Here is a 64,349-nt window from a genome sequence, read left to right as displayed (position 1 = left end):
ATCAGGGATCGCCGTGACTGTAGACAGCGGCCTTGCCAAGGGCATTGCCCGCTGCCCAGGTGGTCAAATCCAAAGACGCTTACGAAGAGCCAGCCTCTTTCACCTAAGTTTGGATGCTTCCGAAGGGCAGTCCAACTTTCGGGACTGCTCAGAGATTCGGCTAAGGCTTCCGTTGAAGTGTCACTGCTCAACTTCTGCCTGGCATCGTTCTCTGCCTCCCCCTTCTCTTCCCTGGGGGTCGATTGCTGCCCTCATAAACTTGTTTCTTACATGCAAAACTCCAGAATCTCGGTCCTGACCATGCATAGCATTTCTTTCTAAAGATTCCCTTCTCGCAAACCTTCTGCAATTTTCCCTTTTGCATTCCTTCAGATTTTGTCCTACGTTTTCCCCTCTTTTTTTTTTTTTTAATTTTGTTTGAGAGAGAGAGAGCACAAGCGGGGGAGCGGGGAGAGAGACACACAGAGAGACACACAGAGAGAGAGAGAATCTCAAGCAGCCTCCACTTGGAGCCTGACACGGGGCTCAATCCCACAACTCTGGGATTATGACTTGCGCAGAGGTCAGGAGTGGGATGCTCAACAGACTGAGCCACCCAGGTACCCCAAGTTTTCCCTCTTTGAATAACCAGTCTCACTTTCATTAAATACAGAATTTATCCCTTATTTTTTCAAGTAGCCTTAATTACATTTATTAAAATTATTTACATCTGTCTGTCTGTCCTTCGCTTGCCCATAAAGCTTCAGAAGCCATTGGACAGCACTCTAACGTCTTTTTCTTTTCCATCACATTTTGTGACAGTCACAACGCCAACAGCTGGTTTGACTTACAGTAAACACAAGCAGAGTGAAACTATCATATTTAATGTTGGCAATTCTAAAGACTTATGTCCATTTTAACTAAACAAACAACGTTACATTAGCTTTCATACCAAATATCATCCAAGATCACTTGAACCTGAAAGACACCTGGGGTTAGTTTCTATCTTTCTGAGTTTTAGAACACCAGTTCTTTTTTTCTTTTAATTTTTTTAATGTTTATTTACTTTTGAGAGAGAGAGAGACAGACAGAGAGAGACAGAGCGTGAATGGGGGAGGATTAGAGAGAGAAGGAGACACAGAATCTCAAGCAGGCTCCAGGCTCTGAGCCCTCAGCACAGAGCCCTATGTGGGGCACGAACCCACAGACCACAAGATCATGACCTGAGCTGAAGTCAGACGCTTAACCGACCGAGCCACCCAGGCGCCCCTAGAACACCCAGTTCTTACAAGCACTTGCCTTCAAACCAGCTAAGTAGAGCACTTTTACAAATTAATTTTCACAACCACCACCCGGAGGTAGAGAAACTATCTCACATTTACAACATACATAGACATACGTACCATTCCACAAACAGGGTGCAAGCAAAACCTTAAAGGCCCAGTTTCCTAATATCTCCCTTTTACAAAACACAGCTAAGTGCAAGATGGTCTTACCATTTATGGATCCCTTCATCGGTCGTCTTTCTCAGGAGTCTGATGAATATTGTGGTGGAGCAGAGTTGCCAAAAACAAACGATGGCCTCGTTTGGGAGACTCCAGCCCATAGGGCTGGATGTGCAGATAGATTGTCCTTTCCCAGCGTCCAACGAGGACATGGATTGTTGTATTCAAAGATGCCCAAGGCAGTCAAAGCAGCTGACAGACCAATTGAAGCCCAGGTTACCTCCGTGAATTTTCCCCTCCCCACCCCACCCCCTGCCCCGCTTCAGCTGTGTCCAGTCTGTGGTGTGGCCCATCCGTTGTGGATGGAGGCTCTCAGAAGAGGTCCATAGATGTTCAGCCTGATTCTGGAGACACTACTGGTCCTCTCTTTCCACAGACAAGAGAAAGGTCACTTTTGTCGCTGAGAAAATAACTCATCTGGCTGGATATTTTAGAAAACTCCTCTGGTGACTGTCTGGAAGGTGGCCCAGAGATATTTAGGGTGCATCAAAGCAATGCCGGCCTGATAGAATTAGTTAGGAAGTGTTCTTTCTCCTGAATTTTTTGGAAGAGTTTGAGAAGATTGGTGTCAATTCTTCCAATGTTTGGTAGAATTCACCAGTGAGGCTGTCAGATCCGGGGCTTTTTTTTTGTCAAGTGGTCTTCGATTACAGCCTCAATCTCCTCCCTAGTTATGTACGAATCTCTTCCGATATTCTCTTTCTTTGTGATTTAGTCTTGGTAGGTTTTCTAGGTCTAGAGATTTGTCCATTGTATCTGGATTCTCCAATGAGCTGGAATACACTTGTTGATAGCACTCTAACCCTTTCTACGTCTGTAAGGAGTCAGTGGCAATGCAGTCATTGAGTCTTCTCTGCCTCCACCGGCAATCCGGCTAGCAGTTTGGTGTTTTCAAAGGACCAGCTCTTGGGTCCATTGATTTTCTCTTTCGTTTTTCTAGCCTCTGTTTCATTTATCTCCGCTCTAATCTTTATTATTTCCTTCCCTTTGCTACCTTTGGCTTTTTCTAGTTTCTTAACTTGCACGTCTATGGTGTTGATTTAAGATCTGTCTTGATGTTTACTGTGAGCGTTTACAGCTATAAATTTCCCCCTCACCACTGCTTTGTTGTTTTCCAGGAGTTTTGACGCGTCGTGTTTCATTTCCCTTCACCTCTACATATTTTTGCATTCCACTGTGATTTCTTCCTCGACACATTGGTTCTTTGAGAGTGTGTTTTCAGTTTTCAACAGCTTTTTAAATGTTCCACTCTTCCTTCTGTTACCGATTTCTGACTTCATCTTCTTGTGGTTGGAAAAGATACTTTGTATGATATCTATCTTGTAAAATCTACTGAGACTTAACTCGTGACCTAATGCAAAGACTGTCTCAGAGAAGGTCCCGCGTGCCGTTATTGTTGGGTGGGGTCCCGTGCCTGTCTGTTAGATCTGGTTGGGCTATCGTGTTCTTCAAATCCTCTGTGTCCTTACTTACCTTCTGTCTGGTTGTTCTGTCCATTATTGACAGTGGGGTATTGAAGGCTCCAACGATTATTATAGAACTATTTTTCCCTTCAGTTTTGTCGATAATGGCCTCTCATTATGTGTGTAAATGTTTATCATTTTTTCTTCTTGCTGTACTGAACCTCTTAATTCATATAAAATGTCCTTCTTTGTCTCTTGTAACATTTTCTGATTTAATGTCTGTTTTGTCTGGTATTATTACAGCGACTCCACCCTTTCTTTTGGTTACTATTTGCATGGATTATCTTTTTCCTTCCTTTCATGTTCAACTTTTTTGTGTCTTTGGATCTGAGTCCCTTGTAGGTAACAGATAGTTGGATCCTATGTTTTTATCCATTTCACTAATCTGTTTAATCTGCTTATATTTAAAGTCATTACTGATAAGGAAGGAATTCCTTCTGTGGTTTGCTCTTTGTTTTCTATATGCCTTAATTGCTTTCTGTCTCAAATTTTCTGCATGACTATCTTCTTTTGCATTTAGTTGATTTTTTTGTAGTGAAACATTTTAATTCCCTTCTCATTTCCTTTTGTGTATGTTCTGTGGCGTGTGTGTGTGTGTGTGTGTGTGTGTGTGTGGTTGTGTGTGGTTACCATGGGATTGCTTTTAACATCCTAAAGTTACAACATTGTAATGTCAATTTATACCAGCTTAACCTCAATAACACATGAAAACTCAGCTACTTTACAGCCCTGACCCCACCTTCTTTCAGTTGTTAATGTCACAAAATTACATCTTTATGCATCTTGTGTCCAAAAGCGTAGATGAATAATTAGGTTTTTAAATATATCAGTCTCTTAACATAGAGAACAAAAAGTAGAGCTACAGACCAAAGTCATAACAGTACTAGTGTACATAATTGTCTGTCTATTTACTTTTACTGGAGATTATTTCTTCAGAAGGCTTTGAGTTACTTGTTCAGTGCCCTTTCATTTTAACCTGAAGGATCCCCTTCACTGCAGGGCCGGTCTAGTCATCAGGGCAAGGCTTTCAGCTTTGGTTGATCTGGGAATGTCTTCATTTCTTCCTCATTTTTGAAGGACAGTTTTCCCAAATGTAGGATTCTTGGTTGACAGCTTTTTTCCTTCAATGCTTTAAACACATCAACCCATGCCTTCTAGCCTCCAAGGTTTCTGATGAGAAATCTCCTCACAACCTTATCAGTGAAAATATGATGAAAAGCAATCTTCCTCTGAGCTTTATAGATGTTAATAATGAGCCTTATCGTGTTTTACACAACACAACATTTCCTGATACGTTGTAGCTCCATTTTGAGACCAGGAACTGCGTATTTTAAGTGTAGACATTACGAGGTCTATACAAGCCAAAATTACAGTTTTCTAAACTTGAAGTGAAAAGGCCACTGAACCATCTTATAGATTTTGATTTCTAACAAAGTAAATATCAATCTTGAAAAGCCCACACAAACAAACAAAAAGCCCATTGGGGGTCTTTTTTTTTTTTATTGAGTAAAGGGGTTTTGGGAATAAAAAGTGAGGAAACCACTGTGGTCTCAGACATCCCCAGCCATGATTGCATAATTGGCCCATTTCTTGCTGTGCCCTCACAAAGCCCCATGGTGAAGTCATGGCAAGACCTGTCTATATAAGACCCTGGCTCGGCTGGGTGTTTGGTCTTTACAGCCCAGGAAGCTTTGGTGACCTGTCGGCCTCTGACCCTAGCTAGTTTGATTTCGACTTCTCTTTTTTTCATTTTGTTTATTTATTTTTTTATTTTCATTTTTCTTTTTTCTCTACTCCTTTTCTCTCCCAATTTTTTTTGCCTTTTTCTGTTTTTAATTTTTTTCTTTTTTTCTCCTTTTTTAGTTTTTCTTTTTCTCAATTTTTCTTCGTTTCCTCCCTTCATTTTCTTTGTGTGTGTGTGTGTGTGTGTGTGTGTGAGTGTGTGTATGCACGTGTGTGTGTTTTTCATTTGTTTTTTTGTGTTAGCGTTTTAGTACAGTTAGTATAGTTCATATTGTTAGTATAGTTCATACTGTTAGTATAGTTCATAAGCATAGCATTGTTAGTAGTGGCAAATTTTGTAGGTTGGTATTGTTGGTTAGCATAGTCCGTGTAATTAGCATTATTTAGCGTTAGTATAGTTAGTAGGTCACCATGCTTCAGGGGCGCAAGGCCATTACCGCTGGTGAGGAGGACATCTGTATTTACGAGATCCCCGAGACCACCAGTGAGGACAGCGTCCCTCCCAGGAAGCAGTCTGATGTGATGTTCATCAGGAAAACCCAGAAGGACCCCGCTGGCCTCCAGGGACTTTGTCGTGAAGCCCAGAATATGAAGACCTCAAGTCACCCAAGTATTGTCAAGTCACTCGAGGTGATCAACACCAAGGAAATGTTAGTCCTCCTTTCAGAATATGTAAGCAGAGACAACCTGTGTGACAATTTTACGCACCGTGGCCAAGTGATGGAGGAGGTTCCAGACAAATTCTGCCAGCTGTTATCGGTGGTGGAGTACTGCCACCAACAAGGTATGATAGGCGGGTATCTGAAGCTAGAGACACTGCTTTTTGACAAGAAGCTGAAGGTAAAACGCACAGGGGTTGGACTGAGCATCCAGTTTGCTGGCTACAAACTCAACACTTTCTGGGACAGCCCCCCTTATTCTGCCCTGCGACTCTTCCTGCAGCAAAGGGAGGACAACCCTTCTGCAAACGCTTGGAACCTGGGGGTGGTTTGGTACTGCTTGGCCACCGGGTTGGAGCCATTTGAGGGGGAAGTCTTCTGGGACGCGGAACGAAATATCGAAAACAGGGAACACAGTGCTCTTATTTTCATGTCCCTGGAGAGTGAAAACATGTGGTACACGTTGACAACTATCCAGCCCACGATCAGCACACCAACCACAGTCCGCTCCTGGAGCTCCATCGCAACCTGTTCCAGCACAGGCCTGTCCTCAGAGCGGAGTAGTCTGACCTCTGAAGGGACCAGCATAGGGACCACGATTAGCGGGCCCAGATGCAACTCACCAGCCACAAACTCCGACACCAGCAGTGAATACAGGCAGCCAGGGAGGATGTCCCTAGAGCCAAAAAATCAGGTTCTCAAACCTCTTGATAAATTAAAAAATGTATTCAAAAAGAACAATAAAATACAACCCCCAAAAAATGCAAATAAATGAGAGCCATAAGAGAGCCACGTGTCCGTGCCTTAATTTTATTTTGTTTTTTAACTTTAAAGGAACTTAAATGTTTGTTTTGAAAGAGAAGAGACAGTGCGAGTGGGGGAGGGACAGAGAGAGAACCCCAAGTCTACTCTGTGCTATCAGCTCGGAGCCCAACGCAGGGCTCCAGCTCACAAAACAGATGGTGACCTGAGCAAGACCAAGAGTGGGATGCTTGAGCCACTGAGGCCCACCCAGGAGCCCCGTCCCTGCTTTTTAAGTGCAGGGAACGATGCTGAGCTCCAGGAAGCCTGGAGACATGGCACAGGAGATTGGCCAGGACGACGGGTGGGACCAGATCCAGAACAGCTTCACAGGCTAGAGGAGTGTCGGTGGGATAGTGACCTGCTGGATTTGGAGTTGTAGGAAGCACAAGGTGGAGGTGAAGTTTTGGAGTGATGGGGGGTTCGTGGGTCTGGAGCCGATGGCCAAGGAAGAATTCGTGAAGAAGTCTTTGGTGCAAAAAGGTGATTTTATTAAATCACGGGGACAGGTCCCATGGGCAGGGAGAGCTGCACTGGCGTCGTGACGGGTAGCTCATTATATACCCTCAGGTTGGGAGGGGGTTAGGGAGAGAGCCAGAATTCCTTGGAGACTTACTCTAGGACTCAAGGTTCCAGGACCTTGAGGGGCTAGCTGTTGCCAGGAAAATGCCATTTCTTGCTGTTTAATGAAACCTCAGCCATGAGACCCATTAGATGGATCTGGGCAGGCCATAAGCGTGGAGGATGATTGCCAGCATACATGTTGTGGGGGTTGAGATGAAGTAGATTTGTCATTATTTGTCATAATGGCGTGTGGGCAGCAGGGGCCCCGGGGGGTGGGTCACAATGGGGTGTGGGCAGCGGGGGCCCCGGGGATGGGTCACAATGGCGTGTGGGCAGCGGGGGCCCCGGGGGTGGGTCACAATGGCGTGTGGGCAAAGGGAGCCCCGGGTCCCCTTCCAGGGACTGCCCAACTGGTGGGGAAGGAATGAGCTGGGTGGAAACACTCTGGATATCACCCTCTCTTTCCTGTGCACCCACTGGGGACCAGACCTCAGCCAGTGGATGTCCCAGCTCTCCCTACCCCACCCTCCCCCCTGCTGTCCCCCTCCTCCCTTCTGCCCTGGGTCCAGACTCACCTGCTGTCACTGGCCACAGGTGCAGGGTCCATCATGGCCCCCTTCCCTTCATGTCTCACTTTGGCCACCTCCAGAAGCTGACTTGGATGACCACGCATAGCAGGCTCTTTTTGCCCAGATGTTGGGTCAACAGTAATCCACTTATCTCACTGGAAAGTCTTAAGACACCACATAAAACCAAATCATGGCTCTGTGCCCTCTGTATACATGACAGAGAACCCCAATATAACAGACTGGTGAGGAAGGAGGTGGGGTGAGATCAGAGGGTCCCTAGTAATGGCCCCCGAGTTGTAACTACTGAGGGGCTTGTCACCTCTGCGTGCCCCAGGAGATTCACTCCTCTCTCCCCTTCGTCCCCAACCAGAAACACTCCAGATTTGTGCCAGCAGACTGGTTGTCTGTACTGTGTTTTAAAGGACAAGGAGTGCGTAATTCACTCGTTTATTCACTCAATAAACACGTTTACATGATGGTATATATGGTGGAGGTTCCATGGGGCACAGGACCCAGTTCCTGCCCTTCAGAGCTGAGGCCACTGGGAATAGGTAAGGGAGTGTGGAGTGCAGTTCCAGAGTCAGGTTCAGATCGCAGCTCTACCACTGACTCGCCATGTGACCTTGGGGAAGTCACTTAACCTCTCGGGGCCTCAGTCTTCCCACCTATAAAATGCATACACTAGTGATGCCTGCCTGGAGGACAGCTGTGAAATTGAAATAAGGTCATTTAGAGAAGCTCTGGGAACACTGCCCAGGGCAAAGTGCGGCAAGTATTTACTGCTCATTTAGCGGCCATTACTGAGCACCTACTATGTGCCAGGCACCAGGGATGCAGCAGTGATGGAGACACTGATGGGGTGCTAGGCCCCAGAGGGGTAGACAGGTGAGCAGTGCGGAATACCCAGGAGACCCCAGGTGTGGGAAAGCAGAGGCTCCTGGGGATCACACTCCCTCCACCTTTTCCTGCCCTGAACCTACAGCTGCTGGCCCCTCCTGCTCACCTGCCAGCCAGACCCCATTGTCCTGTGGCATCTGGGGAGCGCTTTGCCAATTGCCTGCCTCAAAGGTGCACTTGTCCTAGCTCTTGCCAGCTGGGGGACCTCAGGACACTGCCTTGGCCTCTCATCACCTGCTTTCTTTCTGTGAGGGAGGACCCAGCCCCTTCCACGGTGGTTCAGCAAGGAGCAGGGGACAGAGTGGATGGCATCCAGCCAGCAGGGTCAGCTCCTGCGGTGACCGGAAAGCAGCTGGTCAGCTTTAAACACACCTGCAGCTCCCCTGTGGCTCGCGGAGCCTCGTGGTCTGTGGTCTGCAGAGGCGGCCCAGGGCAGGTGATGTATCTGTGCCCCAGGTGTGGTGGAGGGGGGTTAATTAAAAAGGTGGCTGGGAGGTGAATTTCTGGAAACACAAATTGGAAACCAGTGGAAGCTATTGATCTGCCTAATGGGAAGCCGATGGTTTCTGAGCGTGCAGACAGCTCCGGCACAGGCAGGTGGCAGGAATCGATGTGGCCCCTTCCCCGAGCTGATCGGCCCCAGGTGCACTGGGAACATGGGTCGGGGAAGGGCCGAGGAGGTGCCCACAGCCTCCAGGTGGGGCCCTGGGGTACTGATTCTGGCTCAGAGCTGGGGAGCCTGCTGCGTTTCTGCTTGGGGTCCTCATCAGAGGAACTCCTATCCTGCCTCAGTTTCCTCATCTGGAAACTCCCGACCCCTGGTATTATTGTCAGGTTAAGTGGGTTGTGAAAAATACCGTCCTCAGTGCTGGATACACGGTAGTAAACACCCTGGCGCACGTCTCAGCCTTCCTGGAGCTCACACTCTAGTGGGTGTGACACACAATGAGCAGATACAGTTTCAGGGAGAACTGCCTGTGCAAAGGCCTTGAGGGGGGAGGACCCGGTGGCCTGCAGTTGGCAACAGTAGCCTGTAATGTGAATAGACATCACCGTGGCAATCCACAAATATCCCCCAAATTTCAGATCCCCACACCCCCAGGGGACTGCGGCACCATTGCGGAGAACCAGTGATGTGGATCTGCTCGTTTCCTTTTCACGGAGTCCCTGCGGCATACACGTAATTTTATGCCCGTTACACAGATAAACAAAGTAGAGCTCAGAGACGCTTGGCCAGGGCTGAAGGCCACACAGCTAGGAAACCGAGCCTCCAGTGCAGTGCTTTGCCACAGCTCATGGAGCGGGCGTGGCTGTATTCCTTTGGTGTCCCCGCACTATCACAGCAGGGCTGGGCCCAGGGCCTGGCTCACCAGCCCCGGCCCATCTTGGGCTGCGCTGCTCTAGAATGTAGGCAGGTGACTGTTCACACTGCCCCTGGTGAGTGGATGCCATTGAGGCGTGGGCAGACTTTATCAAGCTCCGGCTGGTGCCTGGGCTCCTGTCTCACCGCACCCCCTCCTTCCCTCCCTAGACCAGAGTCATTGTGAAAGCACTTACTCATGAAATGCTCTCTCATGATTTGGGTGGGGAAGATGGCCAGTGTTAGTCTGCTTATTGATCGCTGGACTTTATAAGGGTTTATCTCTGAAACAATAAAACTGAAAGATGGCCTCTAAATTTATATCTCCAGCCTATATCTCCACCGCCTCCCCCCCCCCCCCCCCCCGCCAATTCCAGGCTTTTTAGCACCAGTGGCCCTTCAGGCATCACACTGTCCATCCACCCAAGGGCCTCCTGGGTCTCCGTTTCCTTTCTACTGTCTCAGTAGGGGGAACTTTTATAAGCACAAACCACATCATGTTGCTGGTTTGGAACACCCGATGCTTTGCACTTTGCCCAAAATCTAGATTCCCCATCACACCTGCCCCGCCTCCCCCTCTACCTCCCCTGAAGGGGCACTCCCCTTCAGACACTCCGTTCCCCTTGCAGCTCATCAAGTACACAGGGTGTTCTCTGGCCTCAGGGACTTTGCACTGGCCACTCCCTGTCTGAACCACTAGTATCCCAGGTCTTTGCATGACTGGTGCCTTGTCACTATCCAGGTCTCAGCTCACAGGTCACCTCCTTGGGAAATACTCCCGGACCATCCCCAGACACCTTCATGGTGCGTAGTGCCCTCTCCAAGATTTGAGTGTGCACCTGTGCACAAGCTTCCCGTCTATCCCTACCCCCATGGTAGCAGGAACTGTCTTTCCTACTTACCGCCCAATCCCCAGGGCCTAGGCCAGGGTTCGGTAAACATTTGTACAATTAATCAATGAACAGAGTGTGAGGCTTTGCAAAAATTCAGCCAGAGACACAACCTGACTTGGCCCGGAATTCTGGGCTTTGCTGGATTTACCCGCACTTGGCATTGTGCTGGGTCTGCCCGCCACCCCCTCCACCAGTCCCAAACCACTGACCTGAGGATAGGTAACTCTGTGGTGTCCTCAGCCCCTGGCTCTGTCCCAGCTCGGAGGGCGGGCCTCAAGGGGATGTCCTGGAGGCCGGTCTGCACTGAAGGTCCAAGCCCTCTGTGTGTGTTGAGGGGAAATGCCTCACCCTGGGCTGCCAACCCCAGCAGAGGAAACCACCCCAACACCCAAGGGGTTAGGACTTGAGGATGAAGTTTCACCAGGCAGTTGAGGAGAGAGGGAAGAGTGTCCTGGGCAGAGGGAACAGTGTGTGCGAAGGCCTAGATGTAGGAAGAGCCTGGTATAAAGACAGAAGAGGAAAGAGCCAGCCAAACCTCATTTTGGAAGGAGGACTATGGTCTTCATCTGTCTCATTTGATCTCCCCCACCACTCTATGCTAAGGAGGAGTCAGTGGAGCTTCACTCAAGGTCATGGGGAAGTCTTCCCACATGGACCCTTGTACCAGCCTCCTCCCTGCCCTCCCTGTTCCTGCCCTTGCCACCCTGCTATCTGTTCTCAGCACAAAGCCAGAGGGGCCCTCCCAAAGCTCCCACCTTAGAGTAAAGGCCAAGGCCATCCAAAGCCTGCACCAGCCAGTCCTCTGACCACCCCTCCTCCACTGTCCCCATCACTCCCTCTGCACCAGCACAGCGGACTCCTCGCTGATCCTGGAACACACCAGGCACACTCCTACCTCACTCAGGGCCTTTGCACGTGCTGAGCCCTCTGCCCAGAACCACCTCCTTCATTGCTGGTTCTGCTTTTATAGGGAGATAAGGTGAATTGGGCATGAACAGGGAGCACTTTGAGGTTGAGAGGTCTTTCCTGGTATCTAAAGCTGCCCCAAGGGAGACCTTTTGGGGAACACTGATGGCTATTTTCCTAAAACTTAGGGCCAAGAAGCCCTCCCAGAGCTGGAGCCCCAGGGTGATCTGGGAGAAGTCCCATTTACCTTGGCCTGCTTCATTCCTGTAAATACTGACTTTGGCTTCCCAAAAGATCGAGCTCTGCCAGTGATGTGACTTAAGCGGGGCCTCTAAGGGCTACGGATGCCTGGGCCAGCACTCAGGCACAGAATGGCCACTACCCATAAGCCCCACCTGGTGCCGCCTCCGCTCTTTCTGAACAGAGGACGGTAGTGACCTCCGTGACCACCTGAGGGACCTGAGCCTGAAAAGCATTTGTCTCACTGGCTCTGAGAAGATGCAAGTCTTAGTGGTATTAAAACGTCAGATTCTCATGAAATGCCATCCAGCACACCTGAAGTGGCATCCCCTCCCACCCCACCGAGTACTTATCAGCACCCCCAGGCCGGAGTCTGACACGCCCACGTGCCCAACTCTGGCATCAACTTCCCCAGGTGGCAGACACAGGCAGCCTAGTCCAGCTGCACCCATTCCTGGACCTGAAACTCCACTCAGGTCTCTGCTCAAGTGTCGACTCCTAACCCCTCTCCCCATCTTATCCCAGTTCCTTCTCCTTCAGGGCACTGTTGGCTACCTGACATGTGACATAGTCATTGTGCAACAGCTTCGTCGGTAGGTAATTTACATACTAGAAAACTCACCCGCTTAAAGCATGCAAGGCAACGGTTTTAGTATATTCAGAGTTGTGCAACCATCACCACTGTCTAATTTTGTGATGTTTGCATCACCCATAAACCTATACCCATTAATAGTCATTCCCCGTTATTACCCCCATCTTCCAAGCCCCTGGCAACCACTTACCCATTTCCTGTCTCTGTGGACTCGCCTGTCCTGAATATTCCTATAAACGGGACCATGCGCTCTGTGGTCTTTTGTGACCGACTTCGTTCATGGAGCAAAGTGTTATTTCTAATCATCCATTTCCCCCTACCTCAGGGCCTTTGCACTGCTGCTCCCTTTGCCGTGAATGTTCTTTCTCAGATACCTCTGCGGCTCCTTCTTTCACTCCCCTCCTCAGCAAGGGTTTCCCCAACCCCTATTTAAATGGGTAATTCTCGCCCTCTTCCTGGCCCTTCCAACCTTACCAGCTTTGCTTTCCTTCAGAGATCTTAGCTTCCCCCCACTCCCCGACATCGCTGCACTTCCCTATGATTCTGTTATCAGCCTCCCCAAAAGTCAGGGACCTTGTCTCGCTCACTGCTCAGTGCCCCCAAAAATGGCTGCATGTAATAGCTGCTCTGTGTTGGTTGAATGAAGAAATTCCGGGATCTTCTGGGATCCTTTTAACCTTATTCAGAGCCAGCCTAGGGTCTGGTGAGGCCATGAGCCACCTGGGGGCTGGCATGCATCAGGAGCGCTATCACCCTGGGATGCTCAGTTTCTGCCTCTAGATGCTGCCACAGTGCTCAGGGTTCCAGGGGCCGAGCTCAGCAAGGGCCTTAAGTGTCCGAGGCCTTCGGTGCCCACGAAGGGCAGCTGGGCATCTCCCACAGTGCCATGGAGCTGGCCATGAGGACAAGGTCTGCAAGCAGGGCTCAGTCCTCAGCCTTCCCCGGTGACAAATGGCTGATAATTAATGTTTGTCCCGCACGTTATTGATCAATTTAAAGTCGAGTGCGCAGCCAGAAGCAATTCTGAGGGAAAAAAATGTTCAGCCCCACATCCTCCTCATTCTTACTCATCAATCACCAATTTTGCAGGCAGCTTATTAAAATGTAGAGAAAAGCGTGGCTGGAGAAATAAAAATCCCTTAAAGGCCCAGAGATGGTTTATCAGCGTTTTGCAGATGCGGAGGCAAAGGGTGGGGAGAGGGGTGTCAGGAATGGCAGAGCTGAGGGGCCAGGCCCCATTTCACAGAGGGAGGGGCTGAGGCCAGATCCTCAAAGGTGAAGGGCAATGGTGTGATATCCAGAAGGGTTCATGCCAGCCCAGGATCATGGCCAGAGGATTGAGCCCCCAGCCCAGGAGGGGTGTGGAAGGGGGGGAGGGGGGCGGAGCTTGCATAACATGCAAGCAGACAGAAGGAAGATCCCATGTGGAGGACTTAGTGACCGAGGACAGCGGATCTAGATCCAAATGCAGGGCAGGGGAAGACCATTGCTTTGGAGTTAGGTAGATCTGGATTCAAACCCCAGCTCTTCTCCCGACCAGTGGTATTAGCGGGTAAGTCACTTTCTGTCTTGGAGCCTCAACTTCCTCCTGAGCCAGGAGAAAACCAGACCACTCTCAAAGGTTTGCAAGCATGGAAGGAGACCACGTATACGAAGGTCTGGGAGACTTTAGGCAGAGAATAGATGCTCAGTAAATGAGAACTATCTCTGAAGGCCCAGAACTGGTCACAGACCACAGCTGGTGTTTCTTCCGTGTCTCCGGAGGGCATGAGGATGTATTTTGAGTCTAGAGCCAAGCAGGTTTGCCCTCTGCTAGGACAGTCTTTCCAAGTACCAGAAGTCTGCTATGCTTTTGCTTGTCCTGTTTCTTTTCTGGGAGTGTGCTTTCTTGTCTCCTTCCCCTAGGGAACTCTTACGCATCCTTCAAAACCTAGCTCATACGGCACCTCCTCTGTGCTGCCTTCCCAGTACTGTCAGTTGCTTGACTTCTGTGTTCCAAACATACTGGATTCTTGCGAGATTGTGAATCCCTTGTGGGAAGGGCCTTGCTTTGTGCTGCCTCAGGCGGTGACATAATACCTTTAATTGGATGAATAACTAAAGGGATGAGCAAATAAATGAATGGCCATTTACCCCTTCCCTGATGTCACTTAGAGGCCTGTCCCCCGCCATCCTTTGCCTCCATGACTGTGAACTTCTCAAGAGCCAGAGCCTGGTCTAAGGGTTTTGCCTTTGTCTGTCTCCCACTGGCCAGGTCCGTTCTTGATACATACTAGCTACTCAAAAGATGTCAGAATGACCGAGAGGGAAAAGAGGAGATGGGAAAGCTGAGCCCATGTTTAGTAAGCACCTACTAAGAGTCAAGGGTGGTGCTGAGCATTTTTACCTGTATGATCCTTTTTTTAGCGTCATACCAAGCTCATGGTGCAGATGTGGGTACTGGGGCAGAAGGACCCAGATATGTGCAGGAGCCAGAATTTAAACCACAGAGTCTGAATGACCCTTGAGAGCTGTTGCCATTTCATGATGATGCCTTCCAAAGGCGTTCATGCATGCATGAGTGACTTAATGAGTACACAGATAAATGAATGAATTACAGAGTTCTCAGGAGAAGCCTGCTGCCTCCTTCCTCTCTCACGCCAGTCCCTCTGCCTCCTGCCCAGGCCTTTTTCCGGTACAGCTGGGTCAGCGCTTTTATTTGGGGCTGTAGAATGAGACCTGGCCCGCCCCATGCCTTTGCAGGACTCCTACCTCCCTGCAGATTTTCCTGTGCGCCGCCCCCCTCCTACACCCCACCTTTCCTTGCTCTGCAGCTGCTGGCCCTTCCTGCTCCCCTGCCAATCAGACCCCCATTGTCCTGCCACATCTGGACTGCTCTGCAAATTGCCAGCCCCGAAAGGCTCACTCAGCATTCTCTGCAAGAAGACGTCCAGGCTTCATTCACAAACACGCGTTCCTAAAAGGCTGGTGATTGTGTCCTCAGCATCCCCATTAGGGCCTACCTGGAGACTTGGAGTGGCAGAAAAAGCCCCAGATGGCTGGGGAGGGAGGGGTGATGGAGCAGGAATGGAGCTTGGCCTCTGGGAAGTGCAGGGCATTCATTACAATATCCTTTGCTCCATCAGCTGGCCGCCAAAGCCTGTGTTCCTGCCTCTTGAGAGGTAGTGTCTCCCTAATAGGGCTGCAAGGATGTCGGCGGGAAGGCTGTTAACACCCCGAGGGCTGGACCTGCCCCGGGGTTCTGGTTCAAGAAGCCTGGGGTGGACATTTGATGCTTTGGTTAGGGGAACCATGAAGAGGCTTCAGGAAGGGCGAGACCCTGCCCAGCTGGGCTCGCCTCTGGGGAAGGCAGTGACCATCTGGACCGGGTCACACACAGCCCAGGGGAACCAAGGGACAGGGATGGTGGCAGTCTCTGGCTCATTTGCCTGTGCAGTAAGCCTAGAGCAAGGTGAGGAAGAGGGAGGGTGCTCAGAGAGCAAGATCTGACTGGTGCCAGCTCACTGATGACCATGGTCACTACCATGGTGAAACAGCAGCAGTGGCCCCTCTGAACCCCTACCGTGCGCCAAGTACAGAACACCTACCTCGCTTAGGTTCTGATTTGACATCAGTGAAGTCTTTGTTTGTGAATAATCTGAATGTGCCCCTCTGCTTTCTGGGGAGGTAATGATTGAACTGAACTCCCACCCTCCCTGAATTTCCAGTAGAAGCCCAGAGAGGGCATGCACTCTACCCCAGGTCACACAGCTTAGCAGGTGCAGGACTCACTGAGAGAAGGTCCTCGTGAACATGTGGTTGCTGGAATCAGTTGGCCTGGGTTTGGCTCCTGGGCCCCTCTGCTCAGCCGTGTGGTGAGAGACAGACCCCGAGCTTCACTGTCCTCAGTTTCTACTTCTGTACTATGGGCCTGAGGAGAAGACAGAGGCTGCTGTGACCACTCACGCTCAACCCCCCATCAGTGGACGTGGCTGCTTCTCTGCCACCACCTCCTTATGGCAAACCTGAGAGATGAGGAGCCTGAGGGTCAGGGTGAGGCGGTCCCCAGGGTCACACAGTGCAGTCCCCTCCTGAGACATCGCTTCTCCTTTGGAAGCTGCTTTTAGAGGCTCGTGGCCTCCTGGGAGACCGTGTGCAGGCTGTGCTCACCCTGAACCTGGTATCAGAGCCGGGGTGAGGATCTTCCTGAGCACAGGCAGGGCAGGGCCAGGCCTATAAGCTCCTCACAGGGCTGTAGGAGGCAGGACTCAAAATGCCTTGGATTAAAATACATAAGAAAAACGGACAGTGGAAATTGATAAATGCGAAATTAGTGTCCTCATGGTAGGATATGGCAGCTGACCAGGCACAGCGCGGCCCACCTCCCTGGGCTCTCAGAGCAGACTGCCGAGGGACACCGTGTGACTTAGGACCTGGGTGGGTCACTGAGAAGTGACAGTATCTGAGTGGGACCTTCAAGTCTGACTTAGTGCATGGGTGAGGCCACTGAGGGGTGACTTTGGACCTGGGTGGGGCTAAAACAATCCCACGCACGGAGATGTTGCCAAAAGGATCCAATCTAGAAACAAGATGCTAGGGACTGGTGTGGGTGTGGAGGTGGTGAGTGGTTTCATGGGCAGGCCTGGGAGGGAGCCAGGTCTGTTGGGCCTCTCTGGACCTCCTTGAGTCCCAGAGGTTTGGGGTTTTGCCAGCAACTCTTTCCAGGACTGTGTGGCAGCCACATTCTGCCCTCTGCTAGGACATCGTAGTATTACACCCCATGACATTGGGCTTGGGGCAACACCAGGGCTTCCCTGAGAACTTCATGGGGACATCCCTGGGATCCAGAGTCCTCAGGGCTGGCAGAGCCTCCCAAGGCCTTCTTCTGCCCCTGATAGACCCTTGCTTTTTTAGTCACGGAGACGGGGAACTCACTCCTTTTTGCAGTCAGCTTCAACCCTGCACAGCGCGGATCAGCTTGGCCCAGAAGGCGTTGCATTTGGCTCCCTCCTGGTGTCATCTCTGCTCTCTGGGTTTCAGGACTGCCTGTAGAGCCTGGGGGTGCTGAGCTTCCCTCCACCAGGCTGCCCTGCTCCAGACCGGGCTGTCTGGTTCCTCCAGGCCCTGCCCACCCTAGCCCTACACAAGCTGCCTTATGCCTGCTCATCTTCCATGGGGAGCTCCAGACCAAAGAGACTTGGCAGGAGCTCCAAACAGCTGAGCACCCCCCCCTCCCCTGGAGGGTGAGGCTTTCTCAGGAAAATCCCTGCAGATCTCCCAGACTTGCCTGTGTCTTTGTTTCTATGCCAGAGATGCTCAGTGTCCCTGGATCCAAAGGGAGGCTGACAATGGGCCAGGAGTTGAGGAATGGCTGGATATGGACAAAGGGGTGAATGGCTGGCTCAGAGAGGCCAGCCAGGGTGAGGCCGCCGCACAGGCGGGAGCTGGGACTTCTCTGGAGCATCATGGGCAGGTCCCACAGGGGGCTCTCAGGACCTTCCACGCCCAAGTTCCTGCTCCTGCAGGAGCCGCAAAGGAGGGTATTCTCAGGGAGGCCAAGGAGAAAGGAGAGGAGAGGGGTAAGTTGGCAGGCTTGGTGGTGAAGGAAGAGGACCGATCACTTGAGTAAAAAGCCCAGCGACTTTATCCGTCATCATGTAAGCAGACTCGTTCATTTGCTCGTTCCTCAAATATTTTTTGAGTACAAGCACACCTAACCTTATTGCGCTTTGCAGATACTGCATTTTTTTTTTTTTTTTTTTTTTTTTTTTTTTTTTTTTACCAATCGAAGGTTCGTGGTGACCCTGCTTTAAGCAAGTCGGTCGGCACCCTTTCTTCTGCAGCATTTGCTCGCTTCACGTCCCTGTGTCACATCTTGGTAATTCTCGCAGTATTTCAAATTTTTTTGTTGTTAATCTATTTGTTCTCGCGATACGTGATCAGAGATTGTTGAATGTTGCTGCTGTAACTGATTTGAGGTGCCGTGAACCGCGTCCATAAAAGATGGGGAATTTAATCGAAAGATGTGCGTGTTCTGACGGTTCCAGCGACTAGCCCCTCCCCTTCCCCCCTTCCTCTCCTCGGGCCTCCCTGTTCCCCAATACACAATAATATTGAAATCAGGCCAGTGAAGAGGCCTACAGTGGCCTCTATGCGTTCGAGTGAAATGAGGACTCCCACGGCTCTTACTTTACGTGAAAAGGTAGAAGTGATTCCGCTTAGTGAGGCAAGCGTGTCAAAAACTGAGAAAGGCCCCAAGCCAGGCCTTGTTCAGCAAATAGCCAAGGAACATGGCTGTGATGCGAATGCGAAGGAAAAGTTCTGGAAGGAAATTCAAAGTGCTCCGCCAGTGAACACAAAAACGGTAAGAAAGTCACGCAGCCTGAACGCAAATATGGAGAAGGTTTTAGTGGTCTGGATAAGAGATCAAACCAGCCACAACATTCTCTTAAGCCAAAGCCTAATCCAGAGCAAGGCCCTGACTCTCTTCAATTCTGTGAAGGCTGAGAGAGGTGAGAAAGCCACATAAGAAATGTCTGAAGCTACCGGAGATTGGTTCATGAGGTTTAAGGAGAGAAGCTGTCTCCCCAACATACGAGTACAAGGTGAAGCAGCAAGTGCTGATGTAGAACCCACAGCGAGTTATCCAGAAGGTCAGGCTGAGATCACGAATGAAGGTGGAGTCACTAACCAGATTTCCAGTGTAGATGAAACAGCCTTCTGGTGGAAGAAGATGCCGTCTAGGATTTTCATAACGAGAGAAGAAAAGTCAATGCCTGGCTTCAAAGCTTCAAAGGACAGGCTGCCTCTCTTGTTAAGGGCTAATGCAGCTGGTGACTTTAAGTCGAAGCCAGTGCTCACTTACCATGCAGAAAATCCCAGGGCCCTTTCTCTCTCTGCCCCTCCCGTGTTCATGCTCTGTCTCTCTCTGTCTCAAAAATAAATAAACGTTAAAAAAAATTAAAACAAACAAAAACATCCAAGTTAAAAAAAATCAGCTTAAAGTGAGCCATTACGTGGATACTGGTGCAAAGGGCACAGTGTTCACGGTGGCAGAGGGTTGAGATTGGCTCATGGACTCCTTCCCGGAGAGGTGGGTGTTATCACCCCACTTTACAGATGAGGAACTGGAGACTGAGGGAGGTAAAGGGCTTGTCTCCGGGCCTCCCGCGTGCACTTGAGGCTCTTTCTGCACCAAGAGACTTTTCTCCCATGAGCGGTGAATTTGGGAGCTCTCCGAAATAGCCGGGGAATGTTCCACATGCAAATATTCCATCCGGTCTATTAACTAAAATCGCAGCAAATAAACTATAATCATAAGACCTATTATTAGTGCGGATGCGCAAGTAATTGCCCTGTGCAGATTTAGACTGTGGGAAGAACGTTCGTCTGGGCTGGGATTTTTACCAAACCCACAGAGGTTGTGACATGTGGAAATAATGAGAAGCTACGGGGTGGTACCCATGTTCCCTCGGATCCAGTGGGGATGAGCCAGGTAGTGTGGCTTGAGATCATCCATTTATGTTTTCAGCTGGTGAACATTTATTAGGCACCTACTGTATGCCAGGGCAACATCAGTGCACTGGGAGATGCTGTGATGACCAAGACAGGTGTTGACTCTGTCCCTGGGGACCCAACATTCTCTTGATGGCAGACAGATGTTGAAAAAGAAGAATAAAAAAAAACAACTAAACAGATTGATTTAAAATACTCTGGATGAAATAAAATGGGCCCAGGGCAGGGGGTGAGGAACATTTCACCAAGGGTGCTCAGGAAATGCCTCCCAAAGAGGTAATTTCTGAGTGGAGACCTAGAGAGTGAGCCGTGCAGAGATTGGGGGGGGGGGGGGCGGCGGGGAGGGTGTTCTGACAAGGGGAATATCATGTGCAAAGGCTCTGAGGCAGGAACAGGTTGGCATGGAACAGAGCGGGCAAAGGGATGAATGAGCCTGGCAGAGCCGTAATGCCAAGCCAGGCATGTGGATTCTATTCTGAGGGCCATGGGAAGCTAGAGAAGGACAGATCTGATTTGTATTTGTGAGATGATGTTCCACAGTCTGAGTTGGCAGTAATCCAGACTAGGGTAGAGAAAGATCCTGACCCTCCCAGAAAAGATTCCCTCTGGTTCTCACTCCTGGGGGTGTCTCTGCGCATCTAGCCTCCTCCAGACCCCTCTCCCGAGGCTGAACCAGCATGGAGACAGGGACAGACCTCTCAAGGCCGAGGACTACTATTTTGCATGCCCTCCCTGAGCCCAGGCTTCCCCTAGTGTGTGTGTGCTGTGGCAGACACATCTCCTGTAACCCTTCTTGTGTCTGTTCCCAGTTGGGGTCTGCTTTTCCCATTTTCCAGGGTAGGAACTGAGGCACAGAGACGGGCAGTCCCTTGCCCAATGTCACACAGCAGGTAAGCGGTTGGTGGAGACCTGAACTGAGGAACTGAGGCCTGAGAACAGAGTCTGTGTCTGCTGTGCCCCCAGCCTGCCCCAGCCCAGTCTGCCCTGGGAACAGCCCTCATCAGACCAGACAGACTATGTCTCTCTGGACAGGGTGACTCCAGACCCCAGCCCTCCCACAAGGGCCCCACTCGTAGCCCAGCTCACCGGCCAGATCAGCCCCAGCCAGCCAGAGAAGAATCACCTTCCAAATCCCCTCTACGGAGAGGACGAGCGGGTGACAGACAGGAAAACTCAGGCCCAGAGCCACCTGGAGACATGGGGAGAGGAGACCGCAGGGCCCGGGCTCCCAGGGTCAACCTTGTCAGTGGTCCTGTCCTCAGGCCCCACCTGGCCTCCAGGTCTGGGGCCTGACAGAAAGAACTAGGACAGCCGCTCCCACCTTCTGGAGCCGAGTGGAGCCTCGCTCTAGGCCCAGACTCCCACACGCCCTTCAGCCCAGGAACGACTTTCCTAGGGAGGCTCCAGACGTGGCCTCGGGGCTTCATGTCCAGCCTCAGTCCCCATCGGTAACACAGGGTCTGGCTCCCAGGCTTCCAGGGTACTGAAGGTGGCGCTTTTGTGCACCATGGACGCTCGGTTCAGCAGGACCCACTCAGGATGCGGCCAGCGCCCAGCCAGTTACACATTGTGCCCAAAGGGTCGCCTTCACAGCATCCTGATTTTGTGACCTCTGAGGATGCTGGTCATCTTTGTGCAACACCTGTCTGGCGCACCCACTCTTCCTGGCTCGCTGCCTACATCCACCCGTCTGGTACCCATGTAGGCCTGTGCGAGGTGCTGGGATGAACCTTTGGAGGGAAAACCAGACTGGAAGGAGCTAGAAGGCGCCCAGCACCGAGGCAGGGCAGGGAGCTGGATTCAAACGTACATGTGACTCCGAACCTATGTGCTGGCCCCTGCAGAAAACGGTATTTTCCCTTATTATATTTAAGCATGTTGTAGAAATTGTGGAAAACAAAACGAAAAGGGAAATAAAGTTGGCCCGTACTTCCAACACTCAGAGGTGGCAACGAAAAATGGTGGCATGTTGGCATGTGTGCTTCCATTTTTCTCTTTGTTTAAAAAAATTTTTTTAATGTTTACTTTTGAGAGACACAGACAGAGTGTGAACAGTAGAGGAGCAGAGAGAGGGAGACAGAATCTGAAGCAAGCTCCAGGCTCCCAGCTGTCAGTGCAGAGCCTGATGTGGGGCTTGAACCCACAAACTGTGAGGGATCATGACCTGAGCCGAAGTCAGACGCTTAATGGACTGAGCCACCCAGGCGCCCCTGGGCATTTTTCTAGCTGTGTGTTACACTCACATCACAGGGTTCATACTACATATATACTTTGAGAACCTATTTTGTTTTAATTTCTTTTTTAACATTTATTTATTTTTTGAGAGACAGAGAGAGACAGGACATGAGCAGGAGACGGGCAGAGAAAGAGGGAGACACAGAATCCAAAGCAGGCTCCAGGCTCTGAGCGGTCAGCACAGAGCCCCACACGGGGCTGGAACTCACGAACTGCGAGATCATGACCTGAGCCGAAGTCAGCGCTTTACTGACGGAGCCCCCCAGGTGCCCCGAGAACCTACTTTTTGCTTAACTAACAAACATTAACATCATTGCTTGTAAACATGTCCTTTAAAGGCTGCCTGCTAGCACGTGCAAAGCTATGCATTTTTAGGCAGCTCCCAATGTTGGACATTTACCTTAATATTTGTTTGGAGTTTTGGTTTGCTCATTGTTCTTATAAATAATGCTGCGATGAACATCTTTGAACATGAAGCTTGGTGCTCATTTGGGATTCCTTTTTGCTAAGAAATGCCATTCTTATGTTATCTCAGGTCCTTGGAGAGGCAAGAGCAGGTCCTAACTCACTGTGGCAGGACAGGGCAGATGGCGGATCCCCAGGAAGGACCTTCAGGGGAGGGTCTGCGGAATGCAGCTTGCAGCTGTGGGCAGGGAGCTCGCCAGGCCTCTTCCCACTGCTCCAGCGGCTCCTTCTCCCTCTCCTTTGCTGGCCTTTGCTTCTGCCCATAAATATCCACATGCCAGGGCTCTGCCCGGCCTTTCCTCTTCAACCCACTCTCTCCCCAACTCTCCCTCCTGGAGCCAGGCCTCCAGCCAGATTCTTATAGCCTCCTGGATGCTTCTCCTGAGCATCCCCGAGGCTCCATACCCCAGCACATCCAAAAGGGGCCGGATCGTCTCTCCTTATACCCTGTACCTCTTCTTGGGTCCCCAGGTAGGTAAATGGCACTACCATCCATCCAATGCCCAAGCTAGGAACCTGGGTGTTGACTTTGACCCTGCGTCACCGTCATACCTCACCCATATGTCTCCCCAACACATTTCTTCTCTCCCATCCCACCCCTTGCTGTATACAGGGCAGAGAGAAGTACCGACTGTCCACCACAGGCCTCCAGTCCTGCCGTTCCCTTTCTCCAGAGGCACTGTCCCCCTGCCTCTAACCTCTCCCCCTTGAACCCATACCCTGCAAAGGGATTTATTTAGTTTCATGTCCCTCCTCAGCATCCTTCCGAAGAAGCCCAAGCCCTTCAGTAAGTTGACTTTCACTGTTGTGCTTCTCACCTCCACGCCTTTACACATGCTGTTCCATATGGATGTAATGCCTTTCCATGCACTGTCTGCCTGACAAGCTTCTAGTCATCCTTTTAGACTCAGCTTCAACATCCTGGAAATGGAAGCTTCCATTTTTCCTTCCTATATCTCTTTTCTCAAAGAACTTGCCCCTCCTTCCCTCATATCATATAGTTTTCTGTGTACCCTTCTATTGAAACAATCACTCAATATTAAAATATCCATTCAGAATTATAACTATTAGAAGGTAAATGGATTAGGACTTTTGGTTGCAAGTGACAGAGTGTCCACTTCAAACTGGCCTAAATGAAATGAGATTCTCACATATCCCCAAAGCTTCAGGCATGGCTAGATCCAGAAGTTCCAGTCCTGACCCTGGACCTGTCCCTCTTCTGCTCTGAGTCTAGCTTCCCCCTGCATTGGCTTCCTCCTCACGGGGCCCAATGGAAAGTGCTGGCTCATCCCTTTCACATTTAAGTTTGAATTCAAGTTCAGAGCTTCTCTCTTGCGACAGTGTCAGTGAAGCCTGGGCCTGCCTCTCCTGGGCCCAGCTTGAGTGCCATGCCTGTTCTTGGGAGCAGAGTCAGGCCCACCTGAGCCCCAGACACTGAGAGGGATGCAGGGGTGATTGCCAGGAGGGGAGGCAGCTGGGCAGGGAGAGGTGTTGGCTGTCAAGGCCTCAAGATGTGTTCCCTTCCTCCGGGCAGGACACATGGCTTTTTATCTCACCTTGTACCCCCACTGCCTAGACTGGGCCAGGCCCAAAGCAAGAAGTAGTCGGCATTCTATGGATGGAGATACAAGCGAATAGAGAATTAGTGCTGCTCTGTGGTCAGGAAATGCTCATGGCCCTGTGAGCTGGGGGCTGGGCACACTTGCTGGTCCCCAGCCACACACGCAGCCCAGCATGACTTCGCAGATTCCCATGAAGACCCAGGAGGAGACCACCCAGCAGACCAGCCTGTGGCAATGATATAAGGTGGCCATAGAGGACTGCTGTCCCCTTCATATGGGCCTGAGGCCTTTCCACTCTGTTTCTGAGGAGCGGTGCCAGTCACCAAAAATAGACACAGATAGACACACACACACACACAGGCGGATGCACACACACACAGGCACGCAGAACCCCACAGCTGAGGCAAGCAAGATGGATTCCTGGAGAGGAAAGTGAGTCGCCACCCCCACAGTGACCACGGATAGCCCTGTGACCTTCCCCAACACTGCCACACGTATCCCTGGTCTTTTCTGACCCAGCTTACAAGCAGGGCCATCCCCGCTGCCCGCCCCGACATCTGCCCTGTGTCCACCCTGCCTGGTGTCCCCAGCATCAGCCCGGGGTTTTCCAGCCAGGGACATTCAGACCCCTGAGGCCAAGGGAGGGCTTCAGGCGAGCAATTTTTCTTTCATAACCCTATTTATCTGAGTATTTATTTGTGGTGTAACTAGCCCATCAAATACACGATTTACCACAGTGACAGGAAGTTTCACTTTCAAATAAAAACTAGTTTTAGATTTAAGAAAACTATTAGTCAAATTCGTCAGGAGGGTGAGAAACGGGAGGTGCTGTGAGGTTGGTTTGGGGTACACCGCAGGCTCTCATCTCAGCTGGGGTGGTGGGGAGGTGTCACCCCCATCTTCTAGCTCCTGTTCCCTGCGAATTTCAGTTCTGTGAACTTTCCAGCAGCCCGGCCAGCTCGAGAACAATAACCAGCCTGGCTGACACTTCTGGGGCAAGGAGGCAGTACCAGGCCCCGGTCTAAGGGCTTTGCCCACGGTAACTCGTTTAGACCTTGCCTGGAGGCAGAAGGAGATGCCCTGTGAGCCTCAGTGCATAGATGCAGAGGCTGACATTGGGTCACCCGCCCAGAGTCACATGGCTGGTGGCAGAGGTGGCTCCCAGCCTGGACTACCAGGCTACGTTGCCTGCTGAGCAGATGCAGGTTCTTGGGTGGGGGAGAGTGGAGAGGCAGTATGTTAGGAGAGGGAGGGAGCCTACACCCCAAGGCACACTCAGACCCATCAGCTCTGGCTTAGTGTCTGTGGCTGGTTCATCCTACACGGGCCTCAGGACACCTGCACTTGACCAGTGGTGCCTCTCGTTCACAGCCACGCCAGCCCTCCATCACGCTGGGGGGCTCTCGGAGGCTCACGAGTGGAGGCTCAGAATGGCAGGGGCTGTTCCCAGCACCCTCTGCTCCTGCTAGTTCTCACCCTCCAGGTGAGCGGGACATAGAGGCTCAGCCCCTGCAGAAGCAGACACACGGAGCAGCACCCCTCTCCCGCACCCCCTTTCCTGCACCAGCACGGCCCAGATGTAGCAGGAGCTTCTGCAGGCAGTGTCCTCCTGGCCACAGCCCCCTCGCTTGTCACGGGCCTCAGCCAGCTCCGGAGACCAGGGCCGTCCTTGGCAAGCCTGGCACAGCAGTGGGAGGGCAGAGACTGATGCCAGCCCTGTGGGCTTCCAAGTCTCCATCGGTTGGGGCTCCAAATGGCCCTGAGAAGCAGCAGCCATTGCATTCCAGCGGCATGTCAGGGACCCCCTCCTACAGCCATCCAGGGGCCAGGGTCTTGTCTTCTCCCCAAGTACAGGGGACAGGGCACCTTGGTATTTTGGTGCAGTGCAGAGAGGGTGTCTGCCAAGCTTCCAGGAGTCCACACGCGTTTCCAGAGATATTTGCAGTAGCTGCCTCCTCCCTTCCTCTGCTGCCTGCACGTGAGGAGCAGGGGTGGGACGGGGGCGGGGGTGGGGGGAGGCGGTTTCAGAACCAAATGAGGCCTGTGCAGGAGCCTGCCAGACCCCTCTCAGCAACAAGAGCCCAGCCCACGGCTGTGATCAGAAAAGCCTAGGATTTGGCCACTCAGCAAAGAAGAGTCTGGTTTAGAGATTCCATCAGTCGGTGCCCCGAGTGGAATGTTGACTGGGGAAAGAGGATCGCAGAAAGCGACGTGCAGTGTGATTCTGTTTGTGGGAAGTTTAAAAACATGTGCAAGCATCCCTGCCCTTTGTGGGCACCTGTCTGAGTAGGAACGCTGTATAGGAATGATTCACTCTGCAGTGAACTCACTGTGTAAATGTGAGGAGGGAAGGGCTGGGGAGGAGGCAGAGGAGAGGCAGCGATACGGCTTCCATCAGCTTCGTGATGGTCTGATTCTTGTAGGAGGCCCTGCGGACAACAGAGTTTACTGTCTCTCTCTCTCTTTCTCTTTTTTCAATATTTTACTTTTGAGAGAGAGACAGGTAGAGCATGAGCGGGGGAGGGGCAGAGAGAGAGGGAGACACAGAATCCAAAGCAGGCTCCAGGCTCTGAGCCGTCAGCACAGAGCCCGAAGGGGGCTCGAACTCACGAACTGTGAGATCATAACCTGAGCTGAAGTCAGACGCTTAACCGACTGAGCCACCCAGGTGCCCCACTGTATCTCTCTTTATGACTTTTGGTGTATTTAAAGTTTTAAAACTTTCATAACTTAATATGATGCCATTTTTTAAGGTCCGTGCATGTAATTCTTCATATTTTCTATAGGCATATAAATGTAGCTAGCTAGAGACTTCGCTAAAGTTCTGGAAGCATGTGCTCCAAACAGAGGACAGCAGTTACCTCTATGGAGGTGGGCAAAGGGAGTGAGATGTAGGGGTGCGGTCAAGGGGACTTCATTGTGTTGAAAGAGAAGAGATTTTCAGATTATTTGTGCAATTAAGGTTCTGTTTCTTTCCGATGTGAAGCTTACGCTAAAAGGGAAAAAAAAAATCCAGGATTTGAAGGATTTGTGATTCTGAGCTTTGAAGAGTCAGAATGTTGACAGTTCTGTGTTTCCACGGCTAGAACAGTTGGTGGCTTGAGGACAAGGACTGGAGCTCCATCCTGCCCCCGTGGAAGAGGTTCAATCCCTGGGACTCCTGGGCTGGCAGCCTGAAAGGTGCTGTGGCCTGAGGATCTGTGGACTGTGTGTTCCAGCCCTTTCTGTCCTGCCTCTTTCCAAATGCCATTGTGCCTTCTTTTGTGCTGGGGACAGATGGGGACACATGGGCAGCAGGGTGCAGGAGCCAGACATTCCCTGCGTGAATCTGCCTGTCAACCTGCAGGTTGGAATTTTCCAGTCCAGGAGGGGAGTCCTGGGTGTGGAAGATTTCCCCACCTGCTCTTTGTCAGCCACTTTCTCATCCTAGTCTGGGTTGCTTGCAGGGGGCCACAGACAGATACAAGGTGTGGGTGTGTGTTTGGGGGGGGTTGTTTGTGCAGGCATTTCCAGAGGGGCCTTGAGAGTGAGTGGCGGCTGCAGCTGTCCCAACGCCAATTCCCTGCCGGGCCTTGGATCCACGAGTTTTGGAGACTCTCTGGTGCCTGACCCTGTGGTGGACACCCACCATCAGAAATCAAAAACAGCCCGGGGGTCCTGTAAACACAGCCCAGGTGCCTACGCTCTTGGCGTTTGCTTCCGAATGCATGTTTTTGCCATGTACCCTATTGTGAAATAACAGCATAACATACAAGAAACAGACATGCAAGTTTGTTTTTAAGGAGAAAGTGCCAAAAAGTAGTTAATATGCAGAGGGGTGTCCTGGCCCCCCCAGGGAGGCTCCCTGGGGCACTGGGGCAGGAGAGGAAACCCAGGAAAAGGATGCTGGTGCCGGCACTGCAATCAGGGCCTGCCTGGGCTCTGAGCCTCAGTTTCCTCTTCTGGAAGATGGGGGTGATAAAATAATCCCCATGTGGAGGAGGCCGTGCGGGGAGTTGCTAGGGCCCAGGCTTGGGAGTCACGAAGAGGTGGCTTCGAGTCTGCTCTGCTGCTGTGTAGACGTGAGACCTCTCTGCGTAGGAGGGGAAATCAACCTACTTTGTACAGTGCCTCTACGAATTCACTGAACATCATATCAGATCTGAAGCAAAATGATCCTCCTGAAGCCCTCGTGGTTGTAGCTGCTGCTATGTTTGTATTGTTATTAAAGTCTTGTCTGAAAATAAAAAACAAAAGAACTTGTCCAACTCCAGGAGAGACAGGGGAGGGGGGAGGGGCAGGGGGGATCTGTAACATGTTAAGCCCACAGAAATACCAATTATGTCCATGAGTGCATTATTCTCAGGGAGGGAAGCCCCCTGTGTAGGAAGCTTGGTCATTCAAAGATTTGTTATAGGAGGTGAATCAGGAAGCATCGTGCTGTTCTGATGCCATTTACCAGTCACTCAGATGCTCCGCTCTACCCTGGCCCCATAAGGGACATGGAGCCAGAGGAACTGGGTCCCAGTCCCACTTCTGCCACCCAGTGCTGTGCAACTTCAGGCACATCACTCACCCTTTCTGAGCTCCATTTTGTCCACTGTCCAAAGGAAGGAACAAAACTTAAGGATGCAGGATCCCTCCTTCCCCTAACTTCAGTGAGTCTGAGACTCCAGAGAGAATAGGAAAAAGGGAATGGCCCTCACAGCTGCCCAGGGCGGGTGGGCTTTTCACAGCCGTTGTCTCATGTGATCTTCCCAAAGAGGAAGATTTGCAGGTGCTTAAGAGCCGGGACTCCAGAGCCAGACTCCCCTGCCATACCACTCACCAGCTGTGTGGCTCTGGGCCAGCTGCTAAACCTCTGGCTTTAGTTTTCTCCCCGGAGAATATGATGATAATCTTATACCTCATTGACGTCATAAAGATTATAATGGAAATAAGAATTATAGGTGTGTACATATACGAGATAGATTTTGGATTCCTGATTTACAGACGAGCAAACAGACTGATCAGTGAAGCATCAGACAAGAAGAGAGAGATCTGCGCATGAAAGAGAAAATCTGGAGGGGAGAGGGTGGATGTAGGCCTTCTCACCCTCACATCCTTGTGGCTCACCACTTGCGGCCACTCTGGCCTCCTCAGTGTTGCTCAAACACACTCCGCTCCTTCCTGCCTCAGGGCCTTGACACTAGCTTTTCCCTCTGCCTGGAATGCTCCTTCCCAGGATCTTCCATTATTCAGCCCACACGTGCCCTCTTAGAGAGGCCTTCCCTGAGCACCCCATCTGATGTAGATGGCTTCCTCCTTCTTTCCTGCTGTCCCCCTCCCTTCTACCTCTTCGGCTTTACTTTTTGTCCTCCTCCTTACCATGTAAAATTATATATTTGACTGCATGTTGATTTCCTGTTTCCCTCTTAAGAGGTGAACACCATGAAAGCATCGCCTTATTCATCACTGAGCTGCCAGTCCAGAAACAGTAAATGAGTGAGTGAGTGGTGAAGGAACGAATGGGCTCCACAGCTACAGCAGAAATTCTCCCTAGCTCCAGGACATGGCCAGCACACATCATAACAGCTATGCATCTGTGCAGCTACTGTGTGTGACAAGCCCTCCTGGACCCCTGTGACGTAGCCATTATGATCCCATTTCAGGATAGCATCAGTCGAGGAGGCTCCCAGAAGGGAAGCGGATTGTCCACAGCCTCGAGGCCCTTAGGGGTCAAAGCCAGCCTTGGAACCAGTGGGCCTGACTCCAGGGCGCCAGCCTGTTGCGCTCCATGGCTTGCACGACTCCGTGCCAAAGGCAGAAAAGCCACCCTGGAAAGCAGCGTCATCGCAGGCTCTGGACAGCGTCGTGCCTTTTAGCAACGAGATTTCCAGGTTTCCAGAGCCAGCCAGGAAGGGGCCCCGGCAGGCTGCGGCACCCTCGCACTGCAAGGGCACTCTCAGTGGGGCGGGTGGCTTTGCCGCGAGGGCGCCGCCAGGTGGCCGCGCCTGATGCTACAGTTGTCATGGCGAGGAGCGCCTTGGCGATTGGTCCAGCGCGGCCACACTACCTTGCTCCTTGGCGCCCAGAAGCGGTGGGGGGGCGGGGGGAGGCTCGCGAGCGCCCGCCCCTCCTTCGGATGCTGAGAGAGCAAAGCGGGCGCAGATTCCCCCCCAGCACCCCCTCCTCCCCGCGCTCGGCCACCCCGGATGTGCGGAAGGGAAAAAACCCAGAGGTGGTCCCAGGTACCAGCGAGGCCGACGCCCCCGCCCAACCTGGCGACCATGGTGACTGGATGACTTGGCAGGCTCTTGGGCATGGTGTGAGCCCTGCTGTGCCCGGGGCCCCTCGGAGCCTGCTGCTGTCACCCCCCAACCCCTGCTCCCGCCCCAGGGTAGGAGCCCGCCGCCCCCGGGGAATCTGACTTGCCCCTCTATTTAATTTTATTCCCTTCCACTTCTCGGCTGAGCATCCTGCTCCTCCTCTAACCACGCGGAACCTTCCCAGCTGGGGAGAGAGAGGGAAGGGGAAAATTGCCCCCAGACAGGATGGCTTGCAGAAGACACTGCTTGTGAGTATATGTGGCAGGTATATACCTGAAACCAGGGGCGGAGGCCAGAGGGGCCCGAGCTGAGCTTGGAGCCGGATTGGGGGCTTGGTGGGGGGAGGGGGGGTTACTGTGCAGGTGTCTCGCAGAGGGAGCTGGCCTCCGGGCAGAGGTTGTCAGCGTTTGTGCCCTGCAGTGGAGCTATTTGTTGGTGGTGACGACGAGGAAAAGGTTGTTAGTCAGCAGGTCTCCATCGGGCTGTGAAATTCCCTATCGCTGAGGGCAAGTAATCCCCCCAAATCCATATCCAGGGTTTTCAAAGCCACCACTACCATTTCGGCTTTTGGTATAGCCCTCAGCATGACTATTTGGAAGAAGGTTCTCCTGCCCAGCTCATCCCTGACCGGCAGTTCTGCCGTGCCTGATGGAAGGCTAGCAGGCAGGTCGGGGTGGGGACAGGATGCCGTGTCCTCCACAGACAGGTGAAGGTCCGGCCTGCCATCGAGAGCAGGGGTGTTGGTGTCCTTCTGGGCCACGCAGGTGTTCTGTGGGCTAGCGGCAGACCACTTGTCTGCTGGGCCTACAGCCAGTGGCAGAAGCTGTTAAACTATGCATGGGGTGGTGACATCACGGGTCCAGGTATTTATGGAAACCAAAGTCCATAAAGCCTCATTAAGCTAGGCTTCCCGGGGGGGCAACGGATTAGAACACCAGCTTGCCTCACGGCTCTCGGGCTCTGCACCGTGCTGTTCTAGAGCGAGGAACCTTCGGTCTCTGGCCTTGCAGGATCCTTCCTCTAGGGCTCGGAGCTGTAGGGTGGGACACAGCTACACATCTCCACCTGCCCTAGGCAATTTGCCCCACACCTCAGCTTTCCGGGGCTGTTCAGTGACCTCAGACCTTGTAAGGTTAGAGAACAGAGTTGGAGCCTCTTGGGCTGGGCTCCATCCCCAGGACTAGAAAGGAGAAGCCTGGAGCCTTATTTAGGGGGACATCTTGGGGGCCACTCCAAGGCCCCACGACCCTATACCGTGACAAGGACCTGTGGAGCTCCCAGTTAAGCAGCACCCCCACCCCTCCGGGGAGGGACAGCTCTCTCGCTAATGGAGCGTGAAGGAAAATAAACATACTTCTTGCCATGCGCCAGCAGGCCCCGACAGGAGCCCTGGGTGGTGGTGAATGTGGCCTGTGTCTATGGTTTGCTGTGATGTTCATTTGCTTTTTTAGTGGAAAAGCCCACAGGTTGTGGTGCTGATGTGAGCAGGACACCCCAGTGTTCTCTCTCACTCGCTGTGACAAGGCCCTAGCTGTATTTTTGGAAACAAATAGTAAATCCTTCCCCACCGTTGCTGCATCCGCCACTGTTGCTGGGAAGAGGGCCCTCCCCGGGCAGCCGTCTTCTTCCTGCCACACCTTTGCCCGGGCCCAGGACCTGGCCAAGCCTATCTGCTCACGGTCTTGCCAGGGACACAGTTGCCATCCAGTACTTGCCCCAATACCAGTACAGACTGGTTCGGTCCGCCAGGAGCCCTGGAACCTGCACTTTAAGCTCCTGGCAGTTTCGTCTCCTGGACGAAGCCCGCCCTGCCCTGCCCAGCTTGCCTGGGAGAGGGGCTGAGCCGGTGCAGAGGGAGGGCCTGTTGGGGGGCTCTGTGCCCCCTGCCTCTCATTTGTGTGGGTCCTTTTATGCTCCGGCTCTCAGGCTCCTACAGCCTGGTACCGTGACATCCAGCACCCAGGTGCTGCCACAAACCTATGGCTACCAGAGGTGGCAAAGAGGCTGGGGAGGGGGCGACTGGAGATGAGCCATTGCCCCATTGTTTTTAGGGAAAGACTTGGGAACCAGAGCAGGCCTACTTGACAAGGCTGCACAGCAGACACAGAGCCCTGTGTGTTTGCTCCCCACTTCACCGTGGCCAAGAACCAGGGCTCTCCTAGCACCTGCTGCTCGACCTTTGTTCCCAGCGCTTTTGATGCGGTAGGGGGGACGGGGGACGGGGAGCGGTGTGTCTCTAGCTGTTTAACTCTCAGGGCAGCTGGAAACCCAAGCATGGTAGTGTCTGGCCGACATACTGTTGTACCATTTAGCTTCAGAGCCCTTTCCGCCCAGTTGCCCTGTTGGTTCTCACCAACTGTTCTAGAATGGGGGTGTTGTTGATATCACCTTACAGAAGAGGAAACTGAGGCTCAGGGAGGGTAGGAGCGTGGCCGAGGCCATGTGGCTGTTTCCTGCTGTATCCTCGACAGTGGGGTCCCTCCCCTGGTATGTCATGTTCCAGACTCGACCGACTCGCTCCGGGGTCCCCGTGCGTGGCAGGATCAGGGTGTCCCGTAGCTTAGAGGAGCTGGTCCAGGTAGCCATCCTCTGGGTCCCCTGGAGCAGGCCCTAAGAGAGTGTTATGACATTTGGGCTCTGTCCGAGGGTGGGTACCTGCCGGCGGTGGGGGGGGGGGGCTCAGTCACTTACAGCGGTGGCAGAGTGAATAAGATAAAGGACGGCAATATGACACGAGCAGGAGATTTATTAATGCAACGGGGGGAAATCGCGAGGTCTCCAGAATCAGCTCCTTAATTGAATTTGCTAACAACTGAGATCATTACCATACTGACAGCTTAATTAATGGTGTCTTAATTAAGGTGAGCCCCTTTCAGACTGTAACTACACTTAACAGGGTAACCACTGTCTTACGGGCACGTCACATCCTGCTGCTTGAACACGGTGAGCTGGGGCTGCAGTGAGTTCGCACTGAGTGTGAAATTCACAGCTTCTGGGGGGTTGGGGGCTGAAGTGGGGCGCCTCCTGCTCATTCGTTCATTCACTCTGGCTGGAACTTCCGTGACCCCTCACCTGACATTCCTCTATTCCTTCTCTGCCCAGCGCTGTCTCCATCTGCCCGCTGCCGTTGGTTGATTTGCTCACCTGCTAGAACGTACCAGGGCAGAGAGGTTGACAGTGTGTTAGCTGCTGCTACCCTAGCATCTAGAAAAGCACAGGCATATAGTAACTGCTCAGTAAATCTCTGTTGAATGAATGAATTATGGATCTGCAGTGGGCACTGCCCTAAGCAGTGGGGCACATTGCTGAGTAATAGATAGTTTCTGCCTTCTGGGAGCCTGAAGGCCGGTGGGCGAGACAGACATGAACAGACACTCTCAATACACAGTGCCAAGGGCTGGGACAGAAAGATGACCCGGCGATGGGGAGGGTCACTGCATCCTACAGCAGGCATGCAGTGTGAATGGGAATTTTCCAGGTGGTCAAGGAGGGAAGAGCACTCCAGGTACACAAATGTTAGGCCACAATCGCAAGAGTTTTGCAGGCATAAGCTCGTTTGACCTTCACAGTGACCCTGGGAGGTGGGGCTCTTATTATCCCTATTGTGCTGACAATGCCACTGAGTTATCAAATAACTTGTCCCAGGTGGCACCCGGTGAGGGGGTAGCACAGGGCTTGAGGCTGCACAGCCAGCCCCTAAAGCCCAGCTCCGGTGCTGTGCGTATACTAAAGGCTTTTACTGAAAGCAGCTACGTCTGGTCCGAGCCCCAAGCGTGAGGGAAAAGACAGAGACGACCCTGAAAATGTGGGCAGGACCCAAGGCAGAAGTCACCTGGAGTGCCAGGAGTAGACTCTCTCTGCAGGTAGTGGCCAGGAGGGAGCCATGGAGGGTCCTGATCAGGGGTGGTGGCCATGGTTCCATGGCTGGACTGTGGGGGCAGTTGGAGGGGAGGCCAGACAGGGCTCTCCTTTGTCCTTTTCCCATGCCCATAGCAGGGCACATGTGTCCCCAGAGACTAGTGACATCCTAGGGCCTCAGACCTCCACACCCCATTTGGACAGCCAGGAAAACTGCTGGCGAGGCAGAGGCTGGCTAAGCAGGGGTGAAGCTTGCTCCCTGCAGGTCTGCTAATGGCAGGGGCTGGGAGCCAGGATGCTCCTGAGAATGACCCCGGATCATGGTCTAACCCCGGTTCTGTTGTGGTCAACAGGGGCCCAGGAGGCATTGTTGTTGGGTGCCGACTGAGCACCCACCGGCTTATCTGAGGCTGCCACTTTCCCTTGCATGTCTCACCCCACCTGCACTCTGGCTCCTGTTGTCTCTTTGCCACCTCACCCCTGCCCCTAGGTCTCTGAGGCCCTCCCAGGGTCTTCTAGAACAAGAGAAGGACATTCCACTCCAGCTCTGGCCCTGCCTGGCTCTGTGATCCTGGGCAGGCCTCTCACCCTCTCTGGGCCTGTGTCGTCACCCGGAAGCAGAGCAGCAGGGTCAGCTCTTGCCGGGTGCCGGACCGCGTGGGTGGCTGGGAGGAGAGGGACCGGTGGCTCCAAGAAGGGGAAGCTGCATTCAGACATCCTGAATCTTTCACACACACCCGAGTCTGCCTGTCATACGTGGTCACCGTGGGATCATCATCCACGCGCCAATTCATTCATCCGACCCGGTCTGTGCGCCTGGTGGGGCACTCGCAGCAAGTAGCTGCGGTCCGGAGGGACAGTGAACAAGGCCACAAGGGCCCAAGCCCTGGAGAGACGGAGGGAAGAAAAGAGGGCTGGCACCATAGAGCAGTGGGGGGCCCTGCTCGCACACTCCCCGTCTCTGGCTCCATGGCCCCTACTGCTTCCCACTTCTCCTATCCTGCGCTGACACCGCTGCACCCCACTCCTGCCCAGGCTCTTAGGAGACAGAGTTCACGCCTCCACATGTTGGCCCCTGCTGGTTCCTCTTCCAAGGATACCCTTTCCGCCCCTCGCCTCAGGCCCCAACATCCAGCTCGTGCCTCTTTCTGGACTCCCCAGGCAAATGGGTCCCCTCGCTGGGCTCCTGGATCCCCGGGCCTCCCCTGTGCCACACTACAGGGCCCTCTGTTGTCACCGACTACCCGCTTCCCTGTCTCCCCCACCAGACTCGGGGCGTCCCTTGCAGGCAAGGCCCCACTTTGTTTCTCGGCAGCCCTGCAGACCCTGGCCTGGCAAGGCACCGACAACCTTCTTCTTAAAGTTGTGGTAAAATACACACATAGCATAAAATTTACCATTTTAACCATCTGTAAGGGTGCAGCTCAGTGGCATGAGATACAGTCACAGTGCTGGGGAACCAGGGGGCTCAGTTGGCTGAGCACCGTCCTCTTGATTTCGGCTCGGGTCATGACCCCAGGGTCATGAGGTCAGGCCCTCAGTGCTTGGGATTCACTCTCTCCCTCTGCCCCTCCCCCCCCAAATTAAAAAAAAAATATATATATATATTTTTTTTTTTCACACGGTTGTGCAGCCTTCCCCACCATCCATCTCCAGAACCTTTTCATCTTCCCAAACTGAAACTCTGTCCCCATTAAACACTAACTCCCCATTCCCCTCCCCCAGCTTCCGCCACCACTTACGTTTTGTCTGCTCTTGAGGCCTCATATAAATGGGATCATAGGTAGGGTATTTGTCTTTTCGTGACTGGCTGATTTCACTTAGCATTACGTCCTCAAGGTTCATCCATGTTGTAGCGTCTCTCACACTGTCCTTCCTTTCTAGGGGTGAATAATATTCCATTGTGTGGATTGACCGCATCTTCTTTATTAGTTTTCCCGTCAGTGGACACTTGATGCATCCACGTTTAGCTCTTGTGAATAACACTGCCATGAGCATGTGTGTACCAACATCTCTTCCAGACCCTGCTTTTGATCCTTTTGGTTACATACCCAGAAGTGGAAATGCTGCATCATCTGGTAATTCTGTATTTAGTTTTTAAAAATTGTTTAGTTATTTATTTTGGGCGGGGGGGGGGAGGCAGAGAGACAATCCCAAGCAGCCACTCCACTCAGCATGGAGCCCGACGCGGGGCTTGATCCCACAAAGTGCCAGATCATGACCTGAGCCCATATCATGACCTGAGCTTAACCGACTGAGCCACCCAGGTGCCTCGATATTTAATTAATAAAACATTTTTTTAGTGTTTACTTTTGAGAGAGAGACAGACAGACACAGCCTGTGAATGAGGGAGGGGCAGAGAGAGAGAGAGGGAGACACAGAATCCGAAGCAGGCTCCAGGCTCTGAGCTGTCAGCACAGAGCCCGACGCGGGGCTCGATCCCACGAACTGCGAGATCGTGACCTGAGCCAAAGTTGGACGCCTGACCGACTGAGCCCCCCAGGTGCCTGTGTATTTAATTCATTGAGGAACCAGTGTATTGTATTCCACAGCAGCTGCACCATTTTACGTTCCTTCCAGCAATGCACACGTGTTTCAATTTCTCCGCATCCTCAACAGTACTTGCTATTTTGTGCTTGGGGTTTTTCATAACAGCCATCCTCATGGTGTGAAGTGGTCTCTCGTTGTGGTTCTGATCTACCCTTTCTTTGATAAAGGCTGAGCGATGCAGGCCTCGCACTTTCTGTTGGACCGCTTAGCTCCGGGGACCCCTGGCGTTGACTCAGGAGGGGTGGGACTGGCTGGGCACCCGGCAGTGCCTCCACTGCCTTCACTGGGGTCTCTGTCCCGGGACAGAGGGGAGATTCGGGGGGCTCTGGGCCCTCCATCCAGAACCCAGTCCTTAGGACATAAGCATTCCAGGAGGATGGGCTCTCTGGGGGTGCCTGGCACACAGTAGGTGCTCAAACAATTTTTAATCACACAAGTAATACCTGCTTCGATCTGGTTTTTTTGGTGATTATTTATTCATATAATTGAGAGATAATTCATCCACATGGAACAAAACTGCCTGTACACAAGAGCACCTGGGTGGCCCAGTTGGTTGATCGTCTGACCTTGGCTCAGATCATGATCTCACAGTTTGTGAGTTCGAGCCTCGCGTCGGGCTCTGTGCTAACAGCTCAGAGTCTGGAGCCTGCTTCAGATTCTGTGTCTCCCTCTCTCTCTCTCTGCCCCTCCCTGGCTTGCACTCAACAAAGTCTCTCTCTCTCTGTCTCAGAAATAAATAAACATTTTTTTAAAAATGTACATAGTACAAAATCAATTCCTCCCTCCTTGTCCATCTACTTAGAGGGACACTGCTGTGTCTGCTTCCTTTGGGTCCTTCAGGGAAGTTCTGTGTATTTGCATATGTGCTTTATTATTGAGATGCCCCAGCTGCCAAGCCAGTTGCATAAAGCAATTTCGTTTCCAAGCACTGCTTTGAAGTTCCGGATTTGAGCCAATTAAAAGCTCAGTTTGGAGGACATGGTGACCAACGGGCCCTTAAAGGAAGCAGCAGTCTCCTGATGGGAAGCCCTGACCCACCAGGCTTCAGGGGAGCCAGTTCATCATAGCTTCACCATTGTCACCTTGGCTGACTCTGTCCAGATCAGCCCTATTGGGCACATTTATTAGCACCTGTCCAGCACCGGGCCTGGGCTGGATCCTGGAGGACCACAGCCCCTGCCCCTGGGGAGACAAATACAAGTGGAACTGTCCGTGTGGGGACAGAGAGTGAGTTGTGGGGACTTTCAGCAGGGCCGCACTGCCTCCTTGGGGCCATTGGAGATGTTAGCAAGCATTATGGGGGCCTCAAGGAAAGGTGTCTGGCTGGCAGGGGTCAGAGGTCTAGCTCCGTGCACCGTGTGAGGCAGGCCTGCACAGCCAAGAACCTGCGAATGTCTAACCCCAGATTCACGGGATTGAAAATCCATGCGTAATTAACTGAGCCTGGGACCTCACTCCATTCGACATCAAAGCTACAAAATGCATTTCATATGATTTTAATATACATTGAGTTTCCCAGGAACACACTGCTCTTCTCACAGTCGAGGGCAGATCAGACTTTGATATGTTCAGAGCTTTGCCAAGTGCTGTCACCATTCAAAGGATCCCGTCACGGAGGGCAGCATCCCCTGTGGCACCGACTGGCCGGCAAGCCCCTGCATCCATCTGGGTTGGAGCCACCATCTCCTAGAGAGGCAGGCAGCTGACTTCCTCATTTGCCCTGTGGGACAGCCAGACCCACCGCTATCACACCTGATGCCTGTCACTTCCTTGTGGGTCACTTTCCTCCTTTTCTGTGTTGTTACAGTGAGAGCATTCTATTGACTTTTGTTTTAAAATATGCATGTAGATAGATCCGTTATCTGTGAGCTCTGTTTCAGAACAGAGAAGGGGGTCGCAGAAGGTTTGGGTTGTAAAAGAGAGGGGTGGATGAGGGCTCCTTGTAATGGAACGGTTGCGTGTTTTGACTGGGAGGGTGGGTATGTGAACCTGCACGTGCGATGGGAGGACATGGAACCAAACTCACACCTGCACACATGGGCACACGCACACATGCAGACGCATGCACATGAGTGGTAGTAAAACGGGAAATCCAGGATGATGGACGGTACAACGTCAGTATCCTGGTGGTGATATTGTCCTCTACACATAGGATTTCTCTCTATTACTTTCATCAACTACCAGTGAATCTACAGGGGTCTCAAAATAACAGGTTTAACTTTTTAAAAGGGCTGAGGACTGGTGCTGGGTCTGATGGGCTACTATGAGACAGGAAGACCAGCAACCCCCTGTCTTGGTCCTTCCAGGAGAAGCCTGTGTGGTCACTGACCTCTGTCGCCCTCCCCTCCCTGACAGGTGAGACCCCTTGACCTCTCCCCAGCCAGGGGCACGGGGACCTGCTTCCTTCCCTACCCCAGAAAGACAACATAGGCCCCTTTTGCTGCCAGCCGGTGCCTGGTCAGCCCTGGCAAGAAGGTTGAGAGTCTGGAGCTCTCCCTAGAGACCCTAACCCCAAAGCACCCCACCCTCCCAAAGCCTGGGCCCGGCCCCACCTAGAGGCTCCCCCAAGTGGGCCTGTCTGCTCCCCTGTGCCTGCGGACCGTCCACTCCCTCCCGCTCAGCCTCCGCCCAGTGCCACCTGTGTGGGTGATAATACAGCCACCTCATTCTTCCTCTGTCCCCTCTGTCCCTCTGTGCCCATTCTCAGGGAGACACAAATCAAACCTTCGTTCAAATGCCATTTGAAAGCAAAAACGTAACCCGGCCAACTAAAACAAAAAGGTTAAGGGAATTGAGTGTTTTTGATGAGCTTGTCGTCCTGCAAATTGACTATTCAGTGAACGGGATTTTGGCAAATTGACTTGTCACGGGTTGAGGGAGAGCCAGGACAAGGCCGGTGATGCTGGGGACAGCGGGGCTGAAGCCAGACCGAGTGTGGTGTGGGCTCAGGGCCTGATCCACCTGGGATCTCGGGGGCTGGGCTCCCTGGACAGACCCCAGATGGAGGACTCTGGCCTCCTACTCTCGTCCACCTGACCTTCTGGGGATGAGCTGGGGACACGAGGCCTGGGCTGGAGATGCCCCGAGTCTCCCAGTCTCCGGTCACGCCTGACCTTGTTGGACACTGGTGCATTGGCCTGTCCTCAGGGCGACAAATCATCCAATTGTGACAGGGTCCCACTGGAGCAGCCTCAAAGCTTAGCGGGCAGCCCATCTGAGTGTGGCTAATTGCATGATGTTTTATTGGCTTCGGCGGTTCCATTCCTCATCAAGACGGTCCCGGCATCTGTTTGGAATGGTTAATAAGGGAAGTGATGCATTTTTAATCACCACAGCCCTCACTGAAAATCACAGCCTGTGTCTCGCCACGCTTGCTGGGCCCTGCGATAACACAGAGAGCTTTCCTCACATTTGCTCTCATTATCGAACAAGAGAGAAACGCCCGGCTTCACTCCGTTGTCACCCAGATGGCTGCAGGCACCTTCCAAGTCCCTCAATCCCCCATCCTGGGTCGGCTTCAGTCCCCGACAATCTCCAGGGCTGCTGGGTGATCAGGCTGCCTCAGAGGAGCTCCCTGAGACTAGGGCAGGGGTTGGGGGGACAGCGGAGCTGGGAGGGGGCACCGTGTTGGCATTCTCGAGGGCTTTTCCAATATCACCCCCTGCCACAGGGCCCAGCCACCCTCCAAGAAGTTGCTCAGATGGAGCCCCGTATCTGCCACCCGGTGGCAGTGGGGCTCGGGACAGATGGCTTAACCTCTCTGAAGCTCAGTTTCCTTTTCTGTCAAGTGGGGCCAATAATTCCAGCTTTGCAGGGTAGCCATCGGGATTCAGTGAGGTAATAAAGCACATGGTGGATCTGTGACCTAAAATACTGTTCTCGTCCCCTGCCTTCCCTGGATTCTCACCACACAGAGAGAAGCTTTGGGACACACTGGGGCTTAAGAAACATGGACATCTGGGAAGGGAAGGAAGCCAGGCCGGGGCTGGGGAGCGTACTTAACCCAGGAGCCCTTGGGTGGCAAAGGACAGAAACTCGAGTCAGAAGAGATTTGAATCTTTACTATCCGGGCACAGCCCAGGGGTCTGCTTCAGTGTGGCTGGTTCCAGGGGCTCTAATACTCTGCTCCCCTGTTTGTCTGCCCCTGGGGTCATGTTCCCCTGTGGGAGCTCTGGCCTCCCATCTCACTGGTCATCCCTGGGGCTCATGGCCACTCCCGAAACCACCTCCATGGCCCAGGGAAGGCTGTATGCCAGTCAGCTAGCTTCTGTCGGTGGTATTGGGAGGCTCAGTGGGCCTCCTTCTCCAAGCCAGGCTTCGTTCCCGCAGCAGATGCCTGGCCTGGCCCCGTGCGCCACAAGAGGGACCCTCACCTTGAACGTGCACAGCTGGCTCCCGCCTCAGGCCTTTCCCTTGCTTATCCATTACACGGAGCCCCGCCCTTCAGAGTCAGCGGTCACTTCTTCTTAGGGGCTTTTCTTGGCTAGTGTCTCTCCTGTCTCGTGCAGCTGCTCCTACTTTCTGTACTGGTCCAAGCGGCCTTGTCTGTGCACATATCCTTATCTACTTTTCTTGTGTGCCCCCTCCGTCCACACAGACAGTGATGGGTCTGTCTTATTCACTCCGTATCGTCCTGTGCTTGGAATAATGCCCCTGATCACATCCGGCAGCCTCTGTTTTCTCATCTGTGAAGTGGAGATAAGGACATCCCACATCGCAGGCTGGCTGTGAGGGTGATGTGAGTCAGTCCTAAGCTCTTAGAGAGCCTGGCCCAAAGTGGGGACTGCATGGTTGCTAAGTGGGATGAATGAATCACTGTCCCCAAATGGCCTGACGCACCCCCCCCCCACACAGAGTGAAGAACCACTTCTTTTTTTAATTTTTTTTTTCAACGTTTTTTATTTATTTTTGGGACAGAGAGAGACAGAGCATGAACGGGGGAGGGGCAGAGAGAGAGGGAGACACAGAATCGGAAACAGGCTCCAGGCTCCGAGCCATCAGCCCAGAGCCCGACGCGGGGCTCGAACTCACGGACCGCGAGATCGTGACCTGGCTGAAGTCGGACGCTTAACCGACTGCGCCACCCAGGCGCCCCTACTTCTTTAGACAAACACCCTCATGGTGCAGGCAGGGAAACTGAGGCCCAGAGAAGGACTAGATGCCCTCGGGTCTCACCCAGGGCCCCTGACTGGCCACCCTGATCTCTCTCTCCACACCTCTGCCCAGGGGACGTTGCAAAGAGACACATCCCACCCCCATCCCACCGCCAGCAGGGAGTTTTCCAGACTCAGGCTGAGCTCCTGGGCAGAACTGCCTGGCAGGACGGAAGGGCACAGAGGCCAGCCTGGAGATAATTGTCTCACTTGCTGCTGGGCGGTAGGGCCTCAGGCTGCCAGGCAGGGCTGTCTGGGGCCCAGAGCCAGGACAAGAAGACAGAGGGTGGGCGGGCAGGAGCCCTCTGTGGCCTTTTCAGAGGGAGGCCCCAGGTGGGGTTTGGGGGACTGGGCGGGACAGCCCGGGCATGAGCCAGCATGGCAACACTTCACGTCCGTCTGTTTACAAGGCACCTCCAGTCTGTAAGCTCCCAGGAGCCTCATTAACGGTCTCTGAGGTGGGAAGATCAGCCCCGTTTCATAGATGAGGAAGAAGAGACTGGGGCAGGGCCATTTCGCTTGTGAGACCAGAACTGGGAACCCCAGCTGGTGGGCAAAAAGCCTCACGCCTGAGGGATAAGGACACCTTCTCTGTGTCTCTGCTTCCATGCCCCCAGAGAGGCACCCTGCTTACTGACTCTGGAGGCCAGTGGTGAGGGGCGAGCCCCAGACCTGGCCCTGGCTGTTAGCTACTTTCTCCCGACAGCCAGTGGAGGGGTCAGAAGCACAGCCCTGGTGCACCATAGCTCACACAGCCTCGGCGGCATGTCTCACGGCTGATTCCTGTGGACCTGGTGTCGAGTAAGGGCATTCTGCGTGGGGCACAGTGCCACCCAGCACCTTCTCCCTTGCGCTCATCTCTGCCCCAACAGAGAAATTTCTGGAGCCCCGAGATGGCCAAACACTCACCATCACTGCCACCAGGAATGTGTTGGCCCAACCTCTTGGGTCAGCGTCTGTGTGTACCCAGAGACATCAAAACACTCCCACCCTGTGACCCAGAAATTCCAGGAATGTGTCCTAGAAGAACATCCCAACCTGTGCACAGAGGTCGCATTGATGGGACGGTCCCGCAGCTTTGTTTACCAGGAGAGGAGAGATGGACCTAAGGCCAGCGCCCACCTGGGGCGATGAGGAACCCACAGGGCTTTCAGGCAGCTTCCAAAGGGGTGACGTGGAGGGATGTTTGAAGACCTTAAAACATGCTTGAGACAAGTGTGGGGTGAGGGGGTGGATGTATTTTATAGAACAGAATGTATTTCTGTGTAACCAAAAAACATATATACGCCCAGTCACAGGCACACATTTAGAGAAAGGCCCAGCCAGAAAGTACCCTCAAATAGTTACACTGGTTAGTCCCTAGAGAGCTGGGACGGCGGATGATTTTATTTCCTTGTTGTGCTCTGCTGTTATTTCTACAGTTGGTGCAGTGGGCACCATTAAATATTATTGCTTATTAAAATTAAATATTGCTTATTTAATGAGAGGGAGGGGGCCCTGTAACTGGCAGGGGTACGGCCTTCCCCACCCCTTTGGAGACTGACGTAAACTCCACAAATAGGTCCATTCAGGGGCCTGCGACAGTCTGGAGCTGGCTTGCCTCAAGTTCCCTCCTGGCTCATGCCCTCGCCCTAGACATGGACTTAGCCACTCACTGCTCTGTACGAGACAGTAATACCTGTAGAGGCTCCCGTGGGAGGGAGGGGTCCCCTCCTCTACCACGTGGCCTCCAGAGCCTCCTTCTCCCCTCTGTCTCTGCTCTCTGTTTTCTCCCCATTCCTTCTCAGGAACATACAAACTTCCCCCTCTGGCCTGAGACACAGTAACTCCAAGCCACCTGTAGCAGCCTGGACCCCACCACAGAACTCTGCAGGTAGCCCTTCCAGAAAGCGCAGGCTGCCCAGAATTCTTACAGCAGCGACCATGTTCTTTTTAAAACTGACAGAACTTCCCAAGCTCGGAAGCTCCTAGGGGATTAGCTGGTCACACATCAAACCCATCCGGGGAGCATTTAAAAATGAAGGTGCACGCGAACAGACATTTCACCAAAGAAGATACGCGGCTGGCAGGTAAACACACGTAACAATAATGGCCAACAACATGGGCCATCAGTGAGATGCACCCCAAAACCACAGTGAGCTCTCGCCCCGTAGCTATTAGAGTGGCTGATGTAAAAAAAAAAAAAAATAGTAGCAGCATGAGACGCTGGCAGGGATGCGGAGAAACCGGACCGCTGCTGCCTCGCTGTTGGGAATGTAAGATGGTCCAGCTGCTCTGGAAGACAGTTTGGCGGTTTCCTTTCAGAGTAAATGCACGCTTCTTGTATGACCAAGCTATTGCACTCTTGGGCATTTATTCCAGAGAAATGAAGACTTATGGTCACACAACATCCTGTATCAGAATGGTCATCGTGGTTCTATTCAGAACAGCCCCCAAACTGGAAGTTGCCCGGATGCCCTTGGGGGGGTGAATGGATACTAAACTGGTGCATCTGTGCCGTGGAGCATGTTTTCCGCAGCCATCAAGAGGAAGGAAGTAATGATGAACTTCCAGGGACACTGAGTGAAAGACTACGATTTCATTTGTATAGCATTCCTGAAAGGGCAAAATGGTGGAGCCTGGGGACAGATTGGTGGCTGTCGGCGGGGAGGGACTGTGGAGGACAGGTGGGCGTGGCTACGGGGGGTAGCACCGAGCGCCTGGTGATGGAACAGTTGTCTGATTGATCACGGCGGGGGACTACCACAAGCGATCCGGGTGTAAAATTACACGGAGACCCACATGCACGCACACGCATGTGCTCGTCTGGTGCAGTCAGAATAACCTCGGCAGATTTACCTATGTCAGTTTCCTGGTCTGGTTGGTGTCTGCAGTTGCAAGGGGTTATGGCTGGAGGAGGCTGGGGATGGGGATTCATGGGACCTCCCAGGATGTTGTATTTTACAGCTTCCTGTGAAGCTATGGTTTTTTCAAAGGAAAGAATTAGAACAAACAAAGGTGCAGAAACACACCCCCAGAGGCTGTATGACTTAATTGGTCCGTCTTAGGGCCCAGGCATCTGTACATCAGTGTTTCTCAGAGGCTCCCTTCCTGCTGTACAGCCAGTAATAGACACACTGACCACTTCCTCATTCAGCAGAGGGAAACTGAGGCCACAGAGGGGAAGGGGTTTTCCCAGGGCCACAGAGCTGCTGCAGGGTGACTGAAGGGGATGGCATCCAGCTGCAAGTGGCCCAAGGTTTTTCCTGCTGCCCCGGGGCTGGGACCGAACCAGGCAGTTTGTTTTCATGTAAACTTTTATTAAAATACAGTGTACAGCTTATTGCATTGTCACAAACAACACACTCACGTAATCAGCACCAAGCCCCAAAACCAAGACGACCCAGGCCCCCTCTAGAACCCCTCTCATAACAAACCCCCTGGGGCCCCCATGGGGCCCTGCCAGTCTTGGCCCATCCCCCAGGGGAGCCCTCCCCTGACTTCTTACAGCACACAGAGTAGTTTTTCCTGTTCCTGAACTTTGTGTAAATAGTTGGGTGCTGTTTAGAAGCTGTGCCAGGGGAGACTGGAGCACCCAGTTTATTCTGAAGGAAAAGGAAGTGGCCTCCCCAGGAGCCCCACAAAGGAGGGCTGGGGGTGGGGGATTCAGAGGAAGGACTGTCCCAGGGCGGTCTTCCTTGTCCAGGGTGGCCGGAGTGAGCTATTTATGCCCTGAGCTAGAACTGGAGACCAGAAGAGGAGCTGGAGCCCTGCCTAGCTGACTGAGAGCCCTGTGTCCATGAACCTGGTCCAGGGTCCCCCAAAGATCCTGGGGCCCCTGAGCAGGGGGATGTACAGCAGCACCAGTCCTCATGTAGGACTGGTGGCATTGAAGAAACCACCTCTCAGTTTCCCTGCATATAAAATGAGGATTTTATATATGTGAATAACACAAATATCTACTAATGTAGAATCAATGTTAATGTAACACATTAATATTTCACTTCTATACTGTTGGTGTTAGACATTAATATATTCTATATCATATGTTACATAAGATATATTGAGTAATACGCAAATCTTTTGAATCCTATCTATACTAGTGATAGCTGGCATTTATGGAATGCTGATTCTGTATCTGGAATTTTCTTAAGTGCTTTAAATGTATAAACCAATAGGGTGGCTGGGTGGCTCGGCCAGTTAAGCATCCAGATTCGGCTCAGGTCATGATCTCGTGGTTCATAAGTTCAAGCCCTGCATCGGGCTCTGTGCTGACCATCTCATCTCACATCATCCGTGTGAGGTGGAGCTCTTATCACCGGAGGAGAAGGTCGAGGCTTCGAGTTTCTGTCGCCCCCAAGGTTGGACTGGGGTGTGAGCTCAGGTGGTTGGTTCCAAAGCCAGGTATGCTCAGCCAGGCAGTCTCTCGTGTTCTCCGAACACCCTCAACCTGGGCCTGTCCTGCACGGGCCTGAACCTTTCCTGTTGACCACTGGGCTGAGCAGCAGACAGTGGTGAGCGGAACGGGCCTCCATCTGTGACTCCAAAGCTGCATGGACCCAGCAGGGTGCATGGCAGAGGCTGGTTCTCCTCTTAGAGCCAGTCCTCACTGGGCTGATGGCGGGTCAGTGAGACAGCAGGAAGGGGACCGCCAAGGGGCTCAGGCCACCGAGGGGACCCCAGGGATAGGAGAGAGGGTGGGGAGGAGTGGAGAGCCCAAGCAGAGGTCACCACCCGCCACAGGGTTTAGGGTTGGGCCACGGCAGGCCAGGTCAGCCCTGCATGGCTATTAGGGCCCCTCAGTCCTGTGGGGGCAGGTGGTGCTCAACAGACAGTCCCCGTCTTCACATGCATACTTCAGTGACAGTACTATCTGCTTGGAAAATCTCATGCACCCTTCAACATCTTGGACCCGTGTGTCACAACATAGCAGAGTGTCACTGTACCTCCCTCCTGGGCTCCGGCGAAGACTGAATGAGTTGATCGCCGTAAAGTGTTAACAGCTCGCCTCCCCTGTAGCACATAGGAACTGCTCAAAATATACTCATGGTCATTGGGGGAGTGGGAGAGAGAAGGAAGGGAGGGAAGGAGGGAGAGGGGAAAGGAGGAAGGAAGGGAGACGGTAGTCTGCGTGGGGGGTCAGGGTGGGCAAAGAAGGCTGCACCAAGGAGTTGACATTTGAGCACAGTTTTGCAGGGTGAATAGGAGTTTGCTGTGGGATAAAGAGGCAGGGGATGGAGTGGTGTTCCGGGTATAGAGTGCCTCTGAGCTGCACTGGTAGCATTTGTAAATTCCTTGTGCCTCATGAGGTTTATGCAAGGGTTAGATGAGAAAGGCACCTGGCACTAGGGGGCTCTCGTACTGGTATCTCCTCACCTGACTGGAGAGGCCAGTCACTGGGCGACAGGCGTTGAGGGCTGGGTCCCCTTGTCTGGACTAGGGGCTTCCCAAAGGCAGGAATTGCTCGCCTCTGCCAGTGAGGGTCCTGGCGCGGCAGGGAGGTGAGGCCTGCCTCGCCAGCCCCACCCTCTCTCCCTCCCAGAAAAGCCATCGCTCACTGGGGCAGGCGCAGGACAGCAAACAGTCTGGGACAGTGACGGGGTGGCATCCTGACACCGTCCTTTACGTCCCCTTTTCTCATTGGGCTCTGGCAAGGTGCTGTTGACACAGACACAGTGCACGGCCCTGGGGCAGCTCTGGCTCCAGGGGGGAGGGAAGCTTGTCCGTGGCCTCTTCAGCCGGGGCTGGAGAAGGAGGGGGCGCCTGGGGCAGGGCTTGGTTCTGGGGAAGCTAATCTGCTGAATACGGGACCCAGAAAACCAGCGATGCTTTCATTGGACCGGAAGTGGGGATGTGGAAGGGGCGGGGGGTCAGCCTCCAGCAGGGAGAGTTTCCATCAAGGCTGTGGTAAGGACAAGTAGGTAAACCGAGGCCGAAGCTCAGATGACCCGTGGTAAGCACCCATCATTGGCTCAGAATGGCAAAGCCCAAGCGCCAAGCACAGGCCCACGGGAAGCAGGGGCCCTGGGCTTCTGAGACATCGGGTGGGGGAGAGGTGTGCAGGGGACCCCCAGTGGGGAGAGGTGGTGTCACATGAGGAAAGGCAGCCTGGCGTGGGAGGAGAGGTCCAGGGACAGTGCCTCCACGGCTGTGTCGGCTGTCATAGCAGCCACTGCCCGGAAAGGCAGGGACAGGGCAGGGGGAGCCAGGCCACCGAGTAGTGACAGGCACACCCTAAGACCCCAAAGGCCTCAGACACTGGCCATGCCACCGTGCGTAGCAAACAGAGGCTCCTGTTTCTTTCTCCACAGTCATTTCACATCCATTATTTCCCCCTGTGAGTGACTTACTGTTACTTACCATCATTTTACAAATGTGGAAACTGAGGCACAGAGGGGAGAAGGGACTTGTACCAAATCCATGGTGAGTCAAGGGCGGAATGGGCCCTGACCTCAGGTTGGGCTGTCTCTGGGGCCAGATCCAAAGCTGGGCATCAAGTCTCTTTGCCGGGCCTCTGGGCTCTGGGCATGGAGATCGTAGGCCTGGCCTGTGGTCTGCAAGGACTCGGCCAGGAGGCCTCTTTGGGGACAGAACACAGTGGTCCCAGGCCAGACAGACCTGAGTACCAATCCCAGCCCAGCCTCTCAGAGCTGTTAGACTCTGCGCATGGTGCTAACCCCTCTGAGCCTCAGTTTCCTCACCCCCAATGGGGGCTAAGAGGCTGCCTCACAGGTTGCTGTGGGACCTCGGGCAGGGCCCCCTCCTCTCATCTGACTGCACCCACCTGCCCTTAGTGGAGCTAAAAATGTCCAGGGCACACAAGGCCCTGCCTTTGGGGAGGGACACCCAAAAGGCAGTGAACAAGCACACAGATAAATGGCTTAGCCCTTTTCACATAGGGCTCTGAAAGAAATAAAACTGAGTGATGAGTGGAGAGCATAAGGGGCTGGGGCCTCTATAGACACCAAGGAAAGGCCTCCCTGGCAAGTGAGTTATGGGGACTGAGCATCCTAAGTAAAGGGAACAAGTGCAAAGGCCCTGGGGCAGGAGCATGTTGCAGGAAAAAGCAAGGCAGCAAGTTGGTTGGTGGTGTGTCCACGTGGGCAAAGAGTGTATTGTGGCCTTGGGCAGTGTTTACAGCAGGACCTGGGTTCAAATCTGGCTCTGCTCACCAGCTGAGAATCCTGAACAAGCGACTTCTGTAAAATGGGGTAAGATGAGAGGAGGGTGAAGACGCAGGGGCCAGCTCCTGCATGGCAAGGGTTTGTCAGTGGCGGGGGTGGGGGGGGCCATGAGCAGAGCTGCACACTAGCAGGCCAAGGCCCCAGTTGGGTCTCTGACTACAAAGAGCCTCGGCCTGGGAGACTCCCTGGGGGACCCCGGGCCTTGGCTTCCCCAGCGAACAGAGAGCAGCTGGACTTGATGCTGCTAAAGATGCTTTGTAACTGAGCTCTCTGAGTGGGGGTGTGGGAGAGAGACAGAGGGCGAGAAAGCACATGTTTTCTTGCATGTGGGTGCCAAACCCTTCCCGGGGCTGCTCACCCACCCCAGGACCTGTCCTGGGACCACCCAGTGTGGCCTGAGCTAGCACGGCCCCCGGGAGCATTTGTTGTGTGTCGGGGGTCACCGGTAACCGTGTCTCACTTGTGTCACCCTCAGGAGTTCCCTGGAGACCAGAAGCAGCCTGTCCATGGACCGCTACGGGTACCGTCGCTCCCTCCACTCTGGGCCCACTGTTCCCATCGGCACCGCGGGTGGGCCCCAGGAGGCATCAAGGGAAATTAGTCCCCCCATTGGGCCCTCAAACTCCCCCAGGGACCAGCAGTACTGCTGACACATCCCCTGAGGACTAGTCCAGCTAGGAATGGTCCCTCAGGGGCTCGGCTAAGGGTACCTCTGAGAACCAAGGCTGGTGGTCCCTCTGAGGGCCAGCCCGCAGCCGCCCGTTCCCATGACGCCCAGGCTGCAGCCCAGGGGCCAAGCTGATGCTTCCAGTTGGTTTTCCGATCGCGGTTCGTGGAAGCCGGGGTGTCTGAGGACCTCTGCCTTCACATGGCTTTTGGATCTTGTCATTTCTACGAGATGTCTTCAGAAGGAGGCATTGCCTAATGTTACAAGAAGGGGCCAGAGACTGAGGCACACAGGAAGGTCCCCTGGGTCGGAGGTCAGCCGATCTCTGCTCACAGGCTGGGGCCACAAAAGACCAGGAAGGGGCAGCTAGCTGGCCCCGGCGCGGTGTTGGCATGGGGAGCCACGTCCAGTGTAGCGGCGTGAGTCAGGGAGGGGCGGACTGGGCCACGCCGACTGGAAATAGGCGCATCCCTCTCCGTGGGTGGGAGATGCGCCACTGCCAGGAAAGGGCGTATACCCGGTGAGGAGCCACAGGGCTGGATGTGGTCGGACGTGCCCAGCCGGGGAGGGTGAGGCAGAGGGCCCTGCGGAGCTGAGTCGCACCAAGGGGCCCGAACGGCCGAAAGCAGGCCCAGTGGTCGTGAGCCCCCTGCATTGGCGACACGACAGGGCCTGGGCCCCCTGTGCAGGGGGCGGGTCTAGTAGTTGCTCCCCTGGGACGAGACGGTCATGGCCACCAGCTCTGAGACCCTAAAGCTGCCTGAGGCTGTGAGAAGGGCAGAGGGGTGCTTTCCTGAGCCAGCGTGGGGCTGGCGGCTGCCGGCACACTCCAATAACCCTGTAGGGGGACGCTCCACGGCCACAGCCACACGTGACGCTAACAGGCGTGCGCGGGTGCCGCGAAAGCTGACGGTGTCCTACTTCCTCACGAGCACTCGGAACGGGTTGGTGTTAGCCCGTTTCACAGAAGTCCCTGGTTCAGGATTCTCAGCTGGCCAGCAGAGCCGGACTTGAACCCAGATCCTGCTGTGAACGCTGCCCAAGGCCACAATACACTCCTTGCCCCCGTGGACACACCTCATACCCCCAGCTCTTCGCACAGCGCTTTGCACAGTCTCACACACACCGCGTGCAGAGCATCGGCACCCTCCGTTGCTCACACGGGCAGACCCTCACTCCATCCCTCCTGTACGTGGGCTCACCCCTCCCCAACCACTGGCCACGCTCTGCTTTCCCAGGCTCACAGCTGGATGCCCCTGCCTGGCCGGCCTGGGGTGCTGGGCAGGTGTATGGGTGTCTGTGGCAGAACGGGCTGAGCCCAGGGTGAGAGGCTCACGAAACTCCTGTAAACCAGCTGAGCCACCGGCTTCTCTGAAAGCCACCAACATGTCAGATGGCGGTGTGGCTCCACCCGCTTTGCCTACCCCCGACAGCCAGCTAGTCAGCACTCTGCTAGGGGCCGGGCCGGAGAAGGCTCTGGAACGAAGGGGGGCAGGGGGTGAGGCTTTTGTCCCAGGTGTCTGGGGGTTGGGTGGGGACTGTCACGTGTCCCCCTGCCCCCTCAGGTTTAACCCAGACCCAGCTCTCGCCAGGCCTGGCAGGCGGCCGTGGTCAGGGAGCGGCCATAGTAATCACCCCCCTGAGGCTGGCCGCACTTGACCCAGTGCCTTCACAGTCCCAGAGGACCAAGCTAGGGGTCAGAGCAGACAGCAGGATCACCTTGAGCTCTGCTCTGTCCCCTCTTCCCCCCAGCCCTTATTTCAGGTGTCAGGTGCTTGCTACGCCACGGTCAACAGTGCTGCCTTTGCTGGGCTACTGTGTTAGGCAGGGGCTCAGGCAGCAAAGGAACAAAGGAATCAGGTTTTAATATACTATGTTGGGTGGCAAATGCTATGAAGGAAAAGAAATCAGGGTGAAGGAGATAGAGAGCGATCAGAGGGTGGCCAGGGAAGGTCTGTGAGGAAGTGCCGTTTAACCAGAGACCAGAAGGAACGTGGGGGTGAGTCCCATGACTGGAGGAAGAGCATCCAGGCGGTGGAGATGGCCAGTGCAAAGGTCCTGAGGTGGAGCATGCTTGGCCCATTTGAGGAACAGAAAAGAGGCAGGCGCTAAACAGGATCTGCCCCCATTCCTGTGATCCTGCAGTCCCACACGTCCTGACTGCTGACCCTCACAGCAGCCTTGGGACACAGGCAGAGCCAGGCTCGATGTTCACATTTCACAGATGAGGAAAACTTGAGATGCAGAGACCAGAGGGATATTGGTGCCAGATCCAGGCCTGGGACCCAGGGCCCTCACCTACCCCTACCACCACGTGGCCTCTGTGCCCTTTTCGTGCAACAGGGTCACCAGCTCTGCTGTGGGAGCCTCTGGGAAACCTGGCCCTCAGGCCCCAGTGGAGGGGAGGAGGTGCCATTCGAGGTCCTGGACGCCCCATTCACGGCTTGGGAATTCAGAAACAAAGGTCCCAGCCAGTAATTGCCTCCTTTCAAAGGCACAGCCGCCTTCCTCTGCCACAGGCGTGAGAGGGAAGCTGATGTCCTTGTCCGGGGGAGAGGGGCGGGGCAGCACTCCACAGGGCCTGTGCTACCTTGGCAAACAGGCCAACAGGCTCATCACCCTTGGCAGATGGCCACTGTCACCCTCTGTCCCCATCTATCCCCCAGTTACCAGCCCAGTTATCCAGTGGCTCGTCTCTCCCCAGCCCCAGAACAGCGTGGGGCTTCCTGGGTCCAGCTTGGACCCATCCTGTTGATGCTGGGTGTGCCCTTTCCCTCACTGGGCCTCCCTCTCCTTGTTTATACAAGAGGAGGCTTGGACTGAGCCATTTGAAATGCCCTTCCAGTTCTGGCTGTCCACGATGGGACATTTCTGAGAGTGCTACTCTCCGAAGCAGGGGAGGGATCATTATCTGGCGTGGGAGCTCTCCTGAGCCCTAGGGGATGTTCAGCAGCATCGAAATGCCGCTAGATGCCAGTAGCACACTCCTTCCCGGTTGTGGCCACCCCAGACTTCTCCAGACATTGCCAAGTGTCCCCTGGTGGCGAGGGGGACGGTGCCCTAACAGTCGCTGGGTGAGAAGCTCTGCTCAGCATGTTTGCCAACAGCAGACAGAAAACTGCCCTCCTGAGCCCGTTGACCTTATTCTTGGGCTTTGCCAGAGCACGGGGCTGGGGTCAGGCCCCTGAAGCCTGGCGGACTTGCTCAGCGCCGGCTCCCATCTGCAGCCGATGTCTCCTGGATGTCACCCCTCACCCAGTCTTTTCTGAGCCTCAGCTTCCCCATCTTCCAGCAGGGGAGGGTTGTAAGGATGCCGAGGGACCACCGCTTTGTAAATGATGTTGAGCAAACTGGGGACCTGAAGGAGCGGAGGTGTGAGCGTGCTGTGCTTTGTGGGTCCAGACCCTTCCGTTCTGCTACCCAAGACTCTTTGTTCCTTCAACTAATGATGACAGGGTGCCTGCGGTGGGTGAGGCGTGAGGCTGGCCCGTGAGATGGGCTGTGAAAGGAGGGGCGTGGGCCCTGCCCGGGAGATGCCCAGGAGATGCTCGTGCTGCAGCCACGGCAGAGAGGCAGAAAACGAGTGAATAAACGGGATCGTTTCAGAGGATGGTGTGTCCAGGGGAGAGAATGAGACAGGGTGTAGGGTGAAGGAGGCTCAGATGGTCAGAGAAGGCTCTGAGGAGGTGTTGGAGGTGATATCTGTTGGATGATGAGTCTCTGCCCCGGGGGAGGGGGCACCCCCAGCAGAAAGCCCTGCACAGAAGACCTGAAGGGGGTGGTGGGTCAGGGGGTGCAATGGGGGCCAGGTGTCTGGGAGTCGGGAGCCTCAGAGAGGTCAGGTGGTGTGGTCTGTCAGTCCATCAGCAGGAGCCGGTCACCAGTTGGGAGTTTGGCCTTTATTCTGAGAGCAGCGTGGGGCCACATGAGGGTGTGGCCAAATGACACGAAGTTCCCTGTGGCTGGTGTATAGGGAATGGTCCCTAGGGCGGTCAGAGCAGAATCAGGACCCACGGGCAGGGATGGAGAGAGAGGCCCGGCTGGTGGTTCTGCTCCATTGCCTGTGACTGCCAGGTCCTGAGGCCACCGAGCCACCCACTCTGCCTGTCCCCCCCCCCCCATCCTCCCACCCCGTTCCTGCCCAACAGCCCCTGGCTGGCCTCGGCCCCTCAGCCCAGCCCAACAGCTCTTCTCCCTCCCTCCCTCACTAGCTACAGGAGTTACCCTCCCGGCAGCCAATGAGCAGCTGTCATCGAGGTTCCATTTTAGATTTTATCAATGTGTCCCTGTCACCCGGGCAACCGCTCCTGGTGGCCCTGTCAGTCTTTCTCCGCCTGTCTTTCAGAGCCAAGCTGCTCCCGCCCACACCATGTGGCTATGTGGTGAGTTCTCGCTCACTCGGACCGGACCAGGATTCCACCAAACGTAATTGATCTGGGTGTCAAGGTCAGCGTTTGTCTGTCATTTCGCCCCCTCCTTGCCTCACGCCCGGGTCTTTGGGGCCTGAGTCACTCTGGGCCAGGCAGGCGGGTGGCCGACTGCCCGGCCAGGTGCAGGCATGGCCGCCAAGTGTCCGGGGCCTGGCTGGAAGAAGGGGCTTGGGGAACGGCCATCAGGAGCCCCCAGCATCCAGGCCCCCCAGGATGACAGTCCAGGGGCCCCTGCAGCTCGGCACAGCCAGGGCTACCTCGGCGTACCCTGGGGACCCGCAGAGGAGCCCCAAGAAGAACCAGCCGCCAGAGACAGCAGCAGTCTAAGACTGGCCGGGTGAGCCGCACCAATGAGTTGCTAGGCTTTTTTGCACACTGCTCTTTGTATTAGAGGCCTGTGCTCTAGGAGCGGGCTGGGCAGGGCCGGGCCATGTGAGTGGGGGCCGCGGTAGGACCAGGGTGGGCCTGCGTGGCCGTCCCCCAACCACCCCCAAACCCTCTCCAACCCCGGTGGAGGAGCCACAGTGGTCCAGCTGGAGACTGAAAGGTGACAATGCTCAAGTTCAAGGCCTTTTGCCTGGATTACTGGCAGTTCCTGTGCCTGCAGCCGCTGCATGGAGTCTATAAAAGGTATGTGCACGGTCTGGGGAGGACCTCTGCCATAGGCAGGGGGCTGTGAGGTAAAGTCCCCCACACACCCTGGCCTGCCCACTGAGGGCCTTCCCAGGTCGGCCCAGGGTCCTTGCCACTGGCCAAGAACGGCGGCGGCCTGTGCTGTGGGTCACTTTGCAACTTGGCGTGATTGTCCCCTCCTCTCCCTCCGGCCCTGTAACCAGTAGGCTTTCTGCAGGGAAGTGGTCACCCCAGAGTGTTCTGTGGCCAAATGCTGCTTTCATTGTTTCTTGCTGTTGGGGTCCTCCCTGGAGCGGACTTGATCCTGGGCAGGGCTGACCCCACAGGAGGGCAGCCTGGCCCTGCCAGGGTACATTCCCTCCAGCCTGATGGGTGGCTCATCTGATTAACAGGCATGACTACCTGGATACCAAGCAGGAATTTGAGAACTGTTTGGGGAGGCTGAATGGGGGATCCCTGTTCTGGAGGTCAGGAGACCAGAGTTCAAGTCCCTTCCCTTGCTGTGTGACTTTGGGCAGGCTGCTTTCCCTTGCTGAGTCCCGGTTTCCCCATCTTTAGGTATTTGGGACTGATAACAGCGGCATTTGGGGACTGCTCCCTGAAATGATGCAGGCTGCCAACACCATGCGTTCAAATGTTAACAAACCTGACAATATGGTCTGCACGTGTGTTCTGTTTGCTCGCACCCCTTGGCCGAGAAACGCCCGTGCCTAGGCCAGCAGAAGGGGCATCGTGGAGCCATCCCCGTGGTTGCCTTGAAAGATCTGGGAGGAGGGAATCAGAATATCAGCTATTCTGAGGGAATTAGTTTTTCCTGATTTCACACTCTGTGAATTCCATGGGCATTAGCATGCGAGCAGTTCTGGGAAAGTGTGGGAACTTTTCTTTTCTCTTCCAGGGGCTTTCTGCAAAAGGGGCGGGCACTGGGGGTCTCACGGCTGCCTCAGAAAGGAAGTCCCTACTCTTGGGGGGGTGCCAGCGACAGAGGCCTGTCCTGCATCTGATTAGCACGGCCACATCTGAGCGGAAGGCCACACCAGGTGGGATCTGCACGCTGTGCAGGTGGATGAGTCTTCACCCCCCACTTTGGGGAGTTTGTTGTTAGAGCCTTGGGGCACCTGGCGTATTCTGGCTGTTGGTTATTGACTGCTGAGGGCGGGGCACTTTACCTGATGGTTAAACCCTCACCCCTTCTGTAAAAGAGGCATTAAGCCCCCGCTTTGAGCAGGTGAGTCGAGGGAGAATGAAGGGCAGGTAGCCAAGTCAGCAGGGCCACAGTATTTGGAACTAAGGTCTCTCTTGTCCCAAGATGATCTCTCCGGAGTGCTCACGGCTTGAGGCCTTGCAGCACACCGGGGTCTTGGAGTGAGAGGATCAGAGGAAGCTGGGGGAGTGGGCTGGGCCCCGGAGCAGGACCGCTGTGCCCCCTGGAGAGCCGCCCAGCTGTGAAGAAGGCTGCCTGCATCCATGGAGCCCTCAGCTGTGTGTCTCCACTCAGGAAGTAAAGTCTGGGGCACGAGTCTGACGGGTCTGGCGTGGGCCATTTCCTGCCCCTCGCTGTGCTGAGGCCAGGGGGAGTATCTGTAGGAAGGAGCCTTCAGGGACCCCTTGGCCCCCACCCCCACCAGCACTACACTCTGTGTGGGAGAGGCCGGGCCCTGGGCTATACGGGAGAGCTGTTAGGAAGGAGTCGTGGGGTGCGAAATGGCCCGTGTTCCCCGTGAGCGTGGCCTCCCCGTTCAGGCACTGCTGGACCAGAGTGAGGCATGGTGATGTATACACCAGAGGCTCAGTGTCACCAAATTGTCAGGGGCCTGGAGAAGCTGGGCTTCAGCGGGATAGTCAGGGAAGGCTTGAGGATCCGGGAGCCAGAGCTGAACCTAACTCAAGTTCAGAGAGACTGCGATGAGGCCGCCTGCCTCCATCCACCTGTCCTCCCCAGGTGCATCTAGAGGGCGCTGGAAGCAGGCTTCAGGGCTCCAGTCTTTCACACTTGAGGTCTCCTGGCAGCCTTGTGTCTTAGCAAGATCCCTCTGGTGGCCGGCGGGCATGGGAGAAAATACTGGCTCTCCCCAACAACCACTTTTGTCTTGGCAATTGCTGGACTTTGCAATGAGATTATCCAGACTGAGTGATTGTCTGCACCTCAGCCCTGTCTTGGCAGCCATTGGATGGATGGGTCAGCTTGCTTGGGGAAGGGCATGCCAACATGAGGGGCCCCAGATGCCCAGGCAACTCACAGGAGGAAAGAGCTAGGCCCCAAAGCTTATAAGCTGGGTCCCTTCTCTAGTCAGGGCCTGTTATGGGGTCAGTTGTGCCCCCCACCCCGAGTTTATATGTTGAAGTCCTAACCCCAGTAACTCAGAATGGGACTGCATTGGAGATACAGTCTTTAAAAGGGCCATTAAGTTAAAATGAAATCATTAAGATGGCCTTCATCCAATATTACTTGTGTCCTTTTAAGAAGATATTAGGGCAGGGGTGCCTGGCTGGCTCATTTGGAGGAGGGTGCAACTCTTAATCTCAGGGTAGTGAGTTTGAACCCCATGTGTAGAGATTACTTAAATAAACAAAACTTAAAAAAAAAGAAGGGGTGCCTGGGTGGCTTGGTTGGTTGAGCATCCAACTTCAGCTCCAGTCATGATTTCACAGTTCATGGGTTCGAGCCCCCATCGGGTTCTGTGCTGACAGATCAGAGCCTGGAGCCTGCTTGGGATTCTGTGTCTCCCTCTCTCTCTGCCCCTCCCCTGCTCATACTTGCTCTCTCTCTCTCTCTTTCTCAAAAATAAACATTAAAAAGAAATAGATTAGGGCACAGACATACACAGAAGGAAGACCATGTCTGATGATTAACTTTGTGTGTCACCTTGACAGGGTGAGGGGTGTCCACATCTTTGGCTAAACATCCTTCTGAATGTATCTGTGACAGTGTTTCTGGATGAGATGAACATTTGAATCAATAGACTGAGCAAAGCAGATTGCCCTCCCCAGTGGGGGTGGGCCTTGCCCAATCAGTTGAAGGCCTGAGTACAGCACAAACTCCCCCTGCCTGCCTGCCTGCCCTTGAGCCCTGGCTCTAGACTCCCACCAACACCTCGGCTCTTCCTGGGTCCCGAGCCTCCCAGCATTTGGACTGAAACTTGCCATCAGCACTCTGGGTTTCCAGCTTGCCAGCTGCCAACCTCGGGACTTGCCGGCCTTCCTAATCGTTTATGATAAATAAATGTGTGCGTGTATGTGTGCGTGTACACAGACACATACATCCCGTTGGTTCTCTTCCTCTGGACGACCCTGAATGATTCACGGCGTGAGGACACAGGGAGAAGAGGCCATCTATCCACCAAGGAGAGAGCCCTCGGAGGAAACCAACCCAACCCTGTGGACACCTAGATCTCAGACCTCTAGCCTCCAGAACAGCAAAAAAAAAAAAAAAAAAAAAAAAAAAAATCATTTCTGTTGTTTAAGCTCTCTAGTCCGTGATACTTTGTTATAGCAAACCTCTCTGTTTTCATCTGTGAAGTGGGCCCAAGGGCCCCTCCCCAGGCTTACCATGAGACTGCCACGCACAATGGGGTGAGGCCAGTGAGGCCCTCCCCGCGGGCACAGGGTGGAAGCAGGCACCAGACAACCCTCAGCAATCAAGCAAATCAAATGTCAAAATCGTACCCAAAGACAGGCTGCTGTTTGATTTACGGTGCTGCATCACTGAGCCACGGGAACGGTCATTTCTACAGGGGCTGCAGCCCGGTGTCCCCCGCAGGCTAGGTTTGTGAGGGTTGGCAGTGATGTGCAAATAGACAGAGAACCCTGAGGCTGTGTATATGTTCTTTTATTATTATTACTATTATTTTAAAGCCTTATCAACCTTTTCACTTTGTTCAAGATACAGCATGTTCTTTTGGTAAGTGTATGTAGGGGTGCACATTTTTCCCTTCACAGGGGGCTCTGATGTGACTCTGCCCTGTGCTGTAGCTGGCCCTGAGCCAGCTGTCCACATGCTGCGTTGTCCACTTTAAAGGGTCAGGCAGGGTGTTCTCCTCGGAAGGCCATCCCGAGACTGCGTTTCCCTCTGGCTATGTATAAAGGAGGCTTAAGAATGAGGGATTGGAGGGGCGCCTGGGTGGCTCAGTCAGTTGAGTGTCTGACTTTAGCTCAAGTCATGATCTCACAGTTCATGGGTTCCAACCCCACATCGGGCTCACTGCTGCCAGCGTGGAGCCTGCTCCGGATCCTCTGTCCCCCTCTCTCTCTGCCCCTGCCCTGCTATTGTTCTCCCTTTCAAAAATAAATAAACATTTAAAAAAAAGAATGAGGGATTGTTTCTCCATAGAGGACATCGTTAGGTCAGTTGGCAAGTTTGAATAAGATTCGAGGATTAGATAATAGTATTGAATCAATGTTGATGTCCTGACTTTGAAAACCATACTGTGATTGTGTCAGAGAACGTCCTTGTTTTAGGGCAGACACTCTGGAGTAGCGGGGGCTTGAGGTGGGCAACTTACTCTCAGAGAATTCTGGGGAAAAAAAAGTACGTGTGTGTGAGTGGGTGTGGGTGTGCTTGTACGTGTGGAAGTGTGGGGCGGGGGGGGGGAAGAAAGAAAGACAATATGATAAAGCAAATTGGGTACAGTGTGAACGTGTGGGGAATCTGGGTGAAGGATATAAAGTGTTCTTTGTACTCTTCGCCCAACTTTCCTGTAAGGCTGAAATTAACTCAAGATACTTTTAAAAATAGTGTCAAGGGTGACTGGGAGCTAGTTCAATGCTCACGCTCTCCTTCTGCAGCCTCCTGACTCCAGATTTCTCCTCTGCCTCCTTCCTAGACCTTTAGGTCTCAGCTGGAATGCCACCTCCTTGGTGAGGGCCTCCCTGATCACCTTGTCTGGCACAGCACCACCCTGTCCTACTTGTCATCTTTCACACCCGCCAGTTTTGTTTGATCACCCTCACCAGCATCAGAAATTATCATACCATTTGCCTAACGGTTGTCTCTTCTGCCCCCTCCCTCCAAATGTCAGCTCTATGGAACTTTGTCTTGTCCCTGCCCCGCACCCCCCTCCATCCTCTGTGCCTGGCACACAGTAGAGCTGCAGGTCAAAAAACCCCGAGTCTTGTCCTTCCTGGTTTCCCCCTCAGACTTGCCAAGTGACCTTGGGCAGTGTCCCATCCGACTCTGGCCTTCCATTTCTTCATCTTGACCCCAGCTCTAAAGCTTTTGGACTGTGTGATGCAGAAAGCCACAGGCTGCTGCACCGTCTCAGTGTCCCCCAGCTGAGATCCTCTCTGCTGCCGGGATTGCCGGGCCCCTCACTGCTCTGTCCCCGAAGAAGGAACGAGCAGAAGACAATGTGTTTCGTGCACCTGACCTGTCAAGACACTGTCCCCAGACAGTGGGCCCACAAGGAGAGTGGGTTCACTTCTCTCCCCTGGCTTCTTCAGAACAACGACGGGGCAGATTTTAAGCCCAGCGCCTGTGTTTTGTGCACCTGACCTGTCAGGACACTGTCCCCAGACAGTGGGCCCACAAGGAGAGTGGGTTCACTTCTCTCCCCTGGCTTCTTCAGAACAAAGACGGGGCAGATTTTAAGCCCAGCGCCTTCAGCAGGAAACAGTATCTGCCTGAAATTGAATAACATTGTCTTGTTTTCATGGTAACCTCTACTTCAGCAAGTGATATGAGTTTTCCATTTGGGGGAGTGATACAAAGTTTCCTTTTAAAATAAATGTATTCAGTAGTGAAAGCCAGTTAGTTTGGTTTTTTCGTGCATTTTTAAACTTTTTTTTTTAACATTTATTTATTTTTGAGAGAGGCAGACAGAATGTGAGTGGGTTGGGGCAGAGAGAGGGAGACACAGACTCCAAAGCAGGCTTCAGTCTCTGAGCTGTCAGCACAGAGCCCGATGCCGGGCTCGAACCCACAGACCACAAGATCGTGACCTGAGCATAATTCATTCATGCATTAAATGAACTATCAGCATGTCCACAGAGAGAGTCTGCAGCATAAGGGTCGGGTGACAGTGGAGCTGGGAACTGCCTGTGAACAGAGGAAGGAAATGGAGGGGCTCAGCCAGGGGGTTGACCCGGACAGGGTAGGGCTGTGGTATTGGGAACAGCCCTGAGGCAGGGAGGCCACTGAGGAGGTAGGGTCCTGGCCCAGGGTGGTGCAGTCCTCATCAGTTCTCTTTGAAGGAGCTTCGTGTGTGGGCACAGTCAGTCAAGGGGAGATTTCCTATTTGGAGTCTCTTGACCTGCATGCCAAGATCCAGGAAGCTAGGAGCCAGGGGCCACAGATGTTAGGCCTTTCAGCACCTGATGGGCATCCAAGGGAACAGCTTTTCTCCTTTGCCTGAGAAGGAGCTAGGGGCTGGGCTCAGCCAGCAGCAAGTGGGATTTAGGTTAGGCATAGAGGAGGACTTCCATCCCGGAGGAGGAAAGTTTTGTTGCCTGGTGTCTATAATGTGTGTTTTGGAGCAAAAGTGCTTGGGCCCAAATCCTTGCTCTGCCATTTCCTATTTGTATAACCCCGGGCATGCTGGTCAGCCTCTCAGTGCCTTAGTTTCTCCACTCTATAGATGAGGTAATAATGGTACCTACCTCAAGGACGGGCTTAAGGATTCAGTGAGGTAACTGGCTACAGTGTTATTGTTATTAGATGACAGTGCGATGTCTCTCCCTGGAGGTTTTGGTGGTTGCCACACCCAGCGACTCGAGAGACCAGAAGCTCCAGAGAGCATTGCTTTCCGTTCATGATCCTTCGTGAACTTCTCAAAGCACCATCACACAGCATCGGCTCCTTGGATGCACTTGCTATTCACAAAACACCCCCAAGGCAGGTTTTGTTCTGTCCCCGTTTTGCAGATGAAGACACTGAGGCATTGGGGTCGGGCGGGTATCAGGAATGGATTATAAAGACCCCCCAGCCAGTGCAACTCAGTGGTGTGGAGAGGATACAGGTCTTAGTCAGGACCCCTGTTCAGAGTCCCAGATCTTCTGCTCCCCGGCTGTGTGATCTTAAGCAAGTCACTTAACCCCTCCGTGACTCCGTTTCTCCATCTCCAACATTAGGGAATGGGAGTTGGACCTCCATCGTTTCAACTGTCTGGTTTCCCTATGTGGCAGATCAGGGCACCAACCCTGAAGGCCCCAGTACTGCCTTCGCCAGGGCCCAGAGAGAACGGAGTCAGAAGTCCCAGAAGAGAGAAGCCAGGAGGACTGGCTGTCGGTGTGAATGATGGCTGATGTCAGACCCCGCTGCTTGGGGCTCCACCTGTCCCACAGCCAGGCTGCCTGCAGTGGTATCCAGTCCTAGCCCTGAGGTCTGGCTCTGCCCAGATCCCAGCGGGCATCCACCATACCAGGCACGTCCCTGGAACGGTCTCCCCCAACCCACCCCGACACTTAGGAGCTTCCCAGGGTCCTGGCTTTCCCTCCACTGGAAAAACTCGATAAGCTCGTGGTGCTGTCTTTGTACTTCCTGCCCCCACCCAGTCTCAGGGGCAGGTGACACACAGAGGCTGGATGGTGAGCAGGTCCTGGCCCCAGACGTCACCCAAAGCAGGCCGTATCTTTCTCTGGGCCTCAGTTTCCTCACTTACATTGTTACAAAATAAAAAGGCAGACAGATCAAGTGAAAGAGCTATTCCTTCATTCAGCACACACTCTTTTATTAACTCCTTTTCGGGGCCAAATTGTCTGCCAGGGCCTGAGACACTGATGAGCAAATCCCATGTCCACCCTCGGTCACTCCCAGTCTGGCTTTTGCCCTGGCATCAGGGCTGTGAGGAGCCACAGGCATCTCTGGAGCTGGACCAGTCATGGCAGCCTCCGGTAGGACATGGCAGCTCAGAGAGCCTTGGCGGGTGAGAAGGAACTCTTGAGAGTTCAAGAGGCGGTGACCCACGAGCCAGACACCCACAAATGGACTTTATTTGGCCTGCATGGAATTAGCCCTAACAGGGCATTTTAAGTTTGAATTTATTGCAGACGTGTAAAAACTGAGAGCTTTCAGGGAAAAATCTGGATTTCTGGCTTCTGAGAAAACAGAGCTCTCATTCCTACAGAGCAACAGTTGTCTGTTGGACTGCGTGGTTCCCACCCCTCCATCCCACCTGACCATCCTCCCCACCTCTTCCCACAAGCCGTCCCCATGTCCCCATCGCCGTCCGTGGAACCTCCAATAGCCCAGTTGCTCAGGCCAGAAACCCAGGCATCATCTCTGGCTGGACTTTCTGTCTCACCCCTTATTGTATCCATCAGCAATCCCTACTGGCTCTCTGCTTTGAGAACGTTTCAGTTACTTGTCCCCACCATCTGGGCCACCCCCCGGGTCCAGGCACCAGCTGCTCCCTGATCCTTGCTTTTGTCATTGCCCTCCAGAGTCTCCCGTCTGCACCACAAGCCAAGTGAGACCCTGTGCACCCAGTCGGGGACCTTGGACACAATGTGCCTCATGCTCCCCAAGATAGGTGGGGCAAAGCTCTTTCTCTGGCTTCTTCCTCAACACCTGACCTGAGTCAGTGTCCTGCTTTGCCTGCACCCTCAGCCATTAGTGGCCTTTTGGGCCTGAGACAAGGTGGCAGGAGTCAGGTTGGCCAGATGCCCAGGGGCTTGGGAGCCCAGTAATGATCACCCGTGAGCCAAGGCTCTTAACCACCTCGGGCCTCCATTTTCCCATCTGAAAAATAGGGGCATCCCTGTGCATCCTTTTCGTAAGACAAACACCGCTTAAGATAGGAAGGTTAAGGGTTTCAACATTCAGCCAACTTGGCATGTGTCGAGTGCCTGCCTCACGCCTGGCCCTGCTCTGGACACCACGGGAAGTCTCTCAATATACATGATGGATGATTCATTTTGCTTTCAGCTTGAGGCAGGAGAAAGAGCTCTGGCTTCGGAGTTGGATGGGCGGAGCCGGGCTTAGAGGTTACTCTGGACAAGGCATCTGAACCTCGGTGTGTTAATTTGTAAAAGAGGCAGATGATAATGAGTGCCATTACTCAGGGTGTGGGAAGGTGTGCAAAGAGCTAAGCTCTGTGGGTATTTGCCCCGCCTCCTACGGGCTCCCAGAGCAGGGAGGGAAATGGATGCAGACACAGGCGATGTCCATGCAAGGTAAAGACTGGCTGTAGCCCAGGCTCAGGGACTGGAGAGGATGTGGGGCGGAAGAGGCGGGAGCCCCGGAAAGCTTATCAGGTTCATTTATGTGCTTTGTGCTGGTTGTTCCTCCCACACCAGACATCAGCCCTGCTTGGCTTCACGGTCTTCCTCGCCGGGTCTTCGAGTGGCATCCCGCACAATGAGGCAGTCAAGACGTGTTGGCTGGATGAAGGAACACCTAGAGTGATGGCCTTGGAAGGGCCACCTTCCAACGTGTATGGAGGGTTCACCAGAAGTGTGTGTGTGTGCAATGCTGGCCACACTTGAAGTGGGGCCGCGTGCAATGGTGGGGAGGCCTTACAACCCAGGCCCTGAGGGTGGGGAGAGAGAGTAGTTATGTGCAGCAGGGGAAAGAGAGAGAGAGAGAGAGAGAGAGAGAGCTGTGTGGAAAGGGCCACCTGCCAGGCACTGTGGCTGCAGAGGGGCAGTGAGTGCCCTGATCACACCCCCGCTCCTCTGCCTCCTGCCCTCCTGCCAGGGTCTCCCACTGGCCACAGCCAACAGGTAACAGAGGGCATGGGGGCCTGG

At 53.7% G+C, this 64,349-nt stretch overlaps 1 long non-coding RNA gene across 1 annotated transcript; it reads left to right on the top strand.

The window, feature by feature from the left end:
• The first annotated feature begins 30,076 nt into the window (after positions 1-30,076).
• LOC109261174 (uncharacterized) lies at positions 30,077-44,658 on the top strand. Its single transcript, XR_002077274.2, has 3 exons — positions 30,077-30,462; positions 38,852-38,977; positions 43,563-44,658. It is a non-coding gene; the product is annotated as an uncharacterized LOC109261174 (long non-coding RNA).
• Positions 44,659-64,349: the final 19,691 nt, after the last annotated feature.

This window comes from Panthera pardus, unplaced genomic scaffold (assembly GCF_024362965.1).
Source record: "Panthera pardus isolate Hobbes unplaced genomic scaffold, ASM2436296v1 HiC_scaffold_21, whole genome shotgun sequence".
Classification (NCBI taxonomy): Eukaryota; Metazoa; Chordata; class Mammalia; order Carnivora; family Felidae; genus Panthera; species Panthera pardus.
The sequence above is the reverse complement of the archived record's forward strand: the minus strand, read 5'-3'. Positions and strand labels throughout refer to the sequence as shown.